Below are 72,089 nucleotides of genomic sequence, written 5' to 3' on the forward strand. Positions count from 1 at the left end.
CCAAAGAAAGGGAGGAAACTAGGACATTTTCAAACCAAATGTTACTGGAAAAAAAGCTTAAATCACTGAAATCATGAATCCATGATATTCTAATACCCCAATCATTTGCAGTCTGAGTTTGTACTCACGCCGATAACATGAGGAACAGGACTCCGGAGGAGTTGGCGGCTGTGGCTAAACTCCTCCATGGGCGGATGAAGTATCCCAGAGCTCCGAACAGGGCGATGCCCACAGCGAACATCATACTGGTCAACGTCCCTGTGGAATATAAACACTTAGGGACTGTCCGAGCAGAGCCTCTTACATCTACATGTTCTGATGCCAGTGCGACTGGGTTTGTGCTGTGTGATTCGGCGTTAAGCAGCTGTGTGTATTATTGGGTTTATGATGCAGTAGTTGTTGTACCCGTCATGGCCCAGTAGGACTTTCCCACATACTCCTGTGAGAGGACGAAGCAGACCAGGCCGATGCCGCCGTTCATCACTCCGACCAGGAGACGAGACACGGCAAACACCTCATAGTTAGGGGCAAAAGCAGTGGCATAACCAAAAAGCACCTCCAAAAAAAACCCTAGAACAAAGGGACAGAGAAGCTCTGAATGAAAAAGCTGTTTCTTCTGGTCAATGAATTCATGAATTCTGGTGAAATCAGTCAACAACAACAATAAGTCAATGAACTTTAAAACAAAACAAATTCACTTTACTGAATGGTAAAATAACTATTTTGTAAAAGTTTTTGCTCTTACCATCAAAGACCCAGAAAATAATGTAGCTTTTCAGCTTCATAACCCATATTCAGGGATGCACAAAAGATCAGTGGGTCTTGGCCAATATTTGCTGATATTGGCCAGTATCCGCATCAGCGTATGAGATAAATGTATAGGACAGTTTCCATTAATAATACAGATGTATACTTAGAATATATACAATATAGTCAACTATGACACAGTGCCATAACAGTCCAACAACAGAACCAAAAACACTGTGATGTGCAGAGTCCCACTTAACCAGGTTACCAAAAATGTCAGTTAAATATGGGATGAACACGGAGCACATTATTAACATTAAAATGCACAGCAATGAAAAGGAAACTACACACAGATGGAACTTTACAACATACACATGTGCGGAGCTGAAATAATTAATCGACTCAAAACCTCGACAGAGGTGCTATGGCTGTCTGTTATTATGGCGGAATTAAGATATACCCTCCACTGCCTTAGTGGGAAACACTGGACAGATGTTCATCTACTGTGTTATATTAAAGGTTTTCATAAATCTATGTTTAAGCTGTGTCCAAAGATAATGAACACAAACTCAAAAGACTTTAAGTCTATTTCAGAAGACTCTCAAATAGTAATGTTTTAGTTATACAATATATTTTCAAAAGAGGAGAATAAATAATAACTAAAACAAAATGAAGAAACAGAAAGTCTCTGAGTCAGCTAAAGTCATTTTAAATCTCAGTATGAGTCAATAATCAATGCATCCCCGGCACAAACCCAACGAGACATTCATGATTAACGCTGGTCTCTACCAAGGTTATAATAGTTTTGGATTTTTAATTATAGTTTAGTTTTAATTAGTTTTGACTTTTTTTTCTCTTATTCAGTTAGTTTTAATTCGTTTTTAGAGCAGGTTTGTTAGTTTTTATTAGTTATCGTTTTTTTCTGAATGCTTAGTTTTAGTTTAGTTTAGTTTAGTTTTAGTATTAGTTTTAGTTATTTCATATATTTTATCTTCCTCATCATCCTATTCAAAGAAATTAGTGAGGCGTGGATATGGGCTACCCTGGACACTTTATTTGGGGGTCGGGTTAGGGCGGCTCATGGACTGAGCAGAGACACAATGTACCGTACAATGTATAAATTCCTTATAGCAGGTTGAGGGGGGGTGCAATCCATACACAATGTCACTTACGTGAAACAATGCGAACATGTGCAAAGCATGACAGGAGATGCACAAAGCAGCCAGCAGTTAAAGCAGATAGAAACATATTATAAACCAGCTAACCAGCAGTTAAAGCAGACAGAAACATATATAAACCACTTATAAACATATATAACCCAGTTCCTCATCAGTAAACCACACCTTAGCAGATCTCTCATCTCTTAATCATCTCCAGTTCCATTCTTAGCTAACTTTGCTTCAGTTCAGTTCAGCTAGCTGTAGCTAGTAACATCAAACGTTTTTTATCATTCTAACAGGTTCCATACCTCTGTAATTGGATTAGTTTTCATCCTCCTCTTTTCTCCTCTTCTAAACTGTGCAGTTCAGGGCTTGGAAGGTCTTTTCATGGTGATAAACTCTCCAGTTTTAACCTGGATGCTAGTTCAACACTGACTCTGTCCTTTAGCTCTGCTCTGTCTCTGTCACTCACGCGCACACACACGGTACGCCAAAAAAAAAAAAAAAAAACCTGACCCATGTATCACTACAGTAAACCCCAGACAGGACTGTGCTGCTGTGTCCCAGCTTTAGTCTGTATGTTCCAGGTAGAGTGGGGACCAGAAGATGACTGGAAACCACCAGTGACCACACATGACAGACTGTGAAGTGTCCTATGGTGTCACCAGCTCAAACTGCTGGAGCGAAATAAATTAATTTCATATCAATCCGACATTGACAAAGACGAAAACGAAGGGAATTGTATCCATAATTTTTTATACGTTTTAGTTAGTTTTGTAAGCTCACGATACAGTTTCAGTTAGTTATCGTTTTTTTTCTTTTAATTAGAGTTTTTATTTATTTCAGTTAACGAAAATGTTTTTTCAATTTTAGTTTTCGTCATTTCGTTCGTTTTCGTTAACGATAATAACCTTGGTCTCTACAAACACCAAAGAACATGCAAATAAAAGTGTAACCACAGACCATGTTTTCCTTACCTGTCAAGTAAACCGGTTTCCTTCCGATCTTGTCTGAGAGTGGCCCAAAGACAATGTTTCCAACCAGAAGGCCAGCGAAGAACAGTGACCCGGCCAAACTGACTTTATAGGCCTGGTGTCTGATCAGCAGCCACTGAACAACAAACACACATGGGCTGTTATACCTTTTCTTTACTCATGCAGGTGTTGTCTGGGTCGAAAAAACTGAAAACAGTGCTGTGTGGTTCTCTGACCTCAGTCACTATGGAGTCAATGTCCTCAGTGAAGGTGACATGAGGGACCACGTCCTGCTGGACTCCATCCTCATCCTCCACCTCATACTGTGATGGGGCTCCAACCAGAACTATTAGCATGGCCTGACAGGCCATATACACCTGGAATACACACAACACCACCGGAGAAGAGGCTTACAAATACTAGATATTCACTCATTTCACCGGAAACACAGTAAGAGAAACATTTAAGTGACACTAAAACTCATAAAACTAGCAGAACATGATTAGTTAAGTGTAAGAGTGGCTGGGTGAAGGCTTTCAAAGATTCTGTCACTGATAACAACGTCAAATATGGAATATTATATTTTACACAAAATATTTTTTTAAAAAAGAGTAACACTAGTAATAAATAGGGCTGTAAGAAAATATCAGTTCTGCAATATATCCTGATATTTCATTTCACAATACTGTATTAATATTAAAAAGTACTGTGTCGATATTTTTAGGGGTTTATTCAAATACAGATATTGTGCAGGTTCATTTTGTTTTTCTTTTTTGTTTATATGTTATTCTTTATTATTTCACACTCTTTTATTAAATAATGCTAGTAACTTCGTTCGATTGAAATATTTTTTATTATCATTTATTTGTAACATTACAGCAACACAAACTCCAAAAATTATTCACAGAAAACTGTCATTTTTTGCTGATCAACATAATTATTGTACAAGACAAACCAGTGAAACACGGTGTGCTCTGCCTTTAGGCAGAACAAATCAGTTACAGCAAACTGTTTTTCATTGGGCCATGGTTGCGTGGAATGGATTGCCAGGGTTTTTGTTGTTAGAAAATAATAGAAATTGTTTTCAAAAGAAATTAAAACTTTTTTTTGTTTATACAGCAGGCATGAAATGGAAAGACTATAATATTGAAAGATGTCTTATGATTTGTATCAGACAGCTATTGTTTGGTGAAGGAGTACGAATGTATAGTACCTATTGTGTTTGTTTATTTATTTTTATTGCATTGGGCTGTTGTATATGTCCCGTTTGTGTGTGTGTGTGTGTGTGTGTGTGTGTGTGTGTGTGTGTGTGTGTGGGCGTGAATGGTTTGATGTTGATGTAAAATAATTAAAACTGTAGTGTAATGTAGAGGAGACCCCAGGAAGAACAGCAACTGAATCACCAGTTGCTAATGGGGATCTGAATTTCTGAAATGAAAATAACGAACCTGGTAAGAAGCCGTTCAAACTCCTTTCTGAAACAGCTGTACCTTATCCAAGTGTTTGTGTGTGTGTGTGTGTGTGTGTGTGTGTGTGTGTGTGTGTACCTCTGCTCACATTAGCAGGTTCATGGGAGGATTAGCTTAACGGTTGGCACGCGCCGAGCGGAACTTCATTCAAGGATACAGAGATTCGCAAATGAATGTGAAATTAACGATTACTGATGCAAAGAAGGACAATATTTTAAATCACCTAAGATTACATAGAGCCTTTTAATTAATTCGGCGTATGTATGAACTATCTGCACATTACTTTAAACACAGTCATCCATTTCTATATGCCGTCCAATGCAGTTGACGTTGTTGTGAGCATTAGCATGAACTGAATCAAAGAATAGCACTGAAACGCTATTTTTGTATACCGAATAAAGTAGTAGCTCTCAATGGTTTGTAAATCACGTTTTTGTTACGGTCGACTTATTTTCTAAAATTGCTAATGAACAATGTAAATATTATTAGCCGTTTTAATGGGAGTTTGTTGTCATGTTCGCTTCCGGCCAGACTTGATTTTCTCTTTTCTGTGGCTTATAGTTTGCTTGTGTATGAGTTAATAGTTCAAATGTGAAACTGATATTTGCACTAAAATTGTAAATGATAGGTGTTTATTCAGTGACAAATGTGTAATTTTATCAGGCTAGAGTCCAACGTCAAACCGTTCCAGGCTCATCAAAGCCACGTCGCATTAGACACACGGCCGATATTACTGACACTTAGCCTGCGCCGCCGCGGTCTTACGGATGAAAACATGATGTATTGTACCAACCTGGGTCAGGACCAGGATAGTTACCGCCCTTTTCTGATAAGGTCCAAACTCGCCGACAATTTGGAAAGCCTCCTCTAAATTCATCCCGAGCAGAACGCCCGAGAACAGCGCGTCTTCGAGTTAGCATAACCAAAGATGACACAAACCTGAGAGTAACCTGCCGTCTACTTCCGGCCTCGCTTTCCGCCCATGTCCAACTAGTGGCTTACATGTCTAAGCAAATAAACTAGCTTACACTTCGTTCAGCAACTCCTTTATTTTGGAAGGCACTTTACACAGAAAAAAACGCTTTCGACTTGCACATTTAGAATAACTTAAGCATAATCAGGACACTTGTTCCTTTAAAACATAATTGCAGTCATCCCTTTACAAACTAAATAAAAAATGGCAAACAATACAGAAAAAGAAGAGCAAAAACAAATTAAAACTGACAGAGCAAGATAAATATTAAATACAACTGATAATGGACTTTATAATACTGAGAGCCAATTATCTGTGAGAGTCCAAATGCGTGGATCACAGATAGTTCTACTTCATACCAGTCAAACACAGAAGCTACTGCTGACTGTGTGGTTTTTACTCTGACATTTATTTCATTAAAACTGAGTCAGCACCACACAATTCCCCATGTGTATTTCTGGAATTCATCTTAGTTCATAACACAGGACAGAGCTACTAACATAATGTGGTGCACACTTTTAATCCCCCTCGGCCAAATATAGTTTAAGATTCTGTTGAAAGTTACTGTCCTATAATTTAGATTAGATTGTCAAACTTATTACATACATATTTATATTTGAAAGTATTCAGATATTATAATTGCAAAAGGCTATTTGACCATGAAAAAGTAGGTCAAGGTCACCTATTTTCAGTAGACTTCTGCTCCATGCCAAGATGCATGCACAGTATAAATTTGGTGCAGGTATGTCAATGCGTTCTTGAGATAATGTGATTATATTGTTGAATGGACAGACGGATGACAAAATGATTACAATACCCCTTCAACTAGAAGTTGACTGAGGGGTAAAAACCACACACTTCTATTTACAAAAAAAGGTCTTTAGCAACATGATACTTTAAGATATTTAGGTACAATCAGGGCTCCTACATGTTTACAGACCCAAATTTATGATCACATTTCAAGGACTGACAATACAGTTTCTGTGATTATTTATAGTCTTATTCAGAACATGTGTAAAAGGTGGACTGTCGTCACACACTCAAGCAAATATATTTTGGTATTGGTCAAATACTATCATCTACTCAAATTATAAAATGACAGTACATCTAAATCCAATATGTTTGCTCCTTTTTCAAGATATAAACTTTTCAGAGAGGAAGCAGATGATGAGGGCGATCCAAACATATGCTCCCCTGCAAAGTCAGTTTTAAAAACCATCAGCATTTTTGCAACATAAGGAGACAGTGAATTTATTTCACTGACATCCTTGACTTTGAAATCTACCCTTTTGAGTTCACATGGTCCACTTTTCATGTTTTATTGAAGACGTTCTGCATCCTGGTCTAAGTATTCACACCAAGTATGAACCATAACCTTTTCCATGTGGAAGATATCTCTGGTTCCTTTGTCATCTCATAACTGACATTTTTGGATCTCATAATGGCTCGTGCCTAAAAGGACTTTTTCCAAACACATCCTCAACTGCATTTATATGCATGACTTTTCCAGGATCCTGGGATATGGGTACATCTCCATGCAGAACTTGTGAGACTCCTTAAGTCGTGGTCTAGTAACAGCTGGAAAGTAACAGTGTACAAAATCACACTGCCTTCACGTTATCATGAAGATGAGCCGTTCCATTTTTGAATTCGAAATTACTAGTGCACTGATGCTGCATTCCAGGCAACCTGTAACTTGTGTTTTTCCAACCTTCAAACCTGTGACTTCCCACCCGTGAACTCGAACTAGATCGATGTACTCCCACTTCCGAGTTCTGACGTCACGTAGCAATGGCAGCCCCCATGGATGCAGTGTTTATGCAGATTGTTTATTAAAACAAGGTACTGTTCTAACGTTATTTATCTGCAGATGTTCTGCATAATCAGCAGCTACTTTAGCGTTAGCTAGTTTTCAGTCCATTGAGCGCAACAATAAATTTAAACAGCTTCTCTTGCCTTATGCACCGTTTTTACTCCACTGTTTCCCTCAAATAACCAAGGAGCAAGCACCTATGGCGATAGAAATGATTGTAAATGAACATAACTTGAACATGCTGGTTTGTTTACATCTAGCTCCCACACTTCCTTGCACTCAGGCAGTTTGGTGTGACTTGCCTGGAGCGCTACAAAGTCATGAGTCGTGGTTTGAAGTCGTGACTTACGGGCAAAAAAACCGGCCTGGAACGCAGCATGAGTTCAAACGCTTTTGTTGTTGCAGTAAAATGAATGTCTGACATAATTTATCGTGACCTACTACTTGGATAAAACAGTTCTGCATGCGTTAAATCGTCTACTACAGCATTTATTATTATTATTATTATTATTTTGCAAATTGCGTACTCTATAAAAGCGCGAACACATCAGCCAACAGCAGCAGAGCGTTAATAAAAGCACTGTTCATCATTTGAGATGGATCCCTGTTGTTCTGCGCCATGTTGAAAGGGTCACAGGTTATTTTCATGTCCGCAGGTCTTGTAACATTTTTTTCTCAGTTCTCCCGTGGAAAATACGACGTGATGGGGCGTTTACGTGCAACTAGTATTTACCATAATTCCCAAAGCATGTGAAGGCAGGAACAGTCCTGGTTCTGCAGGGAGCTGTTATGTAGGTCCAGTCTCTGGTTCTGGAGAAGACTTCAGCTTACCCGTCTGCATTTCATCTGCACCCGAAGAAACTGGGGCGTTTCCGGTCTGATTGAAAGGAAACTTATGGATTTCATAATGGCTCGTGCCGAAAAGGACTTTTTCAAACACATCCTCAACTGCATTTATATGCATGATTTTTCCAGGATCCTGGAATCTGGGTACATCTCCATGCAGAACTTGTGAGACTCCTGAAGTCGTGATCTAGTAACAGCTGGAAAGTAACAGTGAATAAAATCACACTGCCTTCACATGCTGTCAGGAAGATGAGCCTTTCCATTTCTGAATTCGAAATTACTAGTGCACTGAGTTCAAATGCTTTTGTTGTTGCAGTAAAATGAATAAAGTCTGACAATTTATCGTGACCTACTACCTGGATAAAACAGTTTTGGATGCGTTAATTTGTCTGCAACAGCTTTTTTTTTTTTGCTCATTGCGTACGCTATGAAAAGTGCACATACATCAGCAGGACGTTAGTAAAAAAAAAAAATTGTTCATTATTTGAGATGAATTCCTCGTTGATGTTGAAAGGGTCACAGGTTATTTTCATGTCCGCAGGTCGTGGAACATTTCTTTCTCAGTTCTCCAGTGGAAAATACGACGTGATGGGGCGTTTACGTGCAACTAGTATTTACCATAATTTCCAAAGCATGTGAAGGCAGGAACAGCCCTGGTTCTGCAGTGGGCTGTTATGTACGTCCAGTCTCTGCTTCTGGGGAGGGCTTCAGCTTACCTGTCTCTATTTCATCTGCACCCGAAGAAACTGGGGCGTTTCCGGTCCGATTGAAAGGAAACTTCTTCTTTATATAGGCGTACACAGCCAAAAACACAGCCAACAGACCCAGAAACAGAGTCACACCCACACCCACACCCACAGCCGTTCCGGTCGAAGGAGCCTGTCCGTTGAGGGGGTTCTGTACGGGTTGGCTGGTCTTCTCACTCACAGGGTTTACCATCTTGCACGTGAACGTCTCCGCGCGCCGGGTTGTCTCGTTGTCGTTTACTTCCAGTTTGTTTCCGAACTCGGCCCAGTCAGCGGTTCCTATTTTCCACCAGTAGGACACGGGTTCGGCGGCCTGCAGAGCTGCCTCCTGGCCCGGTACCGGGTCACAGTACAGGACGTACAGGTCTTTGTTCGGCCTCACCCACACATACGGGTCCGGAACCTCCTGGATCATCCGGGCCTCGTACCGATCCGCCTGAATCACGTTGTTCAGCTCCACTGAAAACTCGCCGTTGTCGGCCTCCGTGGTCTGTGTGATCCGCAGCTGTCCGGTGGTTGTGTTCAGTTCGGTCCGGTTTCTGAACACACCGTAGTACTGCAGTTCAATCTCATCTTTGATCCACTCCGCCACCAGGTTCCCATTGTGCGTCCACAGGACACTTCTGACTGGGTCCGGAACCGCGGTGGGGCTGAGGCTCAGGGTTCCCCCCGGTCGGAAATATGTCGGTATATTTTTGGCTGAAATGTGCGTGAGTTGGAGCACAAACAGGAACACCGCCGTCCACAAACCCGCTTTAAACTCCATATCCAACACTGGCCGAAACAGGACTCACCGAATAAACACGTCCATGTCCGCGGGAGGATCTAACTTCTGTTCACGACTGTTAGGTCTGCGCCACACCTTCAGCAGCGCGCGACTGGTACGGCAGCGCGTCGGACAGGAAGTCATACGTCAGACGCACTGCTGCCGTAAACCACCTGAAACTGTCGAGGAGAGCAAACCATACCCATAACACTTTTCAAAAGGAGGCGGTGGTTCAGTGGATAGCACTCGTGTCTCACAACGAGAAGGCCGTGGATTCTATTCCAACACTAGTCACAAACACAAAGAAAAGACGTAATTAACTACAAAAGAGGAGACACAAAGAAGATAATCAATAACACTCAGGAATCTACTACACATTACAGTTAAAATCATGAAATAACTTAATTGTTTTGATTAAGCTATTGTTTTTCTTCTCAAATTTTCAGTGCTGTTCCAATATGTTTTAAGATCTGTTATTCTGAAGTTGTAAAAGGAGGGTGTGTTTTCTTTTTTGTTTGTTTTTTGCCAAATCATTTTGTGTAGATAATATTTTGCTAAAATAATGATTAAATTGATTATGTTTTTCAATGGCTGATGAATTCCTATTGGTGACTATGAGAAGTAGTTCAGATTTGCTCAGTAAGATATATATATATATATATATATATATATATATATATATATATATATATATATATATATATATATATATATATATGGAACCAAATGAAGTATACCATGAAAACAAAACAGATGCTGGATGGTTTCTCCCTCACAGCCACAGAATGTACAAATGTCACTCATTGTAGGAAAAAAAAAAGTACATATATTTGCTTTTGAAGTGTAATATCTGTGCACGATTTTAAATAGTACTTCTTTGATTTTGCTCACAATTACATACTGATGAGGGAGCTGGAAGATCGAGTTTTAGAGTTTTTGTCTGAAAATGTCCATGGGTGTTTACGTAGGAGTAGTGACAGGAGGGAGCAGGTTTCTAATAAAAGTGTTGTTCCATCTCTTATCTGTGATGGGGATAACACAAATGGCAGGAGGATTGACTGTTACAGACAGAGGTGTATCTGTCTGTATGCTCTGTGCTGAAGAAACGAGCCCAGCCCACCTCTAACCCTGGTCCCCCAGATTACTTCAATATCATTTCAGTGCTAGCTTTAAATTGAAGTAAAAGAAAATATCCCCTTTGCACCACCATTCATACTAATATACAGAAAGATTTGTTGTAATCCACTGTACTGCTATTTTATCCTTATTGTCAAGGGTGCCCCAAGGGTGAGAAAAGTGATGACAATTATAAGGGCACATGACGAACAGGGGCCCCAGAAAATAGAACATTAGGCCTACTTTTTTTTTGATGAAACTTATTAACCAAACACCAAAAAAAAGAATGTTTGCTTCACCAGGCGCTAATGCAGGGTTTGGTCTAGGTACCAGAGTTCCTACTGATTCTAGTAAATATACTTCCATCTAAAAAGTAAAACTGTATTTTATTTGTATTTGTTTATGGTTATGGTTTATGGTTACGCATTTGGCAGACGCTTTTTTCCAAAGCGACTTACAGGGGAAAACCAATTAAATCACTCAATCAATCAAATTTTATTTATATAGCGCCAGATCACAAGAAAGTTATCTCTTGACATTTTATATATAGAGTTGGTCCAAACCAGACTCTAAGCCAATTTACAGAAACCCAACAGAATCCTCCAGGAGCAAACACTTGTGACTGGTGACAGTGGCGAGGAAAAACTTCCCTTTAACAGCAGAAACCTCGAGCAGACCCAGACTCCTGGAGGATGGCCGTCTGCCTTGACCAGTTGGGGTTAAAGAGAGAGAGTAGAGAAGGGGAAAAAGAGAGAGCGATAGAGATAGGGACTGGGGGAGAGGGGGAGAAGGGGGGAGTAGGGGGAGACACATGGAGGCGGTTGAGGATAAGTGAGTGGTGACGATGAGGGCAGGGAAGAGGCCGGACCACCGCAGCAGGTCCAGAGATAATCGTGAAAGAATCTGTGGTTGTCCTGGGAAAACCTTATTAGAATATTTAAAATGGAATGTTTGAAAGTGCTAGGATAGGAGGTGCTCTCGGAAGAGCTGGGTCTTCAGGAGCTTCTTGAAGATAGGCAGGGATGACTCTGTTCTTGTAGCACTTGGTAGAGCGTTCCACCAACGTGGAACGACCCATGAAAAGAGCCTGGATTGTCTTGTACAAGGTCTGGGGACCACCAGACTACGTTCCCCAGACGAGCGGAGTGGTCGTGGGGCGACATAAGCTTTTATTAGTGCACCTAAGTAGACAGGAGCAGACCCACGGAGAATTTTGTAGGCTAGGATTAAAGATTTGAATTTGATGCGGGCAGCTATGGGTAGCCAGTGTAACTCAATGAGTAAGGGGGTGACATGTGCCCTTTTAGGCTGATTGAAGACCAGACGCGCTGCTGCATTCTGGACCATCTGTAGTGGTTTGACAACACAAGCTGGGAGGCCCGTTAGAAGAGCATTGCAGTAGTCAAGACGGGAGATAACCATAGTCTGCACCAGGAGCTGGGTGGCCTGTTGGGTTAGGTATGGCCTGATCTTTCTTAGGTTGAACAGAGTGAAACGGCATGATCGGGTGACAGAGGCAACGTGATCCGTGAAGGTCAACTGATTATCAATCATGACTCCCAAGTTACGTACTACACTGGTAGGAGCCAGAGGTATGGAGTCAATAGTGATGGAGATGTCCAGCTGTATGGTTGGCTTAGCTGGGAAGACCAGCAGTTCAGTTTTGGACAGGTTCAGCTGAAGGTGATGGGCTTTCATCCATGCAGATATGTCAGAGAGACAATCTGAGATCCGCACTGAGACTGTGGAGTCATCAGGTGGGAATGACAGATAGAGCTGGGTATCATCAGCATAGCAATGATATGAGAAGCCGTGTGAGTGGATGATCTGACCGAGTGAGGTGGTGTATATGGCAAAAATGAGGGGGCCCAACACAGAGCCTTGGGGGACCCCCGTGGTGAGGCGGTGAACTGCTGATGTGTGCCCTAGCCAGGACACACTGAAGGACCGACCAGTGAGGTAAGATTGAAACCAGGAGTGTGCGTGGCCTGTGATGCCCATGTTCCAGAGTATGGATAACAGGATATCATGATTGACAGTGTCAAATGCTGCTGATAAGTCCAGTAGAATGAGTACTGAAGACTTGGCTGCTGCTCTAGCCTCTTTCAAGGCTTCTGTCACAGACAACAGAGCCGTTTCAGTGGAGTGGCCGATTTTGAAGCCAGATTGGTTGATGTCCAGGAGGTTATTTTGGGAGAGGAATTCTGTGACCTGTTTGAAAACAGCCCTTTCGATGATCTTAGAAAGGTATGGGAGGAGTGAGACTGGTCGATAATTCTCCACTTGAGTGGGGGTGAGGGAAGGTTTTTTGAGTAGTGGTGTCACCTGCGCTTGTTTAAATACTGTAGGAAATGTTCCTGAAGTCAGTGAAGCATTAATCACATGTGTGATTGGTGCTGTGATAGTAGGGGCTACAGACTGTAAGAGGTTGGATGGAATAGGGTCCAACAGGCATGTTGTAGGACGGCTAGAGGAAAGGAGTTTAGACACCTCGTTCTCTGTGAGCGGAGTAAATGAGGGGAATGACGCAGTTGGGCTTTTATCAGTTGAGTTAGTAGTAGCCATAGTCAGGGGAGAGGAAGCAGTGTGTGATGATGATGATGTTGAAGAAGGAGGCGTGCAGTCTATGGGTGGATCAGTGAACTGACTGCTGATAGTAGACACTTTATTTGTGAAAAATGAAGCAAAATTGTCTGCTGTCAGATTAGTAGTGGGCGGTGGAGGTGGAGGGTTGAGTAGTGTTTTAAAGGTTGAGAATAGTTTCTTGGTGTCGGTGGCAGAATGAATTTTGTTATTATAGTAAGCCTTCTTCGCAGCAGTGACACTGGATGAGAAGGATACCAGTAGTGACTGGAATGTGATCAGGTCAGAAGAGCTTTTTGTTTTGTGCCATTTTCTCTCTGCGGCTCTGAGGTTGGTACGCAGCGACCGGAGGTTATCATTGAGCCATGGGTGGGACTGGGAGGATTGAGCAGGTCTGGTGGATAGAGGGCACAGATTATCCAGACAGGAGCTAAGTGTAGAGCACAGAGACTCAGTGGCATCGTTAACCTCTAAGGAGGAAAAAGTGCTGGGGGGAGGGAGAGCGGAGGCTACGACAGTGGAGAAGTGGGTGGGGGACAAATTGCGGAGGTTGCGGCGGAAAGAGACCATGGGGGAGGGAGCAGAGTGTTTTTCAGGGAGAGACACACTGAACTGAATGAAATAGTGGTCAGACAGGTGTAAAGGTGTGACTGTGAGGGCATCTGTGATGCAGTTTCGGGTGAAAATGAGATCGAGCTCTTTACCAGCTTTGTGGGTTGGAGGACTGCAAACCCGCTGTAGCTCAAAAGAGAGTATTAGTGACATGAAATCTGAGAAGCTGGGATTGTCTAAGTGGATGTTCATGTCACCGAGGACTAGCATGGGGCAGTCATGCTCTGGGATGGAGGAAAGCAGAGTGTCAAGCTCATCAGGAAAATCACCCAGTTGCCCTGGTGGACGATAAATGACAATTATGTAAAGTTTGACTGGTGCTGTCACTAGGATGGCATGGTATTCAAAGGAGTTGTATTTGACTGAAGGTAGGAGTTGATTGTGTTTCCATTTGTTGGAAATTAACAGACCAAACAGATTAATTTGTATATTAATGTAAAAACAAAAGTAAGACTGTCCTTAGAAAATATTGTAAAAGATGGTGAGCACTTCTTTCATTTCTTGCAAGAAATCCTACAATCTGCACAGTGTTATATTTTTAAGGTTTGTGGCACTGAAGTGGTGGGACCCAAAGGGAGATGGTTTTTTTTCACAGGGCTCCAAATCCCCGACAGCCCCCCCGCCTATTGAAAAACCATTAGCCAGCTACATTAGGAAGCTAGGAAACTGATTGCTATCAGCTAGACACTCCTTTATAAATGGGTTTTACATGAACTATTGTGAAATCTGATCCAAATAGAAACATAGAATAGAGATATTTACACAGTCTGTGCTTTAACACCCGGCCAGTTGTAATGACATTTCAGTTATTTACTGGTTCCAATGAGATGACCATTTTTGCTATAGCTTCAGTAACAGAAGTATGTTTTATGGCAGACATACCACACTAACATTTATCTCACAAACCTAGACATTTATTTTAGAAACACCTTTTCTACATCTGACTCATCAATTGTGAATTACCTGCTACTTTTGCCTATTACTGTATAAACTAATGGTATAAGATAATACTTTCTCATGCACATAGAAAACCCAACATGAACTAAAGTCAAGGACCAAGTCAAAATAAAAACTAAACACGTTAAAACTATTGGAACTGTAGTTCTAAACTACATCTGACCTTATACAATAAACAGTTTCTCTGAAGCCACAGAGGGAAGCACATTATATGTGGATAGGGATGTAACAATGTGAAAATTTCATATCAGTTATTGTGACTGAAATTATCATGGTTATCATTATTATCACAGTATTGTTGAAATGTGCTCGAAATGTTCATAAAGTACCAATACACAACCTGAAATAATTTAACCAAGTTGTATTTTGAAAAAAACAAATAAAATAATAGGCATGATGTACTTTCTGTAGGCAGAAACATTCAAATATTAACATTTTCATTTATTTATTCATTCTAATCTAAATGATTGGAAAGGGGCAGGATGAAGAAAACTTATAATACCTGCCCCTTTCTTCAAACATCTGCTTCCATCAGATATGTTGCCATTACAGATATTACAGTAAACAGTTTACATAATAGTCATTACAAACAAAACAAATCTAAAATCCATATCCACATGTAAACATCAAACATACAGGTGTGCATTAAAGATAGCACCTTATAGCCATTGTTTGACCATTTTTCATCTCAAGTTTGTGTTGAAAGTGCAGTAATCAAGCACAGTTATCATGATAATTAGAATTTAAACAGTAATGCTAACCGTCAGGAATTTTACCAGTTTATTGGTATACCGGTAATGGTTACATCTCTATATGTGGATGCTAATGATAGTCAAGCATGTTCACCACAGGTAGAACAACTACAAACTATTTACTTAATGTGATCATTTTGTAAACTTATCAGGCATGATCACTGAGACAGATCCTGTTGGTACTTTCTCACAAAATTGCAGTTCCTCTTTCAGTCAACCATCAGTAATCCTGCTCAGCAGTGGAACAAACTGTATTCAAATTAAAGAGGCATAGAAGTAGAAAACGACCATAAATCTCTTTATTTTCAAAACGTTAACACATTTCTATTCCTAAGAAGTGGGAATTCATGAGAAAGCATCCTAACATTCAGACAAGAGAAATAAATTCAGACAGACATTCAGACACTGAAATAAAATGTAGAAAACACACAAACGTAGAAGTAAATAAGCTAATAAAAATAAGCTAATAAAAAGCTTTTTTAGTTCTGGCAGCGGAGGGGCAGCCTGGACTTCTGCGGCGTTGAACGCTCTGGGTCATTTTCAGCCATTTTTGGCCTCAGAGGGATCTTAGTCTCCTTGCCACCTTTTTTTTGCTGAAAAAAAAAAAAACAAAAAAACAGTCATGTTTAATATCCAAATAATGCTGCCTTTCCGAAGCACTGACATTTTATTCAGTATTACTTTATCTGTTAAAAATAATGGCTGACCTTGAAGAAGGGAACACGTTTGCTCTCATTGAACACAAGGTTCTCGTCGATGAAGGACGGCTCCGTGGCCACACTTTCATTACATGTACTCGGCTCATCGTCCAGAGAGTCCTGAACACACACACAAAATAATGAACACACTGGGACCACAGTAAATCACAATGTACATTCAGACCACACCAACTAGGATTTCCAGTCACAACACACTGTACGTCCTGTCCTTCTCCTTTGTCTGCAGTCACAGTGGGGGGGGGGGGGGGGCTGAACTGTCCCAAGTATCCATTCAGTTCATTCATTGTTTGTGTGCTTAATGGTCATAATCATTTTATAAAAACACTGTTTCATGGTTTCCAGGAACAACAAATAGACCTATATGCAGGGTTCGTACACAAGGTCAAATTCAAGTACTTTTCAGGCACTTTGAAGGGTCATTTTCACCTCATCACTGGGGTCAAATCTATATCTACAGGAATACATATACTTGTGATTATTTTTTTCCACTTTTTAATCACAATGATGCATATTGTATTATGCTATAAACATCTAAAATTATATTTCATTATAGCAAAAAGTTTAGAAATTAAAGGAGAACACAAAGTTTTATCCAAACCAAGGGAAGCCACTTTGCGTTCTTCAGACACACTCACACTGAGACAAAGATGAAGATACAAATGTCCCTGGAGTCGACCTGAGAACACACACCAATTTTCTTTTTTGACAAAGTTTTATTTTTCAAAATGTATCACCTCTCTGTAAGTAGCTTTGGCTTGGCATCTAACCTGACAGAGTTAATATGAAAAATAAATAAATCACATCAGAGTTAGAATTACGAGCACTTTCAAGCACTTTTCAGACCTTGAAAAGACAACATTGAAATTCAAGCATTTTCCAGGATTTCAAGCACCAGTACGAACCCTGTATATGCCTAAATTACACACTAAAATAAATACTACCATTTGAGAGAAGATGTGCAGAATCAGAATAGAGAAACATGAATCTAAATGAACATGGCATCAGCTGTGCACAGAGAACGGATCAGGTGGATTTAGGCGCCGTTCGATCACAGTGACTCTAACGTACCTGTTCAACGTGGCCCAGGTTGTCCTCGTCTTCGTCTTGCTCCTCTTCCTCCATCGCGGCCTGGAGCTTCTGCTGCTCCCTCCTCAGACTGTCCAACAGCTCACTGCGCCTGCGCGACTTCACCAGGTCCCGAGGATACACAAAGTCCCTACGCTGTGGAGTGGCACCTGAAAGCAGCAGACAAACATCACATGGGATCCAGATGGTATGAGGAAGGCAAACTACGACAGCAGAGACAGAGCGGGACACCCACCGGTGGGGACGTCCTGCTGCAGCTCGTCCTGCAGGAAGCCGTTGACCGTCTGCTGAGCGGTCTCCACCTGGTTCTGCAGCTCCACCTGCTCCTGATCCACCGCAGAACCGTCGGTGATGGCCTGTTTCTGCGCAGCGGCTGAAGCCCGTTTCACCTCCTCCTGCTGACACGAAAGCTCCTGTTCTGCCGTCCGACTCTGCTCACTGCAGAACGCCTCCACACTCTGAGAACATAGAACATGATTACACACACAAGAACAACATGGAACATGATTACACACACACACACACACACGAGAGCATGGAACATTATTACACACATGAGAACAACATGGAACAGTATTTTATACACACACTGCTTTCCACAGTGTTGTGACTGGACTCCTGAACCAGCTATATAAGCAGATGTTTTTTCTTGTTTCTTTTTTTTTTTTTTTAAATCATGCCCACGGACTTAAAAGTTTTCATTCACCATACAGAGCGACATAAAGAGAGAAGGTATTTATTTCACTAATAACACACTTCATCGCTGATAAACAACAGAGAAATACCTTTTCACCCCTCTGTGTGGAAAAAGAACAACTTCATATTTATGAGTGCTGGCATATCCCAGAGCAGTTTTTACAGTGCACTGTCTCCATGACGACAACCAGTAGCACACACAAAATCCTCATTTAAGTAGGGCGGTCTCCAAGACTTTGCACCTGGTGTCATTTGCACAGGGAATCTTAGTTGATCACCCCTGACATGCAAATCAATAGCACACACGTTAGCGCGAGCAAGCACATTTGCGCCCGTTATTTGCGATCTTAGTAAATCAGGCCCTTGGTGTTCTTCAGACACACTCGCACAGACAAAGACGAAGCTAAAAATTTACCTGGAGTCGACCTGAGAGGACCTACGAATTTTCTTTTTTGACGTAAAGTTTTATTTTTCTAAATGTATCACCTCTCTGAATAGCTTTGGCTTGAGTTAATATTAGAAATGAGTAAATCACATCACAGAGTTATAATTGCAAGCACTTTCAAGCACTTCAACTAAAATTCAAGCACTTTTTAGACTGAAAACACAACATTGAAATTCAAGCATTTTCAAGGAACTGAAGCACCTGTACCAACCCTGTATGACAGTTTACGTCCTCGGAGGCTTTCTGAGCATTCGCCCTTGTTGCACATATTTCTGGTGTTAAATCAAAGGCTGTACTTACCTGCTGGAGGCGCTGTGCTTCAGTGGACACCGTGCCCATCAGAGTGAGCTGCTCCTGGGCTTTAGTCTCAGCGTGTTCACGGGTTGTGGAGTTCCACCGGAGGTCACGTTCCACCAGACCTGCAGTCGCACACGGATGGTGACGCACACAGGGCTGTTACAGCAGCAGAGTCTACTTTTACCACGTAGTGAAATGGTGAAAGAAATGCTGCATTTGTTACCGGACACGGAGCTGTGGAGGTGGGAGCAGGAGTTGATCACCTCCTCCAGAGTCTGTTGGCTGTTGTCGGCGTTCAGACGGAGGGAGGAGGCCAGGGAGGAGGAGGTGGAGGAGAGGAGGTCTGCCTGGGACGACACCGAACGCTCTGCGGATCTACAGCCACTGCACAGACCAACAGGACGGTGACACAGGGATCACAGGTTTGGTTTGTTGTGGTTTTGTTAAAATCAACAGTAAAAATATGCTTTTAAGAAACACCTTGGTTAGACAACGCAGTTAGAGTTAAATAAACGGCCTGGACAAAAAAAAGGAACCACCTTCATTTAAAGTAGTGATATTTGTCTTTTTTTTTTTAAATGGAATTCTTCCTTTTCCCACATTTCCCTGTGCTCTCCATAAACTGTAAATGCTCTGCTTGGGTCTGAATTCTTCATTCATTCAACTCCACAGGTCCATCTTCAACCCTATTTCTGAGTAATGACACCAGAAAGGTGGTTTGGAACACTGGCCCTTTAAATGCAAATGAGCCACTTCAGGCCCCGCCCCCTCCAGGTTGTTGGCTGTGCTGCTCTGCTCTGTCTGACAAACAATTATGGCGTACTCAGAGATCATCGGAAGTCTGGACCTTATATTTACGTCATGATGTAACTAATTATAGACGTAACAAATTAGGAAGGAATTGAAACTGGTTGTAAAAATCTACTCGATTTTTGCCAAAATGAATATCAAGATAACTTTGCAGCACCTGGAGGGTTCAAATTCAAACTTTATGAACTATTAGGGTCCAAATACACAAATAAATGAACCAAAGACTAATAAAAGAGGGTTTAGATAAATATGAGCCCTTTAAGACATTTCAGTCTGTTCATATTTGTTCAGGTTAGTCACATTTTTGGTAAAAGGATAGGTTGTAAATATAAACATTTTCATGTACTTTTACTTTTTCCACACTGAAACAGAGAAAAATTTGGAGTTGTCATTATTTATAGCAGGGGTTTCAAACATGCGGCCCGCCACAGGTTCCAATGCGGCCCGTGGAATGAATTTACAAAAAATTCCACAGTCAAGGCTGTGGAACTCCTTTTAGTTCAGGTTCCACATATAGACCAATATGATCTACAGTTAAATAATAACAGCAGAATAACCAACAAAAAAGAATGGCTCCATATTTTCTTCTCGGTTTGGTGTATAAAAAATCTTACATTATGCCTATAAATAATGACAACTTCAAATTTTTGTCATTGTTTTAGTGCAAAAAATAACATTAAATTATAAAAATATTTACTTTTTCAAACTATCCTGTAACAATAAAATGTGAATAACCTGAACAAATATGAACAACCTGAAATGTCTAAAGAAAATTAAGCACAATTTTAATAATTTTCTGCCTGTTAATAAGTGTTTAACGCCTTTGTAGATCTGATCCATAATGCACATGTAGAAATGATAAGTTGAGGCAGAATATTGTTAAAATTGCACTTATTTTGCTAAAGAAATGTAAGTTTTTTCAGGTTATTTACATCTTTTTTGTTTGGATAGTTAATAAAAGTAAGTATTTTCATGATTTCGTTGGGGTTTTTTACACTAAAACAAAGACAAAAGTTTGGAGTTGTCATTATTTATAGGTTATTATCCTATTATTTTACTGGTCCGGCCCACTGGAGATCAAATCGGGCTGAATGTGGCCCCTGAAAGAAAATGAGTTTGAGAGCCCTGATTTACAGGTTATTATGACAGTATTTTACTGGTCCAACCCACTTATCGGTCTGAATGTGACCCCTGAACTAAAATGACTATAACATCTTTGATTGTTAATATTTTCAGTGTAATTTTTGCATGTCATAAATTCATCCCACGGCCAGGACTGGACCCTCTGACGGGCCAGTTTTGGCCCACAGGCCGTATGTTTGACACCTGTGCGTTCAACTATAGTGTTCGGATTATTAATGTATTAAACGTACTGTTACATAATACAAAAAAGGTCAGGCTCTGTCGTCATCAGTCTGAGAAAAGTGTTTGATTTTGACATAATTCATCTCTCTGAGGCTTTGCCAAATATTGCAGTTGTGTTTGGTCACCTGCTGATGTTCTCCTGGAGGCTCTGCAGAGGTGTTTGCAGAGCTTTAGAGGCCGAGCGTAGATCTGCATATTCTGTCTGGGTCTGGATGTCCAGCAGGTTGAGCTGGTCCTGCAGACACTGGATGGTCCTCCTCAGATTCTGACAGAACCAAACAGCGTGCTGACCTTAGTTTTGTTGGTGTTTTCATTCATGTCAGAAGCTGATGTCTTTGTCCTCTCAGCTCTTACCGTCTGGTGTCTTTCCTGCGTTTGTCTGATGCCGTCCTCCAGTTTGTCCTGTTCAGCCTGCAGCCGGCTCAGTCCATCCACGCTGGCCTCACGCAGCCCCGACAGGTCCTGAGCCAGGCCGCTGAGAAACACCCCCACCTGCTTCATGGCCTCCACCTGAGACAGACACAGACAGACGGACACGGGTCGAAGGCAGCCCTTCAGCACTTTCTGTGATTCTGTCATAAACTCAGTGGACGTGGATGTGCTGCAACCTTGTCGGCCAGGTCTCGCTGCGCTTCCACTGTGGTCTTCAGGGTGTCGCCGAGCTCTTGGACCGCCGCCAGACCCATCAGAACCCGGCCCACCAGGACCTCCTCCATGTCCTGTTGATGCTCCTCCTGAAACCACAAACACACCGATGAAAAGCACAGTCTGGAGTCCACTGATCTGGATTTAAGATTGAACAAACAACTGACCAGAAAAACACAAGCCTTTCAAAGCCCATCATATGATGCTTTATTAACGCACAAACAAAAATAAAACTGACAGATGACGCCGACTGAACCTGAAACCCTGTAACGCAGTGTTTTTCAACCTTGGGGCCGGGACCCCACGTGGGGTCACCTGGAATTCAAATGGGGTCACCTGTAATTTCTAGTAATTGATAAAAATAAAAACGTACTAATAAAAAATATATGGTGAGTTGAGTGAGACAATCACAGTACATAAAAGACATGACAAACTGTGGTTCTGTTTATCTGTCAAACGTTCACTGTGGTCAGTTTCAGATGCTGCAGCTCTTTCATAATTCATAGTTTCAGTTCTTGTTTGTTCAGTATTAATTGTCCTCCTTGTAAATCACAGCTGGACTGACTGGACAGATCCTGACCAAGGAAAATCAAATTCTCCCTTTGTGCAGTAATCTACACCTGGATTTACTGCCTCTGTCCATAATAATACTTATTATATAGACTAAAGGTCCTCTAAAATGAATGTTTATTTGCAACATAGTATAGGAAAATATTACATGATCAAAAACAGATTAATTTTAGCAGACAGAAAATGTCTCCGTTTTGAATATCTGGGGTCACCAGAAGTATGTGAGGTTAAAATGGGGTCAGGAGCCAAAAAAGGTTGGAAACCACTGCTGTAACGCATCCTTCACCCACACACAGGCCTGTGTTCCAGGCGTTCGTCCTCACCAGGAGCTGCAGAACGCTGTCCCTGTCCTGCTCCCTCAGTGCCCCCTGCTGCTGCACTCTGTCTTTGCAGCGGGCCACGCCCTCTGCCACCAGCTGTCCGACTCCGCCCACAAATGCCTCCACGGTGCTCAGAGCGCCTTTCAGTGCCGCCTCGTTCATCACGACCAGTCCATCTGGGTGACAGATCGAAAAGAGACCAGATGAAGACAGGCCATCGAAACAGGACCTGGTCTAGGTCCAGGTCCAGGTTCTGGAGCAGGACCTCAGACAAACCCATTCTACACCACATTCTGGCCTTCAGCTCAGACCTTAAAGGCCTTTTCGTTCAGCTGTTCCTCTGTTATAGCATGTACAGTACACTAACAGCATGTACACCCTGGTCCTCACCGATGGCCTGTGCGTAGCTGCTCAGCATGTGCTGGTGTTTGGATCGTTGCTGCTGAACACAGAGCTGCATGTTGCTGAAGGCGCCGTTCATCCGTTCAGCGAACATCTGCTGGATCTGCCTGTTGTGTCGCTCCACCTGCACCAAATACCGTTATTATCAGGACTGATCATTCAGAAAACTCATGCTTTACAGTAACATACAGATGCACAGGGGTCTGTTTTATAGTGTATTTAGTTTTATAGTATAATATTTGCTTTAATGCTTCATTGTTGACATTAACCAACTGTAATTCTAAGATTATTTGTAATCTTAAAATGCTTATGCTCAGTCAAGTTTTCCATTCTGTCTCTTCTGCTCCAACACTAGGCAGCATTGGCTAAGAAATGTCAGCTAACTTCAACAAACATCACTTAAAGAACTGATACTTTGCTTTTTTCCTTTAAAAAAAAAAAAAAAAGGAATTATGAATTTTCAAACATTTCCCTGTGGTCTACATAAACTGTAAATGCTCTGCTTGGGTCTGAATTCTTCATTAATTCAACTCAACAGGTCCATCTTCAACCCTATTTCTGAGCAATGACACCAGAAAGGTGGTTTGGAGCGCTGGCCCTTCAAACGCACATGAGCCAATTTAGGCCCCGCCCCCTCCAGGTTGTTCTGTCCCGTTCAACCAACAACTGAACATTTTAGGTAACTGGCTTCAAGTTTGGACATATTTTCAGTATGTACAACCGCTGCTGCTGATGAACAGTTACTTCGTACTCTGAGAAACGTTTGTCGGAAGTCTGGACCTTATATGTGCAAATGTAACTAGTTACAGACACAACAAATTAACCAGGAATTAAAACAGGTTGTAGAAGTCCACTCGATTTTTGCCCAAATAAATATAAAGATAGCTTTGCAGTATCTGGAGGGTTCAAATTCAAACTGTATGAACTATTAGAGTCCAAATACACAATTCAATGAACTAGGGATGTAACGACATGAAAATTATTATGATGATTATGTTATTGTGACCAAAATTATCACGGTTATCAGTATTATTGTGGTATTGTTGAAATTGTGCTCAAAATGTTCAAAAAGTATTTATACACACTGAAATAATTTAACCAAGTTGTATTAAAAAAAACAAAACAAAAACAAAAAAAACACACAACAAAAAACCCAAATCAAATAATTGGCACAATGCACTTTCTGTTGCAGAAACATTCAAGTATTAACCCTTAGTGGTCTGAGCCTATTTTGGCCGTTTTTCAGTACTTTTGATTTTGCCTTTATATACTATATAAACAAATGTTTACTATACCCATGTTTGGGATCTTTTTTCAGCACAACTTCATTTATATCATCTGCCTATTATTTTTTCACTTTAACCTACTATATCAAAATAAAAGGTCAGAAAACACAAAAAAATATATAAAATCCAATTTGAAAAATGTTTATAATTTATTGCATAAATAACACAAAGATGCTTAATGAACCTTTTCAAAGACTTTAAAAGTGAATATTGGTTCCAAATATTAGGCATATAAAATTAAAATTGTAATAAATTAAAACTATACTCAAATATTTGACATAAAAGCAGATCTTTACATAGACGTTTTCTCTGGTTAAGTGTGGTAATCAAACACGGTTATCATGATAATTAGACTTTAAGCGGTAATACTAACCGTTGGCAATTTTACCGCGGTTTATAGTTATACCGGTAATTGTTACATCCCTGAAATGAACTAAAGACTAATAAAAGTGGGTTTAGTAAAATATGACCCCTTTAACACAACATGGACATAGAGACTATGACAGTGAATCCTTTTTTTTTTTTTTAAAGCATAATTCTGTCTGTCGTCATCTGGGTTCTTTTGGGTCCAGTGGCCATATTTGGACAAAAAGGTGGAGGTGGGGAAGAGGAAGGGTTGAAAGTTGCTTAAGTACAGTCACCAATAACATATTTCAGTTGTAAAGTTACAGTGTTTGATATTTTTGGCATCACTGGACAAAACTTCCATAATTTCTCTCATCACAGTATTTTCATGTGGTTTTGGTGTGAAACACATATGCTTAGTCTGTGGCAGCTTGGAAACATGCACTTAAACATCCAAACGTACAAGTGTGGATAGTGAGACAGACTGGAGGTGCTTGTGTTTCAGTGTATGACCTTTGTCTTCCTGTCCAGCTTGTCATGCAGACCTGAAACATCACTGGTGCTGGCGTTGACTGTACTCAGAAGCTGCAAAAACAAAACAAAACAAAAAACACACACACACACAACTCTTAGCAACTTGCGTTATATTATTTAACTTCAAGACTTCTTATTGTGTTTTCAACACTAGACTGACACTGTTACTGCTTACTGATCATATCTGTCAAATTAACTGTTTTCTTTTACAAAGCTGCAGAATACAAAATTTAAAAAAAGTAATGTGGTCAAAACCAGCAGGAAAAGCAGAAATACAACAGGAAACACATTTTAAGATCAAGAAAAGTGATTATACACAAACCGAAAAAGAGACTCAAAATGAAAGTGCAGCAATAGCTATATAAAACCAAAAAGTACAGAACATATTACTGCTGAAGGAAATCCACCTAATGTAATCTTACTAAAGATAAACTCCAGCATCAGTTTCCCTTTAGCATATGCGTTAACCACATCTAGACTCAAGATGGTCAAGAAAATCCTGAAATGTGTCAATATGGAGCATGTGGTTATCATGGTATATACCATTTTTTTAAAACTAAAACCTCAGGAGGAAGGATGTGGGACAAAGATTTAACAATGTAGAAGAACTTTAGGAGTGATATTCAATAGAGCTTTCATTTAATATAAACTCCTTTTATTCAATGGTACGATACGAGTGCATCACTAGTGTAATGTATTATGTGGTACACTTTGTTTTCTCTGTCACAAATACTACAATACAACCTAGCCTGAGGTTAAAACATCATTTAATAAATAATATTAAGGACACCTTGTTTGCCAACAAATATGTGACAAGCATACTGTAGTTAGTTAGCATCTTACCCTGGAGCCACATAATGAGTTTTTGATAATCACATTTACACTCTACTGTCCATGTAGCTCTCAAATGCATATTGTAATCTTTCCCAACTTCTTCTGGAATTTCACAACTATAATTGCAGAAATGCTATTTGTAATTCCTCAGTGACAGTGAATGAAAATACCAGTGAAAAACACCATGGATAAAAGATTAGCAGTTAAGATAAAGTACAATTAGTAAAAACAAACATTCTCTGCCTTTGAACCAGGTTTTTTTTTGATAGTGTTTATGGAGCCTCAATGTGTAAATACATGTTACTCAATGTTACGTCAAAAGTAACACAGACTAAATACCCAAATATTTTTTGCGCACTAAGCTAGTTTTTGGCATGAAACCAAAACTTGGCAAACAGCCAAATCCAATCCAATCCAAATAGAACCATCTGTATCCGTAACAGTAGCTTCATCTGGGTTTCGCTGAGGCCTGAAAAATGATTAAAAACCCATCAATGAGTGAAAGGTATTGAAGGGACGAGAACTTCCTGTGCAACATTAAGGATGAGTGATGTGCTTTTAATCATTTACCGACCTCAAAGTTCATCCTTGAAAACTTTCTAATAAATGTTGACAGACCTGTGTGTAGTACTGGTGCTGTCCTGGTCCATACCTGTCCAGCTGTGTTGTAGAGGTTTTCGTGTGCTGTGCTGATCTCAGAGCAGACGAACTCCTCCTCTGTCAGCTTCTCCTTGGTTTGCTGCAGGTCTCGGTTCGTTTCCTCCAACCTGTACAACAGTCAGAAGTCAGACATACGCAGATCGGCATCACTTCGATTCCTTTAGTCCACAGGTGTCAAACATGCGGCCCGGGGGCCAAATCCGGCCCGCCAAAGGGTCCAATCCAGCCAGCGGGATGAATTTGTGAAATGCAAAAATGACACTTTAGATATTAACAATCAGTGGAGTCAAAATCATTTTAATTCAGGTTCCACATACAGACACATACAATTAGATTTCAAGTGGGTCAGACCAGTAAAATATTATCCTAATAACCTATAAATAATGACAACCCCAAATTTTCTCTGTTTTTTTGGTGTAAAAAAGTAAAATTACATGAAAATGTTTACATTACCAAACTATACTTTTACAAAAAATGTGAATAACCTGAACAAATATGAACAAACGGAAATGTGTTAAGAAAAGTAAATGCAATTGTACCAATATTCTGCCTGTTACTAAATGTTTTGTGATTGTAATGCACATGTGTAAATGATAAACTGATAAACCGAGGCAGAAAATTGTTAAAATTGCACTTGCTTTTCTTAAGACAATTCAAGTTGTTTGTGTTATTGAGATTTTTAAGGAAACTTTGTAGATGCAAACCTAATCATAATATAATTTTACTTTTATCACTTATTATTTTACTCGTTCGGCTGAGTTGAGATCAAGTTGGGCTGAATGTGGAACTGAACTAAAATGAGTTTGACAGCCCTGATTTAGTCAAAAGCAGTCGAGTCTCACCTCTGCTGCTTCTCATCCAGGTCCATAGTGCACTGCTCCAGTCTGGTCTTACTGTCCACAAACAGCTCAGTCACCTGTAAACAAAAGGAAAAACAACACAGAGGATGCACTGAGCAGAGGAAAACTCACTTCCATCATGGTTTGGACTAAACACAGGAGACAGGTGTCCTCCTACATCCTGTCCAATTATATCAGTTGGCACTGATAATTATCCTGGGAAATGTCAAGTCATTATTCCTTTCAAAGTCAAAGGATGATCCCCCCCCCCTTTAAAAAAAAAACAACAAAAAAACTCAATATAACTTATTGAAAACTATTGTATATAAAAAGGAAGTAATGAGAAGCATTTACATGATTTATGGCAAGTTATCATCAACCTGTAACATCTGTTTGATCATTTAGGTTTTAAAAGATTCACAGGGTTTCTGCAGGTGTGACGCCACATTTATGACTGACCATGTTTGAATCTGATGTTACATTTGTCCATGAATAATGTTTGTGCAGCTGAAATTAGAGCTACTAAAGCTCCACTCATTCCCATCTCCGTTACAATTAAATCAACACAAATTACATATTTGATTACAAATTTCATTATCATTTACTGTGTCTGTGGGATTGTTAAGACCTTTATCCATTTTGGGGATAATTAGGGCCTTCATTTAGTACAATCCCATTTGAGCCTTTACCTGCAGACACTGGATCCGTCTCAATCAGAACATGAGACATTTGCCAGTAGGACATAAACATTGGAAGAACATTCAAAACTGTTCTGATGATAAAATGTTCAAAATCATAACATACACAAGTAAAAACAAAATGGTTTTAACCAAGAATGACAACACAGATCCTTGATACATGAACGCATATGACAGGGTGTTCGCTCTTTATCTAAATAAATATTCCACACTTTTTCAAAACTGCTACCCCCCAGACCTTGACTTTGTGTACTTCTATACCTGTGTGCCTGCTATTTTGGTTGAAATTGTACCTGTTGTGTGTAAAAGAGAAGTTTATTTTAATCAATGTATGAATGAACTAATGCATAATTCACAGTAAATTTTGCTTTTCTGCCAGAAACATTTTTAAAACACATGAAAATCACAAAACTACATGAATATCACACAAAAAAATTTCCCTAGAATCATTCCAGTATCGACCGGTTAGTGAAATCATATCAAGTTTTTTTATATGCTCTCCTCATGCATTTCACATCTTACAAGACTATGTGCATTAGAGCATACTCTAAAATTAATCTGAGAAACTTTTTTCTATACTTTAAGACTTTCACACAAAATTCAAGACTTTCAAGACCTGCACAGCAACCTGGTATGATGAGTTTTATCACAATAATGTACAAGACCTTTTTAGGGCCTGAACATTATGAACATGAACTCATAAGACGGTGTCACGTACCTTCTTGAGCTCGTCTTCCATGACAGCGATGCGGTCGATGTACTCCGATATGTGCTCGTCATGGCCGCTGATCTGAGCCACCATGGTCCTAAAACAGATGACCCGGGGTTAAACAGTGAATGTGTCTGTCCTGACTCAGATACAGCAGAATGAATGAGTCTGTTTACATGACCATAAAAATAGGATAATTGGAAGAATTAGATAATTGTAATAATCAGCAACTCGCCCACACTGTGTACAGTGTGGACAGGGAGCTGCTGACGTCAACTGAGGATATAGTCGGACAGTGGAAGAAATACTTTGAGGAGCTCCTCAATCCCACCAACATGAATTCCGTGGAGGAAACTGAGCAGAGAGACTAGGAGACAGATGGACCAATCTCCGGGGCAGAAGTTGCCGAGGTAGTGAAACTACTCTGTGGCAGCAGATCTCTGGGGGTTGATGAGATCTGCCCTGGGTATGTCAAGGCCCTGGACCTTGTAGAGCTGTCTTAGCTGACAAGCCTCTGCAACAGTGTGTGGACATCGGGGCAGATCCTTTGGAATGGCAAACTGGGGTGGTGGTCCCCATCTTTAAGAAGGGGGACCAGAGGGTGTCGTCCAACTATAGGGGGATCACACTCCTCAGCCTCTCCGGTAAGGTCTATGCCAGGGTACTGGAAAAGAGGGTCAGTCGGTAGTTGAACTTCAGCTGGGTGGTGGAGGGGGGGTCGAGTTCGGTGTCAGGAGGATCTCATCTCTGCTTTTTGCAGATGATATGGTCCTCTTAGCAGCATCAAGCAGCGACCTCCGGCTCTTGCTGGGGTGGTTCACAGCCAAGTATGAGGCGGCTGGGATGAAGATCAGCACCTCCAAGTCTGAGGCCATGGTCCTCAGCCAGAAAAGGGTAGAGTGTCCACTCTGAGTCTGGGAGGAAGTCCTGCCTCAGTTGGAGGAGTTTAAGTATCGTGGGATCTTGTTCACAAGTGAGGGTAAGATGGAGGGGGAGATCGACACGTGGATCGGGGTGGCATCTGCAGTGATGTGGACGCTAAACCGGTCCATTGTGGTGAAGAGGGAGCTAAGATGAAAGGCAAAACTCTGGATTTACCAGTCAATCTATGTACCGAACCTCACCTATAATCATGAGCTCTGGGTAATGACCAAAAGAATGGGGTCACATGTACAAGTGGCTGAAATGAGTTTCCTTTACAGGGTAGCTGGGCTCAGCCTTAGAGAGAAGCTTGGACATCTGGGAGGGACTCAGAGTAGAGCTGCTGCTCCTCCACATCCAGAGGAGCCAGTTGAGGTGGTTCAGGCATCTAGTGAAGATGCCTCCCTGAGGAGGTGTTTTGGGTATGTTCATCTGGGAGGACAGGCTGGAGGGATTATATCTCTCGGCTGACCTGGGAACGCCTCGGGATGCCCCCGGAGGAGCAGATGGAAGTGGCTGGGGAGAGGGCTGACTGGGCTTCTTTGCTGAGGCTGCTGCCCCCACGACCCGGACCCGGATAAGCAGATGAAGACGGTCTGGTGATAATCACATCTGATGCATTTGCATACATTTCAGAAATGCGATAGTCGTAAACTCTGGTTTAGACGCTCCAGTCCATTATCGGATTTCTTTCAGAGTTCGTATGTACATAGTGATGGTAGAATTAAACTTCCTGCTATTGTCTTCCACTCACATTTGACTTCGTAATTTCCATTTTGCTATGATTTTAATTGTGTTTACACATGAACAGATGTAAAAGAACAAAATAAATCTGATTAACCTGTATACATGCAGGAAGACACTGGAGTGTTGGGGACAAATCTAGGTGTGTTAATCTGATTTATCACAATCAGATTACGGCTGTTATCTGATAAAACATCAGATTATACTGTTTACATGATCGCCACATGATAATCTGATAAATCCAGAAATCGGATAATAATCGGCGTAAAACAGGCTCAATGATTGGCTGCAGGTCAACGAAAACATGACGTACTCGTAGTTTTCTGTGGACAGGTAGACGCCGTTCTTGTCTCGAGTGGCAGCCAGGTCACGTTTCAGACGCTCAATCTCCTCTGTGTACTCCTGCGATGACAGACATATGCTGTTAGATGCTAGTATTTGGTCATCCGTCTGTATTTTTCATATATCTGAGTCTGATTAAACCCAGTACCTTGATGAGTGTCCTCTTGGTGAGTTTCTGGTTGACCTCTGGCTTGTTCATGATGTTCTTTGCTCTGCTGGCGTACTCTAGGGTGCTCAGGGTTTCCTGAACACAAAACAGATCAGCATGTTTGAGTCCAGGGCAGTGAAAAATGATTGCGGCAGATGCTTTACAGTTGCCCTGCAAAGCCAACATGAGTTCAACCCACCTCTAGGTTACTGGAGGACGGTGACACGGTGGCAATGATGGAAGTTTTAGTTCGTCCTCCCAGTGAGTCCTGCAGGATTCTGGTCAGCTTGGACTCTCTGAGATTAAAGGACACAACAGTTGGTCAAGTGCCAATGATAAAGTACAATTAAAGATGGGTTAGCAAATGATTCAGTAGCTTCATTCTGAATGCAGCAACGTGTAGCACTGTTGTCCAAAACAAACTTAATGTACGGGACAATAAAGCTTATCCTGAACCTGAAAAACCCCCAATAACATTGTTATGCAGCGGTGAGGAAAGGTCATTTTGGTGGGAATTAGAGTTTCCATATTACTACAGGTGGAAAGTTAAATTTAACAACATTCCGTTTCATTGAGGTTTATGATGCTTCAGTTCCTGATCCTGTAAATTGGAGTCAGTGAAAAATCATCCCAGCTGTGCTGAAGTTACACACCTGGACACAAACTGCAGAGGGTTTTTTCCCCTCGGGGTGCCAGAACCCAGTCTTAGGCCGGTCTTACCTGTAGGGGACATGAGGCCTCTTCTCCACCAGGGCTGTGATGACTCGACCCAGTGTCAGCAGAGACTGGTTGATGTTTCCAGCCTCTCGTGCCCGTTTGTCCACCGCCCCTGAACGCCCGATGTTCTCACTGCCAGCCAAGTCCACCTGGACAACAGCACATCATCTGTCCTGTCAAGTCAACCATCCATCCTCTGATCTAATACAGGCTTTCTACGAGTTAAATTTAAGACTTTTTAAGACTACTTAGAACAGAATTTAATGCCTATTTCACAGCCATACTGGCAAAAATTTGTGCTTCCTAGGTGCACTAGCTGGTGCTGACTGTGCACCCGATGATCCTGGCGCAAACACCAACACAGAGATGGCAGGAGTTTGTCGTTTGGCTTTCACTTGGGCCACGTGTTTCAATGACTGCTCATGAGACTCCAGTGCCTTGATTCCCATCGTTTCCGACTTGAATTGATTACTTGCACAAGGTGCAGTAAATTTCAAACACCTTCCCCTCCAGTCGTGTAAGCTAGATTGAGAATGATCTTTTCTCCATCAGGCATCATTACTGACCTCCTAACACCCAGGAAATGTCAGAAAAGTACCAGCTTTTTTTGTTTTTTTATTAAATAAGTTCCTATATTGGAAACAACATGATGCAACATTTTTTTCAGTTGCAGTTTTAAAAATTTTTATGTACTGTCCTTTGTGGTGGACAGTTTTCTTTTCTTTTTTTTGTATAAAGTTGTGAAACTCTTGTCCACAAATGTGGACAGAAAACCCATAGCTGGGTCTGAGGAAGTTAAATTTGCACTTCCCCATGGTTACTTTTCACTTGTGAGCCTTCCCCTAAAGTTCCCAAAGTCAGCTTTCTTGGGCAATGTGCGCATAACTAAAGACTAAACATGTTGGGCTGAATGTTCTGTGATCATTTCTCACCGGGGGCCAATTATCACCAAAGTTGGTTCCTAATTTCAATATGAATTGTTGGGTTGGAATGGAGTAGATTAACGTTACTTTCTTTGCAACTTGGACGTTTAACAGACTCATATAAACACAATACAGTGAACACGTTTATGGCAACATAACTTAAGACCAACCATATCAAACTTAATACCTTTTAAAGACTTTTTGTTGATATTAAATGCAGATTTGTAAATTCAAGACTTTTTAAGACTCTGCGGGGACCCTGTAATAATAACACAGACAGTATTTGTCCAGGTCCATGTGTAGATGACAGGACTACTCACTAGATTGAGTTTTCCAATCTTGACCAGCTCTTCTCCATCCAGTGTGATCTCCTTCATGTGGATGGTGACTGAGAACACCGAGTGGGAGCGACTGAACACAAGAGTAGACAAAGTCAAGTAAGGACAGAGACTCTGAACATGTCCTTAAGTCAGAGCAGGGAAACTGTGTCAAGTACCTGGAGTAGGCGTTCATGAGCGTAGACGCTGTCCTCCTCTTGGCGGCTCCTTTCTCCAGGATCTGATAAACTTCATCTTTGTTGTGCACCGTCACCTCCTCCAGACCCTTCACCACCACCCCCCGCTGTAACAGCAACAGGAGTTCCACATTAAGAACAAACAAACACCCAACATGTGATGACAGGCACACACAAAGCTGAAACCAAGGGTGGTTTTTGTTATGGATGACCTTGTTGCGGGGGTCATCAAAGAGCTGCAGTCGCTCACTGACGTCGTCGCTGGGGCCGAGCAGGTCAAACAGCTCCTCGTTGTAGATCTCCAGTAGAGACACTTTAACAGAGAACTCTGTTCCGTTCTCAGACAGCTTCTCAAAGATTTGGTGCAGGGTTCTGGGAATGATGCCCGCTAAAGGATCCTAAGAAAAACAGAAGCAACAAGGATCTAAAATTACAGAGCTTTAACTTCTAGAAAGAGGAAGGGAAAACAGCCAACATTTCTCTGAAACTGGAGAAAAAAAGAATCACCATCTCAGCCTGAATTCAGCCTGTTAAAGTGAGGTGTCTATTATTTTATGTTATCTATCCATTTAACCATTAAGGTCCCACTGAGATATAATATCTTCTTCCAGAAAGTTCTGCTCTACAGCTTATTATAAATGATCTGCCTCAGGTTAAATGGGTTTAATGTTACATACTTTAATCAGATGAATGTAAACCAAATGACTAAAGTGCTGGTTGTCCGATGTTTTCAATGTATATCATAGTGTTATTCCGCATATATATTTATAAATTGGTTTATGTCGATTTATCTTATAGATTTCTAAATATTCCAGTATATAGAACCTGTAACGTGAATGTATTGTAATGTACAGACAGTCTTTTCCTTTGGACTAAAACCATTCAATAATTAATTTTCACTATTTCACATTTAGACCATAGACTGTATCTGCAAAACTGCAGCCAACCAGCATTTGGACTGAATTTACATTTATTAGAGACTCAGACTGGCAAAAGTTTCACTACTTTTACTTTGGAGGGTTTTCTTTTTTTTTTTTTAAACTCGTAGACCAGTATGATCTGAAATCGTCAATGGCTTCTTGACAATAATTATTATAATTCATATACCAATTAATACTGTCTATTTCTGAGAGGAACTGGCTGACTACTGAATTTACCAAGTATTTGATAGTTTCAGAAACTGTGACACTGAACACAAACCTGGTTTTATCAATGTTATTTTGATTAAGGATTAGTTCAGGACACAGTTTCCATCCCTACTTATTCAGAAAACCTCTTAAAACAATTTACTATTTTCTATGGACTGGATTTAATTAGTATACAATTGTTTTTAGTTCATGGCAGATGACAAAAACACCCCAGTACCTAACCAACAGCAATATAATCCAAACCCTGACTAAAGTCCATTTTTTACATTTCTGTTCTGTGTCAAACCCAACAGGTCTGCTCTTTAGTGAATTTCATCACAGATATGAACTCAAAGCTGAAAAATGGGTCTTTAAGTAAGGGTAAATGGAAGTATTTTACTGCTCCAAATGTACCTTTATGACGTGATGTGACGGTTCACTGTGAATTATGACAGAATCACGGTTGTACTGTGTACACACACACAATACCTTTAATATTATTTCTAGATCCTCTAATGTTCTTCTTCTGGGTTATATAGTGGACATTTCCATTTCAGTTGGTCAGCTGTTATTTGGCACCCTCTGAGATTTTACAAACCATCCTTATTTGTAATAGAAGCCAACAGTTATGCTAATTGATGTTACCCGAATTTCAAGGAAAATAAGTCATGGAGAACAGCCTAGATCTTTACAATTAGAGTCAGTTTCTCTGAGATTCAGATCCAGTTATTCCTTACTACTGTGACTTATGTGTTCAGTACGGAAGAGGATTAGGGCCACTATAGGAAAAAAAAAAAAAAAAAAAAAATACTACTAATAAATAAATAATTTTTATTCTCAGAATTCTGACTTTTTTCCCCTCAGAATCATAATAATAATAATAAAAATATTGGACCTTAATTATATTTTTTCCCCAGTGGCCCTAATCCTGTTCCGTAGTTCAGTGTATGTGGTCAAAGACTCTTCATTTCTGACAATGTCACTTTTTTCCTTTTACCTCAGACTCTGAATTAATCAGTTTTTGTGTTTCAAACCATTGTTACTGCTAGCCTGGCCAGTCATCTGTCCTTCTTAATGAGAAATTCATCTGGAATCGTGGGGCTTGAATCCAAATATGAAGGCGGGACTAACAGGTGCCAAGTAAACCAATCACAGATAAAACAGATGTGACATAATTATTTGACGAGCAGATCCCGAATGTCAACAAACCTCAGCATGTTTCCATCATGGCGTGCAGTGGTGGCAGTGGAGTAGAAACTTCAGTGAATGATGACTGTCGCTTTGTCAGGAAACTTGAGAATACAGGATGTAATCTGTATCCAAGCCTTATTTTTGAATCAAATGAACAACTGCCAACAGTTGTAAAGAGATTTGCAGACTTGGAACTGACTTTGACTTGTGATAAAAAGAAGTTGCTGCATATGACGCATTGGAAAACACCCTTGCCCACACTTGTGATTGATCGATATAGAATAGATTGTGCATTTCACAGTGATTGGCCCAATTCCAGACTGTTTTCTCAGTAATGAATACACTGAGAAAACTGGATGGCTGACCAGGCTACATTAATGCAGCCTGTAAAAACCCACTACCCATGGAAGTCTAAATGGTATGACTGGAGTTTAGTGTTGTTGAAAACTAGGGATGGGAATCGATAAGAATTTAACAATTCCAATTCCATTTTCGATTTTGCTTATTGATCTGTTTCCTTATCGATTCTCATTGGGTGAGGGAATAAAAGAGTACAAATGGGTGTGTTTGCATTAACTGTCTTTTATATTTCCATCTGCACAGAAAATATAACGTATACAGTATGTACAAATAACAACAGATGATGCCGGGACCAGTTGGGGGGGGGGGGGGGGGGGGGTGTACAGTGAAAGTGAAACTAAAGACTCTACCAATTCCTCTGTTGCTGCATTTCCACTACGCTGAACATGTTCGACTCTGCTTGTTTCCTGTTGTTGTTCACCTCATTTCCTTTCCCTGCCTTCGGAAACTTGTATTTGAGGGGGTACGACGTTTGTTGCCCACACAGGAACCGGGCCCAGATGACGGCCTGGTGTTCACTCTGCCGCTAGATTCACAAGCATCACTAAGAAGTGAATCAAATGAATTCCATGCTGTGGACAAATGTTTGAACATATTGGAGGGATTCCACCCTTTAGAAGAAATGGAAGCTTTGACAGTGTTCCAGTGGACCTGGTGTGGTCTGTTTGGACCTGGTGTGGTCTGTTTGGACCTGGTGTGGTCTGTTTGGACCTGGTGTGGTCTGTTTGGACCGTTTCTGCCTCAACACCCTATTGGCTACATTCTGACCTAAACAATGCAGTGTACGCGTGACATCATGACACATACAAAATGAAGGCGGAATCGATAAGTAGAATCGTTAAGCGGGCAGGCAAACGATTCCAAGGAATCAAGCTACTGGGATCCGGTTCTCAAAAAGAACCAGTTCTTGATTCCCATCCCTATTGAAAACTGATATTTTAATAAAATCCTACTTACCAAGCTTTACCACATTTAATTGTTTTGAATAATTCTTTTTTGTCTGAATTCAATCAATGCCTTTTAAGCCTTTTGGTCACGGCGATAGGGTTAGGGGTTAGGGTTAGGTCAAACTCACCTCCTCCCATGTGAACTGTTCGTCTGGAGTCCTCTCCCCTTCCATAGTGAAAGTCTTTCCTGTTCCAGTCTGGCCATAACTGAACAAGAAACCACACAAGCATGACGTCACTCACCTGCTCTGACTTTAATACTGTCATTTCACTGACATGACTCATGTCACAGGTTTCTGCAGGTTTGAAGCCAAATGTATGACTTTAAAACATTTTTTCTCATTATCTTTGGTCAAATTTCAGCCCTTGCATTCACATAAATTTCAGTTCAACGGTCTCATCGTTACTGTGTTGGACCAGTCTGAACCATATTTCAATCTAATGTTCCATTTCCATTTGTCCATCTTTTTAAGGACGTCCTCAGTAAATTCCTTTTTGTTTTGTTTTCACTTGAAAAATGTAATTAAGAGGAAAGAGGTTCTTACGCAAAAACAGTGCAGTTGTATCCCATGATGACCTCGTCCAGGATGGGGCAGACAACACTGCGGTAAACCTCAATCTGTTTGGCAGCCGGTCCAAACACCTTTAAGACAAGTCAGGAGGAAACAAGAGGTAAGGGGCGCATCAACCCAGTCTGATACAACAGAGCACTGTGATTGGCTCACTCAGGTCTGCGGACCGGTTCAGAGACACATGTCCAACTCTTCTCACCATGTCAAACGTGTACGTCTTTCTGGAAGCCTTGTCGTTCACGCCTCCCGTCTTCACGATCACCTCCTTCCTGTTTTGATCACAGTCAATGACGCCGTAGGACGACTTGCGTTCTATGGTGTTGAATGGCCTGAAAACACAACAGTTTCTGTTTTGACAAACTGATGTTGATTGTATGAGGCTGTTGGTTCCAGCAGATGGTAAATAACAGGAAACTTTCATGAGAACAGGTTTTGTTCTAAACATTTCTTCTACATGAAGATGACATTGGCTGCACTTTCAGACCCTCTTAGCTGTTCTTTGGGTTGTTTGATTCAGCATTCTCACATATTCTCAGACAAGACGTGAAAACGCTGTCATAACTTTACATGGTAGTAAAGGACAGTATATGAGTATACAGAAATTATTTGGTTAATCAGACTTATAAATTGTGAAAAAAATCATAAATCACTAAAACTGACATTCCTTTGGAGGCTCTTCTTGCTCAACATAAGTTTGTTCACCGTAAAATATCAACTGTGTATGCATTTTTTCAGTTATAGTTGAGTTTTTTTTTAAGATTGTTTTTTAATCAGTCTTCCATAACATTGAAAAGAACAAAAAAAAAAAACAAACAAAAAAAACCTAGATTAATTTCTTGTTTCATGTTCCCTCCTTATCTTTATCGAATTACATAAACAGGTGTGGCCTTTAGTTAATTATTGTATGAAGACTCAAACATCAACATTTATCTTGATCTAACTCCTGGTTATTTTCATTTTCACATCAAGTAAGTGTGAAACTACTGAGCCATTTTCTAAGGATTGTAGTAAGATGGATCAAAAAACAAATATAAAGCACAGACAAATGACAACCTGCTCTCCAGGAAAGAAAATGTTCAAAATATCAATTTTAAAATGTTGATTTGTAGTTTATTAGGGAAAAGCCCACTTGTGATTTTAAAACCCACTTTTGTGAATGGATGTGGTGTGAATATCACTGTGTTCTACTAAAGACATCCTGAAGCCTCATATTTATAAGGCTTTATATTTGGAAATTCATTTATATAATCTGATTACACTGTTAAATATCAATTAAAAAAGTGTCTGCATAAAACTCATGGGGAAAGGTGAAGCACTTGCATTCGAGTCACTTTTTTTAAATCAAGAGACAAAAACGTTTTGTGAGGGAAGGCTTTTTTATAATGTGCTGTACAGTTGTATTTGAATATAATTATAATAAGAAAATAGTTTTAAATGTATAAAATACAACCTTGTCAAATGAAAATATATCAAAACAACTACGCCCATGTCAGTCGCATCACATCCCTTTTACTATTGTGTAACTGCATCATTACATGATGCAACATCAATAAACTAATATATATATATATATATATATATATATATATATATATATATATATATATACATACATACATACATATATATATATACACACACACACATATATAAAAACATGAATAAAAAGTCACACGGCCCCTATGGCCAGGTCTTATGTTACTGCTTTAAATGGAGACAAATTACATATGATGTGTTAAAAATAGTTGCTTTTCTATTTAGTCTGAGCATCTAGGTTGCTTGTAAGAGGAAGACAAAACTGAAACTCTGGGTTTAAGATGCTGATTCAACATAAAGCCGCTGGAAAATATTGTGGATGTTTGTCAATAGTTTGAGAATAATATTTGCAGGTTTAACTGTGAACATTACAGAAAAAGTGCAGTGGTGAGCTTTGTGATTTTAATCACAGGACAGGCAAACATGGGAAATAATAATAATAATAATAAAAATAATAATAATAATAATAATAACGATAATAATAACAATCCAATCTTACTTGTAAAGCACTTTAAAATAACAGCAAGGATGGCCAAAGTGCTGTGCATATAAATAAATACATCTTACTAAGAAACAAAATTTAAAAAAAACAAAAAAAAAAACAATAAAAACCAAGGACAAGACAACAATAAAATCTACATCTCATACTTGATTAAAAGCCAAAGAGAAAAACATAGGTTTTTTAATCTGGAATTTGAGCACATTTAGGGAGTCCATCTGATATAATAATAATAATAATAATAACACAAATTAACTGGCCACTTAAATCCTCTTGCTTTCACAGTAATTTGCTCCATTTGAACCTTAAAGTACGTATACTTTCTCTCATTTACTTGTGTATTTAGGATATTGGAGCTGGAACAGTAAATGACTTCACTATGCGGATGGTCAGTTGTGAGTTTGGGTGGAAAAGGTTAAATCTGTGTGATGACTCAGATCTGTGACAGAACACTGAACCAAACAAGACATATAAGGACATCATGTTAGGTTTTAGGAAAAACTATGCACACCAAAAACAATAGTTTTCTGCAACTCTAAGTAATAGTATTTTTAAGTAAATCACCATGTTTTTTTTTTTTTTTTTCTGTGGCGAACAGTACTAACCCACGTGACCAAACCCATTGTGACCGTGGGCTTCAACAGTAGCTGTGACATCCTGCTACTGCATTAAAAGTCAAATTAAAGACACAGATTTTACTCCGTGTTTGTGGGACTTTAAACCCAGTAGGAGACAGGTGAGTCAGTTTACCTGCATCGGACAACCACTTGGATGTTTCTCCCCTTTTCCTCTCGTTTAACTCCGCTGGAGTTGTTTGAAGCCATGGCTGCAGTTCCCCTGAAATACGGTTACAACCTCTGAATTAACACAGAAGGAAGACAATCTGGTCCTGTAAAGAAATGTTGTTAATGTACACCAGATGACTACCAGCCCAGGCGGAAGCTAGCATTAAACACACCGGACAACTGACTGTTTCAACAACCAAAAGGGCCGTTTAGTTAGTTTTAGTGTTAGCAGCATTAGCACTAGCGTCTCACCAACAGACAGCTGGAAAATATCTCCCTCTCCCTTTCGAAATAATCCAGTTACTGTTTCCAGAAGAAAAATATGTCCAAGTTTGAAATCTTTATCGTTGACTGAGTCCTTCGCTACAGCCTCCTTCCTCAGACAAATCCTCTGGCGCTCGAAACCCTCCGTCAAGAAAGAGTTTCAAATTGTACTTTTAAATTTGTCTAAACCAATAGCAGGAAAGGAGCGGGAAACAAACACGGCCATTGGTCAGAAGTAACACATGTCAGCTATGACGTCAGGCATCACGGAGTTTGTAATACGTCATCACGCAAGCGGGGATGCGTTCAAGTAAAATAAAAATAGATGCGTTCACGGAACAGAAAGCGTTTCACGCTCTATTGCAGTGACATGTGCATTCACTGTGGCCAGTATGAACTTATTGATTCAAAATAATTGTTCGGTAATTCGTTGCAGCCTTGTAAGTACAAGCTGGACTGACTGCACATATCCTGACCAAGGAAAATCAAATTCTCTCTTTGTGCAGTAATCTACACTTGGCTTTTCTGCCCCCATCCATAATAATATACATTATATAGACTAAATATCCTCTAAAATTAACCTTTATTTGCAACATAGTATAGGAAACTATTACATGATCAAAAATAAACTAATTTTAGCAAAAAAACAAAACAAACAACAACAACAAAAAAAGTCTGTTTTTAATGTCTGGGGTCACCAGAAATTTGTGATGTTAAAATGGGGTCATGAGTCAAAAAAGGTTGGAAACCACTGAGCTAGAGCCTTTAGTTACCAAGCTCCTGTCTTATGGAATCAGCTTCCAGCTAATATTACACAGGCCGACACAGTGTCTACATTTAAGGTTAGACTGAGAGCATTCCTCTTTGTAAAGGCTGATGGTCAGGCTGGTTCTAAACACACTGAACCCACAGTTCAGTCTACGCTGCCTTAGGAGCTGTAATACTGGGGGAAGTCCACAGCACTGAGTCCTGTCACCTGTTTCTGGTTCTACGGACCACTTCTGTCTGTACTTAGAATTTACAATATTTACTTTACTTAGTCAGTTCATCACTATTCACCCCGTGTCCCTTTTCCCCACTTCCCTCAGGGGGAGGGGCTACTGTTTCAGTTGTAGCCACCTGGGGCCCAATGACGACGGGATCTCAGATGGACCCCTCCCCCATGTGCTCCAAGGTTATTATCGTTAACGAACACTAACGAAATGACGAAAACTAGAATTTTAAAAGCATTTTCATTAACTGAAATAAATAAAAACTAGAATTAAAAGAAAAAACCGATAACTGACTGAAACTATATTGTGTGTTTACAAAACTAACTAAAACATAAAAATTATGGATAAAATTCCCTTCGTTTTCGTCTTTGTCAATGTCGGATTGATATGAAATCGATTTATTTCGCTTGAGCAATTTTAGCTAGCGGCACTGTACGACACTTGACGGTCCGTCACTTGTGGTTTCCAGTCGTCTTCTGGTCCCCACTCTACCTGGAAACATGGAGACTAAAGTTGGGAGAAAGCAGCAGAGTCCTGTCTGGGATTTATTTGAATACGACGACAGAGAAGAAGAGAAAAGAGATGAAAAAAAAACAAAAACTAAGCATTTAGAAAATAACGAATAAAAACTAGTAAAACTGCTCTAAAAACTAATTAAAACTAACTGAATTAAAGAAAAAAAGTCAAAACTAAATAAAACTAAACTGTAATGAAAAATCCCAAACTATTAGAACCTTGATGTGCTCCCACTCTACTGCATCTGCACAGACTGGAACTACATCTGCATATGGACGTCCATCAGTCCTGGTTCATCTACAGTCTGTCCGTCCACAGTGGATCTGTCCTTCGCTGTGGTGCTCCCTCAGGTTTCTCTTCTCCCACTGGGTTTTGGAGTTTTTCTTGGCTGAGAAGGAGGATCTAAGGACAGGGGACGCCTGGGACATTATTCCATTTCCTTCGTCTGCTGTTTATTTGACTGTTGTTTGTTTTCATATCCAACTAATTCTGTAAACTGACATTGGTGGGGACACAAAAGTGCTCCAAGGCAGCACTACTGAAAGTTGCATGTTTAATATAATTAAAAATAAATAAAAGGTAGTTTTTACTGAATGGCAGACACTGGTCTCCATAAAGTGTTTCCAGGTCCATGTTTCCACTGTGGATCATCTCCTCTTCTTTGTCATCTGTCTGTAAACATCTGGACCTGAGGAGACCAGATGATGGACTTTAGAGGAATGCTGTCCCATTCTGGTCTAATGTAGATTCTACATGATCCACAGTCCTGGTCTTTGGTGAAAGGTCTGGACTTCATCAGAACAGTTCAGGACCAGGACTCTTCTACTGTGAAGCCATACTGTTGAAAAACATGCATCTGTGCTTGAACATGGTCTTGTTGAAATATTCCAGGTGTAAAAATTGTGGTCTGATCACAAGGGAGGAGGTCTGATTCTGACACTGGTGTGGAGACAGAAGTGCTCCAAGGCGGCACTCCTGGAAGTTGATGTTTTTTTGCATTTGTGATCATGATTTCATGTCATGTCGAGCTGATCAAACGAGCAAACAATCACAGTCAGAAAAAAAATTCAGTAACTGACACATTTATAATGAATATCAGAATATCTAAAGACAATACAAGAATTTAATGCATTCTGCAATTTTATTCTCATGACAAACATCTGCATTATCATTGAACCTCACCTGTGAATTTACATCCTCTGCTCCTCTACCTCCTCCTCTTCCTCCTCCTCCTTCTCCTCCTCTACCTCCTCTACCTCCTCTTCTTCCTCCTCCTCCTCCTCCTCCTCCTTCTCCTCCTCTACCTCCTCTACCTCCTCTTCTTCCTCCTCCTCCTCCTCCTCCTCCTCCTTCTCCTCCTCTACCTCCTCCTCTTCCTCCTCCTCCTTCTCCTCCTCTACCCCCTCCTTCTTCTCCTTCTCTTCCTCCTCCTCCTTCTCCTCCTCTTCCTCCTCCTTCTTCTCCTTCTCTTCCTCCTCCTCCTTCTCCTCCTCTTCCTCCTCCTTCTTCTCCTCCTCTACCTCCCCCTCCTCCTTCTCCTCCTCTACCTCCTCCTTCTTATCCTCCTCTTCCTCCTCCTCCTCTTCTTCCTCCTCCTTCTTCTCCTCCTCTACCTCCCCCTCCTCCTTCTTCTCCTCTTCCTCTTCCTCTTCCTTCTTCCCCTCCTCTACCTCCTCTACCTCCTCCTTCTTCTCCTTCTCCTCCTCCCCCTCTACCTTCTCCTCCTCCTCCTCCTCTCTACTCTCTGTCTCCTGACATGAACATGTTGATTCATGACATATGAACAGATTCTGGATACTCTGTTCATACAGTTTGATGGTACAGTTACTGCCTGAGCAGAGAAGGCTTTTACTTTCAATTATTACATGTAATTTATTCCCAAAAATATGGATAAAATCACACCTAGAATCACATTTAGAATCTGAGGTTTTATTATATTTTCCCCTCAGATTTTCTTTATTTGTGTTTTTAAAACAGTTGCTCTGTTCCATAGAAATACATGAAAATAATAAGTAAAAATAACTTTAAAAAAGTGTGTCTGGCATTAAATATTGTCTTTTATTGTACTGATGGTGACTACATAGTAGTGGATGGATATTGGTAGGAACGTGTCCCTACTGTCCCTACCCAATTCTACGCCCCTGCTGTGAGGCACCCTTGTTGTGATATAGGGCTGTACAAATAAAACTGAATTGAACTGAAATTGAATATACCTCTTAAAATTAAGTTTAAAATTCGTAGCATGAAAACCAAAGAAAATTCTGACATATTTTGTATTTTTTAACACCTAAACCAAACAGCACAGGCGCAGCCCCACTTACATGGGACAAAAGCCCATTCCAATATGGCGGGGGCACCTACGAGGGCTGTTCAATAAGTTCATGGCCTCACCCAGAAATACTGGTTGTTATAATACAGGATGTTACATTCTTTCGTGATGGGATAGTGATGCTTGAACATCGATGGACCAAGTGCATTGCTGTAAATGGAGATTATGTTGAAAAATAAAATATAAATTATCAGTCTGTGTTGTTCTGTTCTGGGTGAGGCCATGAACTTATTGAACGGCCCTCGTATACTGGGGACACTACAGAGTGTGTCCACCAGGGGGAGACGGTGTTCTTTTATTGTTAAACACCATGTACAGCTGAAGGAGGTCTACTGATCGTTGCAGCAAAATTCAGAAAATGTGTGTTTGAAATTAAGCGTTAACCTCCTGAGACCCAGGAAATGTCAGCAAAGTACAAGCTTTTTTATTTTTATTAAATCAGCGCCTACATTGGAAACGTCATGATGCAACAGTTTTTTCAGATGCAGTTTTTAAATTTTTTTATGGAATGTCCTTTGTGGTGGACAGTTTTCTTTTCTTTTTCTTTTTTTTTGGTATAAAGTTGTGAAACTCGTGTCCACAAATGTGGACAGAAAACCCATAGCTGGGTCTGAGGAGGTTAAAATAAACAAAAGCATGTTTTCTGTCAATTATGTTTTACACAGGAGTGCAGATGTTTCCAGAAATAACAATTCAAAGAAACACCATGGACTGAAATAAGAGGGATGGTTTATTAATCATAATACGATTCCACCAGACTGTGAAAAATGACTTTACTCTAGGTTACAGCTGATTATGAATATTGACATCTGCACACCTGTTTATGACCGGCAGTTATTAAATGTTTATATATTGTCTGGCAATCCATACAAAAAGGAATAATAATAACAACACATCAGCTTGAAATGATAAATTGTTCTGATAAACGATATTTGTCTGGAGTGGTGTCTTAAAAAATTATGAAGTCAATGTGGTGATACAGCCTGAAGTTGGTCTGACTATAAATGATCTGAAAATAACAGATTGGGTGACTAACCACTAACAAATACTAGTTTATCTGAGTAAAATGTCATTTTAGGAACACTAGGAACATGTCCACACATTCAAAATACAGAGAAAACTAAGGCTTAAATGAAGACTCCATTAAGACTAGCATTAATTCAGCACCAACGTGTGAGGAGGTTAATTATTTTTATTTATTTTTTTCATTTAAACTTTATTTAACAAGGAAAAAAAGATCCCATTGAGATGAAGAACCTCTTTTCAAGGGAGTCCTGTCCAAGAGGCAGTATGAAATACAACACACGGTTACAACATACAAGAATGAACCGGACAAGTCCGACTATGAAAAACAAGTGCAAGTTACTGAGTTAGTCTGCAGCACTTTGAGTTTGGATTTAAAAGCATTCAAGGAGATCAGTTCAGTCAGTTTCCAGTCTTTTAGTTCCATATTCCATGTGTGAGGAGCAGAGTAGACGAACGCCCTTTGAACCAGTTCTGTACCAGTGAGTGGCACAGAGAAGAACTACGGATCATTTAATCGCAGACAGTAAGAATCAACACTTCTATTTGTTACTAACCTACAAATACAGGAAGGCAATAGTCCAGCGGTTATCAAAAACAAATTAATCTGACCAAAAAAAAAAGTCTGTTTGAAATGTCTGGGGTCACCAGAAATTTGTTGTGATAGACAAGATAAGATAAGATAAGATAAGATAAGATAAGATAAGATATGATAAGACAAGACAAGACAAGACAAGACAAGATAAGAAAAGATAAGATAAGATAAGATAAGACAAGATAAGATAAGATAAGATAAGATAAAATAAGACAAGACAAGTTAAGACAAGACAAGATAAGAAAAGATAAGATAAGACAAGATAAGATAAGATAAGATATGATAAGATAAGATAAGATAAGACAAGACAAGACAAGACAAGACAAGATAAGAAAAGATAAGATAAGATAAGATAAAATAAGACAAGACAAGTTAAGACAAGACAAGATAAGAAAAGATAAGATAAGATAAGACAAGATAAGAAAAGATAAGATAAGATAAGACAAGACAAGATAAGATAAAATAAGACAAGACAAGTTAAGACAAGACAAGATAAGAAAAGATAAGATAAGATAAGATAAGATAAGATAAGATAAGATAAGAAAAGATAAGATAAGATAAGACAAGATAAGATAAAATAAGATAAGACAAGACAAGACAAGACAAGATAAGATAAGATAAGATAAGATAAGATAAGATAAGACAAGATAAGACAAGACAAGACAAGACTTTAGTTTTTCCACTGGGGGGAAATTTCACAGGTTAACAGCAGCAACAAGTAACAAACAAGTGCAGAGAAAAAGACATGTGGAAAAACAACAGAGTGAAAATGAAAATATAAAGAGAAAAATAAGAAATTTGATATTTATCTAAATATTTATATAAATAAAGAATCTGAATTAAAAATCAAGTGTTTATCATGTAGTTCCTGTCCCAGATAAACACTAACTAACAGCTGCAGTAGTAGTATATGGTGTTCATATATAGACACTTCACCCACCCTGCCTCCAGTGTCACTCACACTAGTGTATGAATGTGTGTGAATGTTTGGTGGTGGGAGGGGTCACTGGTGTAAACTGGCAGCCACACTTCTGTCAGTCTGCCCCAGGGCAGCCGTGCATACACATGTAGTTGATCACCACCAGAGGGAGAATAACAGATCCAATGAACACCTCTGAGTATGTGTGAAGAGAAAAGCACCACAGAAAACTAATCCATGATTATTACATTACTAGTGCGTTGACCCGTGGGGAACCACAGGTCATATTAATAACCATATCTAGGGACTGAACTTAGTAAATGTGTCCTTCCTGTTTTTAACTTCATTGACATTATTTATCTGTAAATATTCTGTATAATCAGCTACTTTAGTGTTAGCTAGTTTTCAGTCCATTGAGTGACAGAATAAATTAATACTAAATACGAATCCAAATATACAAGTAACAGAACATCAAAGGTAGAACAGCTTCTCTTGCCTTATGCGCCGTTTGTCCTCTTCTGTTTCCCTCAAATAAGCAAAGAACAAACACCTTTGGCGATAGAAACGATTGTAAATAAACATAACATACAGTCCACCATGCTGGTTTGTTTACATCAAGTCCCCACAATTCCTTGCGCTCAGGCAGTTTGGAGTGACTTGCCTGGAATGTTGCAAAGTCATGAGTCGTGGTTTGAAGTCGTGACTTATGGGCTCAAAAACCGGACTGGAACGCAACATTATTTATTTCAATATTTTCCTTATTTATGTATTTGTTGTATACAGTCCACATGTCAATATTGGATTTACATTAAAAAAAAGAAAACATTTGTACCTCTACTTGATATGAAATATTTTCACACTGTGGCGCTGCTCCTTTTACTTCTGTCTGAACACTTTCTCCATCGCTGTCCAATGAAACCTAATGAAATATACAATTAAATCCTTCCATTCCTGGACCTTGTCTGTTCCAGGTCTATGAGAGTCAAGCAGTAATCCATCTGCTGAGGACCATCCACCCACTCAGGCCCCTGAGAGCCTGGGGGGGGGGGGGGTCCACTCTTTTAGCTCTGTATAGAACCCCCCAAGCACACACACACACACGCACACACACACACACACACACACACACACACACACACACACACACGCACGCACACACACACACACACACACACACACACACACACATCCAGACTCACAAAGACACAACATATCATCTACTCACATTTTGCTGTAATTATACATAGCAGTGGTGAAACATGTTGTCCCTTGTGGCCACAGTTGGTACTGCAGCTTCAGCTTCAGCTTCAGCTTCAGCTTCAGCTTCAGCTTCACAAAGCCCTTCACATATTCACAGTTTTCAGAAAAGTTAATGTGAGGTTGTTGCTGTTGTTGTTCATTAACATGGATTCTTATATAGTGAAGCTTTATAGTAAGGCCTGGGCAACACGGTTCTATAAATATATTTTCAGTTAACACCAACAGTTAACATTATGAATGTTAAAATGTAAAATCACTAAGTAAAGGCCAGGGCTGGGTGAAACAAACAAACATTATGATACTTATTGTGGTATTGTGTATGTATCCTTGTCTAAATGACAAAATACTTCAGTGTGCTGTTTTACTTCCACTTGTTTGTGTACTTTGATGTTGAACAAACATTTTATCACTAAAATAGTTTTAGATGTTGTCATCTGCTAGTTACCTCCGCCAAGGAGGTTATGTTTTTGCCAGGGTTTGTTTGTTTGTTTGTTTGTCTGTCCGTTAGTGTGCAACATAACTCAAAAAGTTACGGACAGATTTGGATGAAATTTTCAGGGTTTGTTGGAAATGGGATAAGGAAGAAATGATTAAATTTTGGTGGTGATCGGGGGTGGGGGGGCCCACGGGGGGGGGCACTGATCAGCCTTGGTGGAGGTCTGCGCTCTCCGAGTGCTTCTAGTTTTGTCATAAAACCACAATATCTTCCTTTTGCACTATTTTACTTTTGTTTCATCGTTCACACCATTTGTGTCTTGATCACTTGATCTCTGATCAGCTTTAAAATGTATATAATGATTAGTCATTTGGGGTGATAATTACCTCCGCCAAGGAGGTTATGTTTTTGCCAGGGTTTGTTTGTTTGTCTGTTTGTCTGTCCGTTAGTGTGCAACATAACTCAAAAGTTAAGGACAGATTTGGATGAAATTTTCAGGGTTTGTTGGAAATGGGATAAGGAAGAAATGATTAAATTTTGGTGGTGATCGGGGGTGGGGGGGCCCACGGGGGGTGCCACTGATCAGCCTTGGCGGAGGTCTGCGCTCTCCGAGTGCTTCTAGTTTTCTGCATGAACTAATATGAAAAACCACATAAGGCCAGAGGTTTCATTCACGTTACACTTGTATGGAATGGTGTTGGTGTGGTCGTTGCAGTCATTGTGGTCATCCCATGGTCATAGTGGTCATCCCATGGTTATGGTGGTCATCCCATGGTCATGGTGGTCATCCCATGGTCATGGTGGTCATGCTGTGATCATGGTGGTCATGCTGTGATCATGGTGGTCATCCTGTGGTCATGCTGTGGTCATTCCATTTTTATGGTGGTCATGGTGGTTAGCAAGGTCATGATGGTCATCCCATGGTCATTGCGGTCATGGTGGTTGAGGTAGTCATGGTGGTTGTGGTGGTCATGGCGGTCATCTCATAGTCATGGTGGTCATTATGGTCGTGGTGGTCATCCTGTGGTCCTGGTGGTCATCCTGTGGATATGGTGGCTGTGGTGGTTATTGTGGTCTTGGTGGTCATGGTGGTCATGGTGGTTATGGTGGTCATGGTGGTTATGGTGGTTGTGGTGGTCATGGTGGTCATTCTGTGGTTTTGGTGATCATGGTGGTCATCCCATGGTCACGGTGGTCATGCTGTTGTCATGGTGGTCATCCTGTGGTCATGGTGGTCCTCCCATGGTCATGGTGGTCATGCTGTGGTCATGGTGGTCATCCCGTGGCCATGGTGGTCATGCAGTGGTCATTGTGGTCGTCCTGTGGTCATGGTGATTATGGTGGTCATCCCGTGGTCATGGTAGTCATGCTGTGGTCATGGTGGTCATCCTGTGGTCACGGTGGTCATCCTGTGGTCATGGCGGTCATCCCGTTTTCACGGTGGTCATGCTGTGGTCATTCCATTTTTATGGTGGTCATGGTGGTCATCCTGTGGTCATTGTGGTCATGGTGGTTGTGGAAGTCGTGGTGGATGTGGTGGTCATCCCATTGTCATGGTGGTCATCTCGTAGTCATGGTTGTCATCCTGTGGACATGGTGGCTGTGGTGGTCATGGTAGTCATGATGGTCTTGATGGTCATGGTGGTTGTGGTGGTTATTGTGGTTATGGTGGTCATGGTGGTCTTGGTGGTCATGGTGGTTATGGTGGTCTTGGTGGTCATGGTGGTTATGGTGGTCTTGGTGGTCATGGTGATCATGGTGGTTGTGGTGGTCATGGTGGTTGTGGTGGTCTTGATGGTCATGGTGGTTGTGGTGGTTGTGGTGGTCTTGATGGTCATGGTGGTTGTGGTGGTCATGCTGGTCTTGGTGGTCATTGTGGTCATGGTGGTTGTGGTGGTCTTGGTGGTTATGGTGGTCATTGTGGTCATCCTGTGGTTGCTGTGGTCAGCTTGTGGTCATCTTGTGGTCATCTCGTGGTGGTGTCCAGAGCATCGGCTGCCTTCCTCCATGCTGACCCCAGCCCAAACCTGAAGCCCACCCCTCTAACGTCCCCGTGGTTCCAGTCTCCAGCTCATTTCCATAACAATTTTAACTGAGAGGTCCAAGGAAACTGAAGTGGGAACAATCGGATTGTTTCTTCCTCCTACACTCTCTCTCTCTCTCTCTCTCTCTCTCTCTCTCTGTGTGTCTATGTCTCTCTGTCTTTTTGTCATTATCAGCCCACTCAGACCCCGGGTGATGGTGACCCTTTCCGGGGGCGATGCCAGATCCAGGCAGATCCAGATCCAGATCGGGGAACTCTACCAAAGCGTTGGGTTGTGTTCTCCTCGAAGCAGCGACTCCTCGTCTTTCTGTTTTTGACCGAACAGAGGAGGCTGTGGACGTGGACGTGGACGGAGGGACAGGACTGTTCCACCGCAGCTCAAAGTGAGTTTCCAGCCAACTTCCTTTGTGACAGCGGTGAATGTGCACTTTACTGGAGACTTCCTTCATAATGATGGTAGTGGGAGAACCCTAGCAGGGGCTGGAGGAACCCCTCCTCACATGTGGAAGCTTCATTTCAACACTGTTGTTCTGTTTGAGGGTTCGTGTGTTCTGATGCTTAGATTTTCCATCACAACGTCCACTTTTCTATTTAAGTGATCAGCCTGGTTTAGATTCAACTAAGACAACAGACAAAAAATCCAAATTACACATTACGTAAAAATGCCCCCTAAAAACTTTTTGCTAAAATATATAAGAAATACATACAAACTTTTATTAAACATACACGATCAGGCCTTTAATGTGCAAAAATTCAACAGAAACATACACAGGATAAATGTGGTATCAGGAGAGAAAAATGACAAATACTGATCGCATGATTTCTGCTGCTCAAAACCAAATCTGAAGCTTTAATTTCAGTCTGTTTTGTCTTTTTTCAGTGTCTCTTGAAACTAAACTGCTTTTATCCTATATGTTCTTGTAACCGAGGCTAAAGCTACATGAATAGTCAAAAATCAGAACCAAAAGAACATCAATTATATGTTTAACCGCATATACGTTTACTTCAGTATCAGCAGCTCTGATTACTGTCTGATTTTTTATTTTTATTTTTTTATTTTTTAAAAAATTTTAGTGTAGTGTATTTCCTGGATGTAACCAACACCACTGTAGACCAGATTTAAGCTGAATGAAAAAGCAGAATTAATACTGATTTTTACTCAATCTTGTGAATGGGGGTAAAAGGGAACATCCTTTATTTGCTGAAATGTTTAAATTATGGTTCATTAGTCTTTTATTCCTGATACAGTATTTGATTTTTTATTAAACTGTCCTGTCTCTGCAGCACTTTGAGATTCTGCTGAATGAAAAGTGCTTTATAAATGCAATTTATTATTATTATTATTATTATTATTATTATTATTATTATTATTATTATTATCACTCACATCATCTGCTTTGGTCTGAAACTGATAATAGTAACGTTTTCTTCTCAGGATGTAAGAAAACCAGCTATTGTTTTATGCTGCGCTGTGGTTTTCATATTATTGAAACAAATGTTGCTGTAGAAGGTTGTAGAATCACCAGGGATTGACTGAAGTGTTAAAAATGGACAATAGTACTAAAAACGAAATGTACTGTTTTTTGTTTTTTTCTGAAGGTGTGGCTTAACTGTCCTGATATTTTTGGCATTTCATCAACTTTTCCTTTGTTTCAGACTTCTTTTGACATTTAAATGGGATAAATGGAAAAGCAATACCAGAGTCAATATAAACATATTGGCTTCAAGACCAGATCCCAAAAAATTAATTAAAAAAAGACCATAAATGAGTAAAGTATACTGATTTATACAACATCAAATGTGAACCTATTTGGCAGACCCTAGTATCTGACAGTACCAGGTGTTCTTTTCATAACTAACCCTGGTCCATGAGTCGGGCTGTGAATTGGCAAGAATCTGGCGATTCGATACAAATCACAGTACCAGGATCACGATACGATATACACTGTAAAAAAAAACATTAAAAAACGGTATTATTCTGGCAGCAGACGTGCCAAAAAATACTGTCAAATAACGGAAAATAACCATCTCATAAAAATACGGTAATTTTCCATAATTAAAATATAGTTTTTTGCCCTAACTTTACATGAGATTTTGTGTATTTTTTTGACTTTTCAATGTTTAATAAAGAATATTTTCATGTATTAAAACAATCTAATTACCTATAAATGTATGTATAAATAATTTTCAATGAGACTCAGTTGTCCAATCCACTGATAAAAACTGTATTTGGACAGTTTATCAGTGCTTATACATGTTATACATTCACAAAAATACATTTATTCAACATTTTTGTTGTGAAACCTCCTGTAATTACACAAGATATTTGTCAATGAACAAACAAGTCTGGTTCAACTGACAGAACAAATACTTCTGTTACCGTTAATTGTCAGTAATTTTATCTTGTTTTATTATATTTTTTCTTACAGTATTAAACTTTAAATTAACAGTTTAATCTCATAAATAGAAATGTTTGTGAAGTTATGATACATTTGCAAATGTATCTTTAACTGTATTTTTCTGTGAAAAAAAAAAAAAATTGCAAAATGGAAATTTTATGGTTATTCACAGTCACAGTTTTTTCATGTTATTTTCCATTTGACATGTAAAATCACAGTCTGTTTTTGTCATTTCATTGATATTTTCCTATATCTTAAAAATACAGGAAAAATCTATAAAATAAACAGTAAAAATTCTGTTAAATTACAGATTTTTTTTTTTTTTTTTTTTTTACAGTGTATCACGATATATCATGATAGTGTTTAAAAGGCAATTTTTTGTTTGTTTCTTTCTTTTTTTTTTTTTTAGATTATTTTGGAAGAATTGAATTACATCAGAAATCTGCACAAATATTAAACACATTTGTATTTGATCACAACAGGATCTAATGTTCTATCACAAAATGTTCCTGTGTTCAAACTGAAATTCTGACATTGAAGTTTAAGATCCTGTTCAAATGTTCAGATTCTATTAGTTCAGAACTAACATCAGAACAGGATTTTTGTCCCAACAGAGGAACTCCCATCTTCCTCTCAGACAGTAAAAAGTGCTTTTAGGACGCTTCAAATAACCATTATTCAATAAAACAGAGTTAAATAATAATAATAAATAAGATAAAAGCAATAAAGAAAAACAAAAAACAAAATGAACCTCCGCCATATCTGCATTTGAATAAATACCTAAAAATATTGATGCAGTACTTTTAAATATCGATACAGTATTGTGAAATGAAATATCTCGATATATTGCAGAACCGATATTTTCTTACTCCCCTATCCATGAGTATTTCACTTGATGGTACTGAAGTATTCAAATTACCTTGAACTAAAACAACACAGTTTTGCTTTTGAAGCTGTGTTCGTAAGAATTACAAACATGTCATCACCAAATCCTCTGCTTTGATTGATTAATTGCTTTTATTTATGGATGAACAAATAAAACCAAATCCAAAGAATGACCATATTTTTGTGTTTTTAACTCAAACACAGTCTCCACATAAAAAAAAAAAATAAAAAAAAAAGACATTTCTAACATAGAACAAATTCATTCAAAATACAACACAGACAAATAAAAACTCAACCGAATTATTTTGTATTTCTTCCGTGCACATAGAAACAGTCGACACTAATTATCCTGTGATGTCTGCGACGTGTTCTGAGAGTAACTGCGACACATTCTGGCTCCCACAGATAATGTCGAAGCCATTGACCGCCGCTTCACGCTCATTGACGTCCATGTCTATTATCTGACACTCGGCAGTCAATACATTTCCCATGAATATGCAATCGCTTCTATTGACGGCTCAGATTCTCTGTGTCCCAAAAAAACCCAAAAAAAAACCCACTGGTAGACCCTTGACTCATCTGCGCCAAAAGTGAACCAGATTAACCACCTCGGCCCCGAAATGAGAAACGTGGCAAACACAGCTGGTTTAATGTGGATGATCAGAGAAACATCAGAATGATTTATGGTGATTTATTAATCATCCAAACGCCCGTCGTCTGTTCAGCCAAACCAGACCAAGCCTTTACTCTGACCACATGAACACAGTTTCAAGTCTGGTACGGTGCTTTGAATCCAATCCAACTTTATTTGTAAAGCACTTTAAAACAACCGCAGTGGACCAAAGTGCTGTACAGAAGAATAATTAAAACCAAAACAGAAGAATAAAAGACAGAAGAGATTTAAAAACATAGAAACTGTACAAAAAAGAAAACAGTGCTGTACAGAAGAATAAATAAAAACCCAAATAGAAGAATGAAATATGAGAATAGATTAAAAAAACATAAAAAGTCATACAATTAAAAACAACAAAATAAATAAATAAATAGATAAGAACAATAAACCACTACCAAATAAAAACAATAGAATAAAGATAGTACCTTCAAACATCTCACATGGTTTCAAAAGCCAAGGAGAAAAGAAAGGTTTGAAGAAGGGATTTAAAATCAGACAGAGGAGGTGTGTCTGATATGCAGAGGCAGACCGTTTTTTAGTTTAGGAGCTTTGAAGGGATCGGAGTAACCAAATCTAACTTCAGTATTTCATGATAAGCTTTGATTTTAACCTAAAACTCCAACATGTGCTGCAGCGTAAACCACAAGAAGCCTTTCCTTAGCAAATGACTTCTAAATAATGCAGGATATAGACACAAATGAACTTCTTCTAACATTACAAACTCTGACATTTCCAGATTTGATTCAGTTTAAAACAGTACAACTAATATTTAAAGCAAGATATAACTCACTTCCTAATAAAATACAGAATTTGTTCTCGGAGAGGGAAGGAGGATATAATGTAAGAGGAAAACTGAGCTGAAAAATTAATTGTTTCAGAACAACTGTTCATTTCATTTATTTGTTCGTTTATTTCGAGCATTTACAGAATTCATGCAAATTCAAAATCATTCATCTATACTCGAAAAGGAGCGGGAAGAAGAAAAACTTATTTAATCCCACCCCCATTCTCATCATCAAATAACTGAACATAATAACATTTTAAATACTCACTCCTGTCCTTAGACGTCAAACCAGAACAAAGAACAAAAAAGAACAAAATAGGCCGAAGCCAAATTAGAATGAACTGATTTGACAGTATTTTCATTGTAGAACCAAAATGTGTGTGAAAAATAGAAACAAAGTACATTTCTGGTGGTGTTACCATGGTAACAGTTAACAGTCAACTTACATTATAATAATTACAGACCAACAATGGTAAAAACAAAAACTACAGTAGCACTAATGGTAAAGAACAGCACATCCCAGTGATGGTAAAAGGATGTGTTTCAGTCACAGCAGTTCAATTATGGAACAGTCTAACAGATGAAAGAAAGCAAAGTAAAAACATAAATCAGCTTAAAGGAATTCATAAAATGCATTTTTTAAAAAAGAATTATAAGGATGAGGAACAGCAGTCTGAGCCTGGATGGTATGGAAGGGTCTGAAGAAGGAACTATAGCTGGACTCTTCTGTTTTCTGTGCTTTGTTCTAACTTGAGCTCTTTTCCAGTAGCTTAGAGCTGACGAGGGCTGTGGAAGGGCAAGAAGCTGGCAATGCCATACAAATCACAATACTAAGATCACCATACGATATATCGTGATATATCATGATACTGTTAAAAAGGCCATTTTTTGTTTGTTTCTTTGTTTTTTTTTTAATTGATTCCTTGAAGAATTGAGTTACACCAGAAATATGCACAGATACTAAACACATTTTTATTTGATCAGAACAGGATCTAATGCAAGACCATAATGTTGAAATAACGGCATATTTGCTTTTTTTTTTTTTTTTTTTTTAATTTTTATAAATAAAAAAGTTATGAAAAAAAGTAAACATTGAACAATTTAACATTTTAAACTTGTACATTAATGGGTTGGTAGAGCTGGTACAGTGGCTCGTCCAATAACCAAAGGGTTGGTGGTTCCAATCCTGGTTCCAACTGTCCATGTGTCCAAGTGTCCATGGAAGACACTGAACCCTAAACTGGTCCCAGTTGGACCTGGTGGATTTGGAAAGAGCTGTGGACACCATGAAGGAGGAGAAAATGAGCTAAAGAAGTGCAGAACATTTACCATTTAAATCCACTGTTAAATGTACATGTTTAAACTGTTAAATCTACATGTTTAAAATGTTAAATCTACATGTTTAAACTGTTAAATCTACATGTTTAAAATGTTAAATCTACATGTTTAAAATGTTAAATCTACATGTTTAAACTGTTCAATCTACATGTTTAAACTGTTCAATCTACATGTTTAAACTGTTAAATCTACATGTTTAAAATGTTAAATCTACATGTTTAAACTGTTCAATCTACATGTTTAAACTGTTAAATCTACATGTTTAAACTGTTAAATCTACGTGTTTAAACTGTTAAATCTACATGTTTAAACTGTTCAATCTACATGTTTAAACTGTTCAATCTACATGTTTAAACTGTTAAATCTACATGTTTAAACTGTTAAATCTACGTGTTTAAACTGTTAAATCTACGTGTTTAAACTGTTAAATCTACATGTTTAAACTGTTAAATCTACATGTTTAAACTGTTAAATCTACATGTTTAAACTGTTAAATCTACATGTTTAAACTGTTAAATCTACATATTTAAAATGTTAAATCTACATGTTTAAACTGTTAAATCTACATGTTTAAACTGTTCAATCTACATGTTTAAAATGTTAAATCTACATGTTTAAAATGTTAAATCTACATGTTTAAACTGTTAAATCTACATGTTTAAAATGTTAAATCTACATGTTTAAACTGTTAAATCTACATGTTTAAACTGTTAAATCTACATGTTTAAACTGTTAAATCTACATGTTTAAACTGTTAAATCTACATGTTTAAACTGTTCAGTCTACATGTTTAAACTGTTCAGTCTACATGTTTAAACTGTTCAGTCTACATGTTTAAACTGTTCAATCTACATGTTTAAACTGTTAAATCTACATGTTTAAACTGTTCAGTCTACATGTTTAAACTGTTCAGTCTACATGTTTAAACTGTTCAGTCTACATGTTTAAACTGTTCAGTCTACATGTTTAAACTGTTAAATCTACATGTTTAAACTGTTAAATCTACATGTTTAAACTGTTCAGTCTACATGTTTAAAATGTTAAATCTACATGTTTAAAATGTTAAATCTACATGTTTAAACTGTTAAATCTACATGTTTAAAATGTTAAATCTACATGTTTAAAATGTTAAATCTACATGTTTAAACTGTTAAATCTACATGTTTAAACTGTTAAATCTACATGTTTAAACTGTTAAATCCACATGTTTAAAATGTTAAATCTACACGTTCCTCCGTAAATATGTTTACAATTGGATGTGTTTTTTTACAGTATTGTTCTGGTAACCACAGCTGCCAATTTTTTTCCGTCAAAACAAGATTTTTTTTTGAGTACATGATACAGTATATTACGATATATCATGACACAGTTAAAAAGGCATTTTTTGTTTGTTTTATTTGTTTGTTTGTTTCTTTTTTTTTTTTTCAAAGATTATTTCCTAGAAGAATTAAATTACAGCAGAAATCTGCACAAATATTAATCACATCTTTATTTAATCACAACAGGATCTAATGTTATCTCACAAAATGTTCCTGTGTTCAAACTGAAATTCTGTTTTACAGACATTCCAGTTTCAGATCCTGTTCAAATGTTCAGATTCTATTAGTTCAGAACTAACATCAGAACAGGATTTGAGTTCAATCCCAACAAAGGAACTCCCATCTGCCTCTCAGACAGTAAAAAGTGCTTTTAGGATGATTCAAATAACCATTATTTAACAAAACAGTGTTAAATAATAATAAAGAAAATATAAACAATAAAGAAAAACAAAAATGAACCTCTGCCATATCTGCTTTTGAATAAATACCAAAAAATATCGATACAGTATTGTGAAATGAAATATCGTGATATATTGCAGAACCGATATTTCCTAACACCCCTAGTGCTGACCTGTTTTTTTATGGACTGTATATGTTAGTTATGTAAATTTGGGGTAGGACAATATAAGCTTGGCTTCTTCCTACTCCATTTTGAACATAAACTGTTGTTGAGGAGCGCCAATGAGGGAGTTCAACAGTGTGTTCTGTCCTTGTCTTATCTTTGTTCTTATCTTTGATACTCTGGAATGTTCCATTTCCATCTGTGGTTTCTCTTTGCATTTCATTCACTTTTGTATTTTGTTTCTACTTATGTTCAAAATAAACTTCAAACTTTTTAAACGTACTTAAGTCTTTAAAACCTGACGTGTCACCGCTGACACACCCTGCATATATGCAGTTTGGACGGCTGTAACTCTTTCACTGTTGGTGCAATTAGAAGAATTCCAACAGTTTCTGAAACCTGAGACACTGGGCTTCATACTCTGTAAGACCGGATAAGTTGAGTTGACTTCAAAAATCTGAGGTAACTCGTTGCCTTAAAAAATTAAGTAATGAGTAATGAAAACTTGAGTGTATTAAACTTAAATGCTTGATTTGACTGGAATTGCTATTTTAAGTACAACACACTAAATGCCAAGTGAATTTAACTTACAATTTGTTGCAATGTCAATTATTTTGTATAATAATTAGACTTAGTATCATCAGTTAATTGGACTCAATTCCAAGAAGATTTAAATTAAACATGTTGCAATATAAATTGCTTTGTAAAATTATTCAGCTTAATCTATTGTAGCACAGTTGGAAGTTATGACCAAGTTAGCTCAATGTAACCAATCAGTTCAGACAGTGTTTTTATTTTGGTAAAGCATAAAGTTTCACATTGTACTGAAACATTCCTAGATGAACAGTAAAGCCATTGTTGGGCCTTTGGCTCTGACTGATGGTGCAACTCTACAAAAATACAAAAACAAACACAAAAAGGCCAATAAACATTATCATCCAAACATTCAGTCCAAATGAACACTAACAGCACAACCCCGCTGAACCCCTGCACAGAAAAACAACACATTTACAACAAGAAAAGCACTCGGAGACCACAGACCTCCGCCAAGACAGATCTGTACCGCCCCCCCATCACCACCAAAATTTCATCAGGTCTTCCTTGTGCCAGTATCAACATTTCCTGAAAGTTTCATGAAAATCCATCCATAACTATTTGAGTTATCCTGCTAACAAACAAACAAACAAACACGAAAACAAATAAACACACAAACACACAAAGCAAAGCGATCACAATACCTCCTGGCGGAGGTAATAACATGCCCAATACCCACAATGCAATGCGGAGATAAAAAGGTGAGGCCATGACTAAAACTTAGTGATTTAAATCCATTCAGCTTAAACTTTTTTGTACTTTCAACAATGTCTACAAATTGGTAGAATATACTGAACATTTTATAGTAATGGAATAAAACTGAAATCTTTTAAGTACGGTGTAATTAAAGCATTTCAGTAAATACAAAGTCCGGGCTTACAGTGTAGGCCACAGGTGTCAAACATGTGGCCCGGGGGCCAAAACCAGCCCGCCAAAAGGTCCAATCTGGCCTGTGGGACGAATTTATGAGTACACTGAAGATATCAACAATCAATGGTGTTAAAATCATTTTAGCTCAATTCAATCTAAAATGGGTCAGACCAGTAAAACACTATCATAATAACCTAGAATTAAAGAAAACCACACATTTCTCTCTTTGTTTTTGTGTAAAAAAGGTAAAATTACACAAAAATGTTTACATTTACAGACTAGCCTTTTACAAAAAACATTCAATAACCTGAAATGTCTTAAGAGAAGTATGTAGAATTTTACCAATATTCTGCCTGTTACTATATGTTTTGTGTATTTGTAGATCCACTGTGATCTATAAGTTATGATTTACATGTATAAATGATAAAATAAAGTGTAATATTGCTAAAATTGCACTTACTTTTCGTAAGAATTTTCAGGTTGTTCATATTTGTTCATGTTATGTTTAAGTCGAGTTTGTAGGTGTAACATTTTCATTATGGAATTTGACTTTTTTCACTCAAAAACACAGAGAAAACTTGGTGTCAACATTATTCATCAGTTCTTATTATATTATTTATATTATTTTACTGGTCCGGCCCACTTTAGATCATCTTAGTCTGTATGTGGCCCCTGAACTCAAATGAGTTTGACACCCCTGGTGTAGGCTTTATTGGGTCATTACGATAATTTCAATCACGCCTGTATTAGAAGCTGGAGAAGAAGCTGTTTTAGGAGAATTATAACATGCAGTAAATTGTAAATGATTACTAGATTTTGAAAGATCTTGGGAAAAAAAGTACCCTTGAAAGATGGGCAAATGCACTCACTCACAGCATATTTTCTGACCTTTTTATAGTCAAAATAAGAAAAAAAAAAAAAAAAAAAAGGCCAGGCGGGCCATTTTAGGCTTTGGGTTTACAGAGTTAACTTAAATGCTTCATCCTCCATTTGGAAAAAAACAACTGATCTGACACCGACGCTACAAAATCCAAATGATTTATGAGGTTTAGTTCAAAGTCTGAGCATGGCCTCTCCAGTGCAGCCCAAAGAGGCCGATGTGTGGATCCTCAGAGGTGATGGAAGGTACACAGACTCCTGCCTCTACTGAGCCTTTTTAATGTTCTCAAATCCACAAACAGTTCAAGACAAAAACCACAGGAAACTTTCAGGAAAAATACTGGAAAGATCTGCAGCTACAAAGACAGCACATTGTAAAAAAAAAAACTCAGACTGGTGTTTTGAGGATTTTAACCCATAAAGACCCAGTGTTACTTTTGTGGCAGTTCCCAAATAAGTTTTTTTCCTCTATTTTTCACTTTTATAATAATATGGCCTGTATTTTGCATTCTTCAGTGAAAATCAGGCATTTTTCTACATTTAATTCACTGATCATGATTGGTGTTCATAAAAACTTAGAATAAAGTTGAGGGTTATTATACCAAAAACAGAAAACAGAGGAAAAGTGACTTTTTAATAAAATCTCTCATTAACTGAACTTAAACCCAGTGTGTCCATCCACTGTCACTGATCCAACTCCACGGGTTTTACTGGTGAATCAGTGTTGTAGAAGATGACGGTGTTTCCACGGTACACTGTGAAAAAGGGTTTTGGGGGTTGGTAAATACAAACTATGGAAATCAGTTCCATTTTAACCAACAGTAATAGTTAGCCAGTTAAATCTGTTCTGACTGGTTAAAGTCTACCTATTTGTTAACAGTGACAATTACTATTTAAAATAATATAATAACATCTACCCCATAATATTGTGATGTGTTGGAGGAACAGCTGGGGGTAGTTTCCCAGCATGCATTGGGACAAACCAGTTGGGACAGTTTTTATGTGTTTTACAGTGTTCTGAGTTGATAAGAAGTGTTGTTCTTTTTATATATAACACAGTTACGGTGTGTTTGACTGTTTTGATTAGTTTCTTTTGTTGAATGAATATTTCTGTTGAGTTGCATATTCTTGCACCATGAGCCAAGTTGCTTCTTTGTTTCATTATTGTCTGAGAGAAAGAGGGAGAAACGGGAATCCTGAGTGACATGTTGGATAAATAGAAGAAAAACTGTGACAAAAGCACTGGTTTCATTATATTAGTATCAGTTCAGTTACACACACACACACACACACACACACACACACACCTTAGTACTGATACTGTCAATATTTAGATTGATATTCCCTGCCCTAAATTAAGTAGATCAGGGGTGTTAAACTCATTTTAGTTCCAGGGCCACATGCAGCCTATTATGACATATAGTGGGCCAGACCAGCAAAAGAAAAGGATAAGAAGTTACACATAATATCAACTCCAAAGTTTTCTCTATGTTTTTGAGTGAAAAAAGTAAAATTCTGTAATGAAAATGTTTACATCCATGAACTGTACTTGAACATAACAAAAATATATCAACAACCTGAAAATTCTTAAGAAAAATCAGTGTAATTTTAACAATATTGCACCATAGTTTACCATTTATACATGTGCATCACAACTTACAGACCACAGTGGATCTACAAATACACAAAACATTTAGTAACAGGCAGAATATTGGTGAACTTCCACATACTTCTCTTAAGACATTTCAGGCTGTTCTTATTTGTTCAGGTTATTCACATTTTTTGTAAAAGGCTAGTCTGTAAATATAAACATTTTTGTGTAATTTTACTTTGTTTACACTGAAACAAAGAGGAAAAAATAGCTTTTTTCATTATTTATAAGTTATTATGATAGTATTTTACTGGTCTGACCCACTTTACATTGAATTGACGTAAAATGATTTTAACATCCTTGATTGTTAATATCTTCAATGAAATTTTTGTATTTCACAAATTTATCCCATGGGCCAAATTGGATCCTTTGGAGGGCTGGTTTTGGCCCCCGGGCCACATGTTTGACACCTGTGAAGTAGATGAACATATTCCTTTTAACAACTGAGAGTTAATATTACTCACTTTTTATGAGTAATTTGTGGTGTAATCTATTGGGATATGAAAGGTGGATTTGGCCTAATTTCTTTTAGTGTGTTATAGCTGTTAAATTTAATCACATTTTACTCCAAATATGAGGTCAAATCTACTCAAACAAAATGAGTGCAAATTGTTACCTCACTTTTATTGAGTAGATTCTAAAGGTTTGTTTTTACAGTGTAACTACGGAGCCTCTGAACGCCCAAATGGGTCATATCTGATGACCATGAAGAGATGAAGAACTGTATTTGACACCAGTTATTGGCATGCATTGATAGGATTAATGGATCAACAGTGATTTAACTTTTTGTATCAGTAAATCATTTTGGTCACCAGTGGCTGTTTGGGTCTTTATGGACAAGGGATGCATAAGCATTTGTCGAAGCCTATAAATGTTTTTATTAAAATCAATGTAGAGAGTGAAAGAGTGGACGATGGTGCACTTATCGATGTGGAGCAAGGTTATTATCGTTAACGAAAACTAACGAAATGACGAAAACTAGAATTGTAAAAACATTTTCGTTAACTGAAATAAATAAAAGCTAGAATTAAAAGAAAAAAACGATAACTAACTGAAACTGTATTGTGTGTTTACAAAACTAACTAAAACATATAAAAATTCTGGATAAAATTCCCTTCGTTTTCGTCTTCGTCAATGTCAGATTGATACGAAAGCGATTTATTTCCCTCAAGCAATTTTAGCTGCTGGCACCATATGATATTTAAGGGTCCGTCACTTGTGGTTTCCAGTCGTCTTCTGGTCCCCACTCTACCTGGAAACATGGAGACTAAAGTTGGGAGAAAGCAGCAGAGTCCTGTCTGGGATTTATTTGAATACGACGACAGAGAAGAAGAGAAAAGAGATGGAAAAAAAAAAAAAAAACTAAACATTTAGAAGAAAATGAAAACTAATATAAACTATCAAACCTGCTCTAAAAACAAATTAAAACTAACTGAATTAGAGAAAAAAAGTCAAAACTAAATAAAACTAAACTAGAATGAAAGATCCAAAACTATTAGAACCTTGATGTGGAGCAAACAGAGACACAGGTTCTGTTTCTTTGTCAGGACGTGAGAACACTCCTGTTCCTGGATCTTTCATATCGATGTAACTTTCATATGATGAAACGTGGCCTCACACTGACTTCACCAGGTCCTAGAGGTCACAGAATCTGCTGGAGCAGCAGATGACTGCATACATTTGAAGACTCTGACAGAAAAAAGCCTCCGAAAGCAGCAGTTTGGTTGTTTTCAGTTGGTTCAAATTGGCCGAACAGGGCAGCAGGCAGTGAGCAGGACCAAGACAAAGATCCATATTAACAAAAACTGCAGATGACAGATGATTAATCGGCGTGGTGGGGTCTGTCGAGCCGCTGGACCCCCGGCTGACACCCTGAGCCACCAAACACAAAACCAAACCCCCCCCGGAGCCTCGGCAGCCCGGAGGAGCGTGGGCGAAGGGTGGAAGCAGGGCACCGTCCCCACGGAGCCCAGAGTGACGACGGAGAAAGACTCCACGTATTGGAATAGGGGGTGGGGGGGTGGGGTGGAAAGATTCAGACAAAAAAAGACAGAAAGTGTGTGTTTTGTTGCTACATTTGTGTTTGTGAGTTACTCAGAGGAAGGCAAAGTGTGTATTTGTGTTTGTGTGCATGTGTGTGGGAGTGGATGCTTTGTGTATTGGAGTGTGTGCATGTGTTTGTCAGTGTGTGTGTGTGTGTGTGTGATTGTGCAGCGACTAAACCCCCCATCTGCCACAGGGTGGGCGGCTCGCCACACAACCACAATACACACCAACATTTTTGTAACTGTGGGCGTTCAAAAGGCTTGGGAGCGCTGCAGTCCTCCTGCTCTGGGTTTGTCTCCACAGTGATCACTTCAGTTTGATCACTTTATCATCAGTGTATTCACACACACACACACACACACACACACACACACACACACACACACACACACACACATGCACTGGCACATACACACACACACACACACAGGCTGGGTTTGTACTTGCATATTTACAGTCATTCATCCCCCACGAAGCTGGAAATACACGGCATTTTAGTCAAACATCACAAAAACACTGCATACCGATGGACGCTTTTGTGGCTGAAGTTACACAGTATGGTCATGTGACCCATTAAAGCAGGGCTGTCAAACTCATTTTCTTCCAGGGGCCACATTCAGCCCAATTTAATCTGAAGTGGGCCAGACCAGTGCAATAATAGCATGATAGCCAATAAATAATGACAACTACAAATTGTTTTAGTGCAAAAAATGACATTAAATTATGCCAATATTTACGTTTAAAAACTATCCAAACAAAAAGGATGTGAATAACCTGAAAAAAATGAAATTTGTTAAGAAACACAATTACAATTTTATCAGTATTTTGCCTCAACTTATCATTTCTACATGTGCATTATGGATCTGCTATACAAAAACACAACACATTCAGTAACAGGCAGAATATTGTTAAAACTGTTCTTAATTCACATCAGACATTTCAGGTTATTCACGTTTTATTGTTAAAGGATAGTTTGTTAATGTAAACATTTTCATAATTTAATGTTTTTTTGCACTAAATCAAAGAGAAATCTTGGTGTTGTCATTATTTATAGGTTATTATGATATAATTTTTGAGTTCAATGCATAACTTGCAATTTGCAAATTCGTCCCATGGCCCAGATTGGACCCTTTGGTGGGCCGGCTTTGGCCCCCGGGCCGCATGTTTGACACCTGTGCATTAAAGGATGAACCACCATAGACTCCATCAGCCTAACATGTGGGTCAACCTCATGCCACCACAACAACGCTCCTTAGCATCGGTGGTCCAAGTGTGTGAATACGACTGAAGAGACTGAAGACCAGAAGCAGACGTATCAAAGACATGCCCTCATTTGGTTTTCTGATGTCGGTCAACTCTGACATCACCAGTTTCATTTGATTAGATTAGATAGAAGTTTATTGATCCTTTGGGCAGAACCATCAGGAAATTGAGGTTCCAAAAGCAGCACAAACACTGAGCATACACACAAGAAAGAGCACCAGAAAAAAGCAAGAAAAAAGCAATACAATAACATAACTATAAAAAACTATGAAAAAAAAAAAAAACTGTAGTGAAAAAACAAAACAAAACACAATTGCACATCGGAAAGTACTAGCAGAAACAAGTGGTAAAGTAGTAATAATAATAATAATAATAATAATAATGATAATAATGATAATAAGTAACTTATGTTGTGAAAAATATTATAGTATGCACAATATGTATATCATATACAATATGTATAGTATACTGTGCATACTATAATATTTTTTAAAAAAAACTATTCTATCAGACTTAGAATAATAAGTCTAATGTATAATAATAAGTAGTATTTTAAAGTATTCTATCAGACTTCATTCCAGGGGATATTTTTTCTGTATTCTGACCATTTCAACCACATTTTCTTCATTTTCTTATTCATTCACATAGAAACAATGTTTTAATTCATCACAGATATTTTTTACAACACAAACTCCACTTTGTTGTGTCCATGTGAAAACAAACATTGTTGTCACATGTCAAATTATGCTAGTCTTTTTCTGCTTTGTGTAATGAACACGTACGTGTATGTGTCCGTTTCTGAAACAACATTCATGGCAGATGAATCAGATGTACAGCTCATGCAGGTGTACGTAGAAGTCAGTGGGTGACAGTAGATTAACGTCAGCATCAGCGACTTTTAAGGATGGACACATGGACCGATGTTCGGTGAAATCTATATAATTTAAAGTAAACTCTCTAAAAAACCTGAATCAACACTTTTCCCTCATCTAGCAGCTCCACTTAACTAAAGTCTAAAGCAGGGCTCTCAAACTCCTGTTCTTTCAGGTTCCACATTCAGCCCAATTTGATCTGCAGTGGGCTGAACCAGTAAAATGATAACAGAAGAACCTATAAATAATGACAACTCCCAATTTTTTTCTGTGTTTTAGTGCACACCCCCCAAAAACATCAAATTGTGAAAATACTCACTTTTATAAACTATCAAAACAAAAAAAGATGTGAATAACCTGAAAAAACTGAAATTTCTTAAGAAAAATAAGCCCAATTTTAACTATCGTGCCGCAACTCATCATTTGTACATGTGCATTATGGATCGAATTGTTAAAATTGTGCTTCATTTTCTTTAGACATTTCAGGTTTGAAATTTGAAAATTCCCTGTTCAGATATATTTAGGTTTTGTTGCCAAAACAGGATTCTGAAATGAGAAAGGTGACAATTTTACTTTCTTTGGAGTACACATGACCTTTTGACTTAGATCTGTTTATCAATGATAATATCCCCATTTTGATTAGTGTTATTGTATAGAGTTGTTCAAGAGCTTTAAAATGACACATAATTGGTCTAGAGGTTCAGTATAGAAATATATAATATAATCAGTTTTATTTCCCCCACCCCTAGTTTACCAATCTATACTTAGATGGCGTAACGATATTACAAAGGTCAAATACAGATGGTGTGAACCAGTTCATCTCATGTTAACATCATTTTTCTGACAGAGTAGGCCCATAGGTATAATAATATACCAAAGAAGTCAAGCTGTGTGTGGGTGGGGGGGTGCATGAGGACCCTTCCTAGCCCATGGACTCTGTCATTAACTGAACATAAACCCAGTGTGTCCGTCCACTGTCACTGATCCAACTCCATGGGTTTGACTGGGGAACTGATGTTGTAGAAGACGACGGTGTTTCCACGGTAACTACAGAGCCTCTGAACGTCCAAATGGGTCATATCTGATGACCATGAAAAGATGAAGAACTGTATTTGACACCAATTATTGACATGCATTGATAGGATTAATGGATCAACAGGTATATAACATTTTATATCAGTAAATCATTTTGGTCTCTGGTGGATGTTTGGGTCTTTATGGGTTAATACTGATGCTAAGCTAATGCAGTAATGCTAACAGGTCGGGTGTTGATGTTAGAGACTGTTAAACTTCAAATATTAGAGTCTTTTTAGCGTCTTCACCAGTTCTGCTGTCCATCACACCTATCAATCAGCACCCATGCTACAGAAACCATAACCTCCAATCATCATTTTTGACACATTCAGAATACAAACCTCATTCAGAATAAATGACCCTTCAGTACACTTTTCTTCCAACACAGAAACTCACATCAGCAAATGTTGATGTAAAGTATATTTTTGGGTCTAATGCTTGAGATTATATTTTTGCAGAAATGTAAATTGATAAGAACATGTGGTATATGAGTGGTTTTCTGCATTCTGAAGTGAGAATGCAGAGAAGAAAAAGTGTCTTTTTCAGTCCAGTCTGTCATTAACTGATCATAAACCCAGTGTGTCCGTCCACTGTCACTGATCCAGCTCCATGGGTTTTACTGGTGAGTCAATGTTGAAGATCAGGGGTCTCAAATATGCGTCCCGGGGGCCAAATGCGTCCCGCCAAAGGTTCCAATCTGGCCTGTGGGATGAATTTACAAAGTGTAAAAATTCCACAGTCCAGGCTGTGGAACTCATTTTAGTTCAGGTTCCACATCCAGACCAATCTGATCTACAGTCAGATAATAACAGCAGAAGAACCCACAAAAAAGAATGACTGCAGATTTTCTTCTCGGTTTGATGTGAAAAAAATATTACACTATGCCTATAAATAATGACAACTTCAAATTTTTGTCTTTGCTTTAGTGCAAAAAATAACATTAAAATATGAAAATATTTACATTTACAAACTATCCATGTAAAATGTGAATAACCTGAACAAATATGAACAACCCGAAATATCTAAAGAAAATTCAGTCCAGTTTGAACTCTTTTCTTCCTGTTCCTCAGTGTTTAGTGTCTTTGTAGATCTGATCCAGAATGCACATGGACTAATGAGAAGTGGAGGCAGAATATTGTTAAAATTGAACTTATTTTTCTTAAGAAATTTCAGTTTTTTCAGGTTATTCACATCTTTTTTATTTGGATAGTTTATAAAAGTAAGTATTTTCATAATTTAATGGTTTTTTTTACACTAAAACAAAGACAAAAATTTGCAGTTGTCACTATTTATAGGTTCTTCTGTTATTATTTTACTGGTCCGGCCCACTGGAGATCAAATTGGGCTGAATGTGGAACCTGAAAGGATGAGTTTGAGAGCCCTGTTGTGGAAGATGATGGTGTTTCCAAGGTAACTACGGAGCCTCTGAACGTCCAAATGGGTCATATCTGATGACCATGAAAAGATGAAGAACTGTATTTACACCAATTATTGACATGTATTAATAGGATTAATGGATCAACAGTTTCTATCAGTAGATGCTTTTGGTCGCTGGTGGATGTTTGGGTCTTTATGGGTTAAAGTTGGCAAGATTCTGTAAAATTAGAGTGTTGGCTGTGAACATACAACTGAACATGTAGTGTTTGATAAAAGAAATAAAGTCAGCATCAGGCCTGCGTCCATTCAGCCATGGAGGAACTTCTTCTACTTCTGTTTAGATTTTAGAAACGAGTGAGTAGTCTGTCAAATAAGTGCCATGTTGGGTCAGGAAAGCTCTTTGTCCATCAAACGTCCATAGATCTGCTGGATGAACTGGGAGGATTTTTTTCCAAATACATCCACAGATCAGGGCCGTCTTGATGAATGGGGCTGATGGGAACCTGCCCATGGGCCCTACAAGCAGAGGGCCCCCATGCTGATCATTTTCCAAGTTTTTTTATTTAAAAAAATTTCTGTAATTTTTTTTACAGATTTTTTTTTAAAATTTTGTACTAAAAAATTCTATCTTTTTTTTTTTTTTATTACAGATTTATTTAAAGATAAAAAATTATTTTGTACTACAATTTTTCAATAATTATTTTTCACAGATTTTTTTTGTACCAGAAGTTCCCAATCATTTTACATAGATTTCTTTAGTTTGTACTGGAATTTTCCACTCATTTTATAAAGATTTTATTGTTTTGCATTAAAAAATTTCCATCATTTTTTTTTTTTTTTTTACAGATTGTTTTAAAAATTTTGAACAAGAACTTATACAGAACATTTTTTTCCGACAATCTGAAATCTCTATTCCAGAATGTTGAAATTACACTCATCGTGTTCATGTGCATGATGGTGACCAACTGTTCAGGAGAACGTTCTTTTTCAGGACTGAAACTTGGAAAAAATCAGCTTCGTAGCACAGAGGGGCAGCATGGTTTGAACTGGCCTTCACTTATGTGCATGGGAAACGACATCCTGCAGACCACTGACTTCCAGCCAATAATAATTCCTGTGAGTAGTTGTCATAGGGGCCCCAGTACACTGCTTTGCCCGGAGGCCCACAATACTGTTAAGACGGCCCTGCCATAAATGATGATCATTTAACTTTCACAGATAGGTTTTTTTTTTTCCAGATGTGTTTTTCCTGTTGATTGTGCCTCTGCTGCAGCCTCCCAGTGCCTTGGATCAGGGTTTCATTCTAAATGTCCTCTCATGTCTGTTCATGCACAGATAAACTCACAGTTTGGGATGAGATTTCTTATTGCTATGACTTTATGTTTGCCAAGTGTCTAATCCAGTTATAGAAACCTTTCAGATTTGTTTTCAGTGCCTCAGTGAGAGGCAAATGTTAAATGTGTTTCAGTCTTTTTTTTTTGGTCTTAACCCATAAAGACCCACAGACCAAAACTGTCTACTGATCTAAAATGTTTAATACTTGGATGTTACCGGATGTTCAGAGGGTCTGTAGTTACCGTGGAAACACTGTCATCTTCTACAACATTGATTCACCAGCAAAACCCATGGAGTTGGATCAATGACAGTGGATGGACACACTTGGGCTACTTTCAGTTAGTGATATATTTTCCTGAAAAAGTCCCTTTTTCTGCAGTTTTCCCTGTTTTTAATAGAATAACCCTCAACTCTAATTTGAGCTTTTATGAACATCTACACCAGGGGTCTCAAACATGTGACCCGGGGGCCAAATCCGGCTTGCCAAAGGGTCCCGTCTGGCCCGTGGGATGTTTTTGTAAAGTGCAAAAATTCCACAGTGTTGAATTGAATTAAGCAAAAAAAAAAAAAAATCTCCAGTTAAGTAAAAAAAAAAACAAAAAAAAACAACAACCTTGAATTAAGCCAAAAAAATAAAAAATAAAATAAAAAAAATCTTGAATTAAGATAAAAATCTTGATTTAACAACTTCAAATTTTTGTCTTTGTTTTAGTGCAAAAAATAACATTAAATTATGAAAATATTTACATTTACAAACTATCCTGTAGCAATAAAATGTGAATAACCTGAACAAATACAAACCTGACATGTTTAAAGAAAATTAAGCACAAGTTTAACAATTTCCTCCCTGTTCCTCAGTGTTCAGTGTCTTTGTAGATCTGATCCATAATGCACATGTAGAAATAATAAGTTGAGGCAGAATATTGTTAAAATTGCATTTATTTTTCTTAAGAAATTTCATTTTTTTTCACATTATTCACATCTTTTTCGTTTGGATAGTTTATAAAACGTATATGTATTTTCTTAATTTAATGTTTTTTTCCCCTTTACATTAAAACAAAGACAAAAATTTGGAGTTGACATTATTTATATATTATTCTGTCATTATTTTACTGGTTCGGTCCACTGCAGATCAAATTTAGCTGAATGTGGAACTGAACTAAAATGAGTTTGACTGCCCTGATCTACATGATCAGTAAATTAAAGATAGGAAAATAGATTATTTATACTGACAAAATAGAAAATACAGAGGATGATATTATAAATAAATGGTGATAAATCACTTAAGAAAGGTTAAATATAGAGAAAATATCATTTAGGAACTGACATAAAAGTGGCTCTGAGTCTTTATGGGTTAATTCTGTTTTCTTGGTTGAAATCTTGACAAACCTTCAGTCCTGCATGAATCCATTTCAGTAGATTTTTTTGGAACAAGTGCAGACGCAAATCCGACATTTTTTTAAAGGAGTGCAAAGAAATGACTGCTCTCCTACTAATCATCCCATCAATCTCATCCACCAACAATAGGCAGACTCAGTGAGAGCAGTGATCTGTTCTGACAAAAACAAATGTGCGTGTGCAGTCAGGCAGTGTGTGGGCTCAGCTGGCACAAAAACAACACAATGCAACACAACCTACCCGGATACCAGCCTTATAAGCAGACGGGGATCCTCTCACCTCACCGGAGAAA

At 38.7% G+C, this 72,089-nt stretch overlaps 3 protein-coding genes across 4 annotated transcripts in view; all 3 read right to left on the bottom strand.

Annotated features, from left to right (window-relative positions):
• Positions 1-7,118, bottom strand: part of slc22a15 (solute carrier family 22 member 15) — a 41,801-nt gene extending 34,683 nt beyond the window's left edge. The window contains exons 1-5 of one of the 2 annotated variants that reach the window (XM_030155394.1): positions 5,144-7,118; positions 3,118-3,258; positions 2,885-3,017; positions 406-570; positions 129-258 (exon numbers count right to left, since the gene is read on the bottom strand). In XM_030155394.1, the coding sequence (XP_030011254.1) occupies positions 129-258; positions 406-570; positions 2,885-3,017; positions 3,118-3,258; positions 5,144-5,227 (653 nt within the window). In that variant the 5' untranslated portion in view covers positions 5,228-7,118. Of the gene's footprint in view, positions 1-128; positions 259-405; positions 571-2,884; positions 3,018-3,117; positions 3,259-4,840; positions 5,092-5,143 lie in introns of those variants that run through there. The other variant, XM_030155395.1, reaches the window with a different exon arrangement.
• Positions 7,119-8,331: 1,213 nt separating this feature from the next.
• Positions 8,332-9,615, bottom strand: LOC115433847 (uncharacterized). The gene has a single exon (XM_030155399.1). It carries the CDS (start codon positions 9,492-9,494, stop codon positions 8,655-8,657), a length of 840 nt encoding a protein of 279 aa, XP_030011259.1. The 5' UTR covers positions 9,495-9,615; the 3' UTR covers positions 8,332-8,654.
• Positions 9,616-15,791: 6,176 nt separating this feature from the next.
• On the bottom strand, positions 15,792-40,498 carry kif11 (kinesin family member 11). The gene is made up of 27 exons (XM_030155389.1): positions 40,353-40,498; positions 40,066-40,152; positions 37,480-37,609; positions 37,254-37,351; positions 36,837-36,915; positions 33,296-33,481; positions 33,066-33,190; positions 32,890-32,980; positions 31,650-31,795; positions 31,129-31,225; positions 30,930-31,025; positions 30,753-30,841; positions 28,784-28,871; positions 27,371-27,444; positions 26,521-26,635; positions 25,014-25,085; positions 22,858-22,993; positions 22,471-22,643; positions 21,541-21,666; positions 21,287-21,442; positions 21,058-21,197; positions 18,981-19,141; positions 18,761-18,879; positions 17,555-17,777; positions 17,302-17,468; positions 16,222-16,332; positions 15,792-16,107 (listed from the first exon to the last, which is right to left on the bottom strand). The coding sequence occupies exons 2-27, from the start codon at positions 40,137-40,139 to the stop codon at positions 15,994-15,996; spliced, it is 3,186 nt and encodes a 1,061-aa protein (XP_030011249.1). The 5' UTR covers positions 40,140-40,152; positions 40,353-40,498; the 3' UTR covers positions 15,792-15,993.
• Between the last annotated feature and the right edge of the window lie 31,591 nt (positions 40,499-72,089).

The sequence above is a fragment of the Sphaeramia orbicularis genome, chromosome 15 (assembly GCF_902148855.1).
Source record: "Sphaeramia orbicularis chromosome 15, fSphaOr1.1, whole genome shotgun sequence".
Classification (NCBI taxonomy): domain Eukaryota; kingdom Metazoa; phylum Chordata; class Actinopteri; order Kurtiformes; family Apogonidae; genus Sphaeramia; species Sphaeramia orbicularis.

Excerpts from the sequence above, each read along its gene's own strand:
- kif11 (XM_030155389.1), bottom strand. The coding sequence starts at position 40,139 with ATGGCTTCAAACAACTCCAGCGGAGTTAAACGAGAGGAAAAGGGGAGA. Across the intron at positions 31,026-31,128 it reads CGTCCTCCAGTAACCTAGAG|GAAACCCTGAGCACCCTAGA; the intron begins GTGGGTTGAACT and ends TTTTGTGTTCAG. Across the intron at positions 21,667-22,470 it reads ACAGCGTTCTGCAGCTCCTG|GAGGAGCATCAACAGGACAT; the intron begins GTGAGGACGAAC and ends TTGTGGTTTCAG.
- LOC115433847 (XM_030155399.1), bottom strand. The coding sequence starts at position 9,494 with ATGGAGTTTAAAGCGGGTTTGTGGACGGCGGTGTTCCTGTTTGTGCTC.